The sequence below is a fragment of the Oncorhynchus kisutch genome, unplaced genomic scaffold, assembly GCF_002021735.2.
Source record: "Oncorhynchus kisutch isolate 150728-3 unplaced genomic scaffold, Okis_V2 scaffold928, whole genome shotgun sequence".
Taxonomy (NCBI): Eukaryota; Metazoa; Chordata; class Actinopteri; order Salmoniformes; family Salmonidae; genus Oncorhynchus; species Oncorhynchus kisutch.
The window spans coordinates 3,965-55,524 of record NW_022262873.1 but is presented as its reverse complement, the minus strand read 5'-3'; the positions used below and the strand labels follow the sequence as shown (position 1 = coordinate 55,524).

General features: G+C 39.4%; 1 protein-coding gene and 1 long non-coding RNA gene across 15 annotated transcripts; one reads left to right on the top strand and one right to left on the bottom strand.

Moving 5' to 3' along the window:
* Positions 1-10,234: 10,234 nt before the first annotated feature.
* On the bottom strand, positions 10,235-35,249 carry LOC109877023 (RNA-binding protein 39-like). Of its 14 annotated transcripts, none has more exons than XM_031817063.1 (18): positions 35,042-35,180; positions 34,825-34,947; positions 34,291-34,353; positions 33,860-33,923; positions 31,701-31,750; positions 31,405-31,590; positions 30,894-30,959; positions 30,737-30,790; positions 29,803-29,920; positions 29,411-29,569; positions 26,316-26,453; positions 19,847-19,912; positions 12,988-13,192; positions 12,760-12,846; positions 12,376-12,496; positions 12,092-12,197; positions 11,933-12,011; positions 10,235-11,045 (listed from the first exon to the last, which is right to left on the bottom strand). In XM_031817063.1, exons 4-18 carry the CDS (start codon positions 33,890-33,892, stop codon positions 10,942-10,944), a joined length of 1,572 nt encoding a protein of 523 aa, XP_031672923.1. In that variant the 5' UTR covers positions 33,893-33,923; positions 34,291-34,353; positions 34,825-34,947; positions 35,042-35,180; the 3' UTR covers positions 10,235-10,941. The 14 variants fall into 14 exon arrangements, 13 of the variants coding, with proteins under 13 accessions (XP_031672923.1, XP_031672924.1, XP_031672922.1 ...); XM_031817064.1 differs by having other exon boundaries at positions 29,417-29,569; positions 35,042-35,131; XM_031817062.1 differs by lacking the exon at positions 33,860-33,923 and having other exon boundaries at positions 29,417-29,569; positions 35,042-35,164.
* Positions 35,250-39,458: 4,209 nt separating this feature from the next.
* On the top strand, positions 39,459-40,965 carry LOC116363409 (uncharacterized). Its single transcript, XR_004207857.1, has 3 exons — positions 39,459-39,597; positions 39,749-39,931; positions 40,297-40,965. It is a non-coding gene; the product is annotated as an uncharacterized LOC116363409 (long non-coding RNA).
* Positions 40,966-51,560: the final 10,595 nt, after the last annotated feature.

Below are 51,560 nucleotides of genomic sequence, written 5' to 3'. Positions count from 1 at the left end.
GACTGGAACTAATTGCAAAAATTGTTGAGGTTGGAGACTTTTATCTCCCTCACCAACTTTAAACATCTGCTATCTGAGCAGCTAACTGATCGCTGCAGCTGTACATAGTGCATCGGTAAATAGCCCACCCAATTTTACCTACCTCATCCCCATACTTTATTTATTTACTTTTCTGCTCTTGTGCACACCAGTATCTCTACCTGCACATGACCATCTGATCATTTATCACTCCAGCGTTAATCTGCTAAATTGTAATTATTTGCCTACCTCCTCATGCCTTTTGCACACAATGTACATAGACTCTTTTTTTCTTTTTTTTCTCTACTGTGTTATTGACTTGTTTATTGTTTACTCCATGTGTAACTCTGTGTTGCTGTCTGTTCACAATGCTATGCTTTATCTTGGCCAGGTCGCAGTTGTAAATGAAACTTGTTCTCAACTAGCCTACCTGGTTAAATAAAGGTGAAATAATATAAAACATTTTTTTTAAACACAGCTGAATCAAATTATCAACTCATCAAGCTTCAACTGGTATCTATGCATTCATTTGTGATGCTATCCGTGATATGACCCTGCTGTTGTCATGTGCATCTATCTATCCAATGTTACACAATATATGATTCTTTTAGTAATCCACAATGACCTGGTGATGATAAAAATGTAATGATGACATTATCTTCCATATTCCTACAGATACCTTGAGATTCTTTCAAAACGATTGCCTACAGTTACAACACAGAGTTGCACATGGAATAACACTGCATGGTTGGGTGCATTGTTGCGAGTGTGACCAGGGACACTCGAGTTGAAAGTCCGTGTTGCCCAGCAACAGCCCCAAAACATCACTGCTCTAGAGGATATCTGCATGGAGCCTTCGCCAGGCCAAAATACCAGCAACAGTGTGTGAAAACCTTGTGAAGACTTACATAAAATGTTTGACCTCTGTCATTGCCAACAAAGGGTATATAACAAAGTATTGAGATAAACTTTTGTTATTGACCAAATACTTATTTTCCACCATAATTTGCAAATAAATTCATTAAAAATCCTACAATGTGATTTTTTTTTTTTTTTTGTGATTTAGTGATTTTTTTCTCTCATTTTGTCTGTCATAGATGAAGTGTACCTATGATGACAATTACAGGCCTCTCTCGTCTTTTTAAGTTGGAGAACTTGCACAATTGGTGTCTGACTAAATACTTTTTTGCCCCACTGTACCTGGGTGTCTGGTTAGACTGTAAACTCTCCTTCGACTCACATTAAGCATCTCCAAACCAAAATTAAATCTAGAATCGGCTTCCTATATCGCAACAAAGCATCCTTCACTCATGCTGCCAAACATACCCTCGTAAAACTGACCATCTACCGATCCTCGACTTCGGTGATGTCATCTATTAAATAGCCTCCAACACTCTACTCAACAAACTGGATGCAGTCTATCACAGTGCCATCCGTTTTGTCACCAAAGCCCAATTACACTACCCACCATTGCGACCTGTATGCTCTCGTTGTTTGGCCCTCGCTTCATACCTGTCGCCAAACTGACTGGCTACAGGTTGTCTACAAGTCTCTGCTAGGTAAAGCCCCGCCTTATCTCAGCTCACTGGTCAGCATAGCAGCACCCACTCGTAGCACGCGCTCCAGCAGGTATTTCTCACTGGTCACCCCCAAAGCCAATTCCTCCTTTGGTTTTCTTTCCTTCCAGTTCTCTGCTGCCCATGACTGGAACGAATTGCAAAAATCTCTGAAGCTAGAGACTCACATCTCCCTCACTAGCTTTAAGCACCAGCTGTCAGAGCAGCTTACAGATCACTGCACCTGTACTTAGCCCATCTGTAAACAGCTATCTACCTACCTCATCCCCATACTGGCATTTATTTATTTATTTTGCTCCTTTGCACCCCAGTATCTCTACCTGCACGTTCATCTTCTGCCGATCTACCATTACAGTGTTTAATTGCTATATTGTAATTACTTCGCAACCATGGCCTATTTATTTCCTTATCTTACCTCATTTGCACTCACTGTATATAGACTTTTTGTTTTCCTTTGTTCTACTGCATTATTGACTGTATGTTTTGTTATTCCATGTGCAACTCTTGTGTTGTTGTATGTGTCGAATTGCTACGCTTTATCTTGGCCAGGTCGCAGTTGCAAATGAGAACTTGTTCTCAACTAGCCTACCTGGTTAAATAAAGGTGAAATAAAAACATTTTAAAAATGCTTGATAATGTATGTGATATCAACAGAGAAGTATATTTTCTGGGTGATTTAAATGTTGACTGGCTTTCATCAAGCTGCCCACTCAAAAAAAAGTTTTCAACTGTAACCAGTGCCTGCAACCTTGGATCAGGCTGTCAGTCAACCTACTAGGATAGTTACAAACAGCACAGGAATGAAATCATCAACATGTATTAATCACATTTTTACCAAGGCTGCAAATATTTGCTTTAAAGCGGTATCCAAATCCATAGGATGTAGTGATCACAATATAATAGCCATATCTAGGAAAACCAAAGTTCCAAAGGCTGGGCCTAATACAGTGAAGAAGAAGTCACACAAGAAGTTTAGTAGTGATTCATAAACATAAATGATTCTGAGCTATTATCCACTGTATAAAACCACTGCTATTGCTTTTGAATATTTTTTTGACCTAAAATTAAATGTAGAGATTCAGATGATTAGCCTTGATTGATGATGTAAGAATATTTTCTGGTCTGTGGTGTGTAATAAGGAGCAACCAGATGCTGCACTTGACGCATTTATGAAACTACTTATTCAAGTTACTAAAAAGCACGCACCCATTAAGAAAATTACTGTAAAAACTGGTAAATCTCCTTGGATTGATGAGGAATTGAAAAATTGTATGGTTGAGAGGGATGAGGCAAAAGGTATGGCAATTAAGTCTGGCAGCCAAACTGATTGGCAAACGTACTGCAAATTAAGAAATCGTGTGACTAAACTAAATAAAAATAAACTACACTATGAAATAAAGATAACTTATATAAAGAATGACAGTAAAAAGCTTTTAGGGCACCTTTTATAACTAGGGGGCAGTATTTTCATTTTTGGATAAAAAAAATTCCCGTTTTAAAAGCCTAGCCATAGCATTATGCCATGATAAACTTACACAAATGCTTGTCTAGCGTTGGCTGTAAAGCATATTTTGAAAATCTGAGATGACAGTGTGATTAACAAAAGGCTAAGCCGTGTCTCAATATATTTCATTTGTGATTTTCATAAATAGGAAGATTTTCTAGGAAGATTTACGTCCGCTGCGTTATGCTAATTATTTTGAGGCTATGGTTACGCTCCCGCATGCGGGTTTGAGAGTCATGAGAAGTTAAATTAAATTTGGGGGGAAAAGGCCAACTTGGCTCCTTCATTTATTGAATCAGATAGCTCATTCATCACAAAGCCCACTGATATTGCAAACTACTTTAAATGAAGAGCCTAGTTGGTTTAGCCAAAGAAAAAGTCAGGAACCTTCCCGCTGGCCATGATTGGCTGAGATAATGAGTGAGCTGGACATGCTGAGAGACGAGTTTCAGATTGTTCTGTGGTGTAGCACCTTGTCTCTCTAAAATGAGCTGCTCGTTATGCATAGATAATCCTTCTACTGCAGTTTGTTTTAAGATATAACGTTAGCCATTGTTAGGTTCTTATTTTTCAGAGAAAATAACCCACGGACACTAGAGAAGCTTGTAGTGGAAATTTCCTGTATTACCAAATCATGAGAAGCAAACCACACACCAGACAGAGTTATCATATCATTAATTTTATATGACCTCCATCACAACCCTGTGACTCTCAGATCAATTCAGTGTCTATAAATGAATTCTCTGAGAGTGCTTACACATTGCAACTGAGATCCTTTATAGCAAAGACACACATAGCCAGACAGCATTGGCCATAAATTATAGTTCAGCTTTGTCTCCTAAACTATGTTCTTATCTCGCTCTTGGTACCACTCAGGACCAACACCATTACCTCACCCAATGGCATATATCAAATACACCCCCTCCTGGACAAGATCACAGAGAGACAGTGACTGGCACACAGACATTGTAGAGCCAAGAGATAATTGGTTCCCGCTCAATCATCCCTTCACATGGTTTAAAAGATACGTTTCTGTGGCCCAAGTAACTGAACCCTGACAGAGAACAGATAACTGCAAACGGCCAACACTATAGTACAACAAAATACATTCTAAATGACAAGTATCTCACAAGCATATTATGAAAATAAAACATATTATCTATGTTACCCAACTAATTCTGATTCTGACACGACAAGCTTTAACCAAGTTTAATTCTTCCCAAAGGTTCTGTACGTACAGCTGTAATTCAGACACTTCAACATTTGTCCCACTCAGATATATATCCCACTTAAAACACTCCTTCTTCTCTCCAATCCTTACATCTTATGGTTTAACAGGAAAATAGTAACAAATCCCAAACCCGTATTACTCCCTTCAGGTGACCTGTCCTCACCTCCTGACCTCAACCCCTCCTTCAGCTAATCCACAGATGTCCATCTGTCTTTCCTGAATCAAGACAGTTCTCTGCTCCCGTCCCCAACACATTCCAACACATTCCACAGCTATCTGTCTTTCTACAGAGGCCGAGCCTCTTTCTCCTTTGATTCTATGCTTCTTTCCTATCATTTATTTAATATCTAAATGTTCAAAATGTTGAATCCAACACCATAGAGAACTGCAAATATGTTGCTTCTCAATAAAATTGCTGCCCTGAATTTATCAGGCGCTATCGACAAAGGTCCGTGTGAATAAGTTGTGGTGGACTACTTTCTGGAGGATGATCGTGCCATGCTGACTCTCTCTGACTCTGAAAATGAATCAGACGATGAGGAAATCCCTGATGTAGGTAAAAAAAAAAGACATTGTATACTCTTCTGTGATGATGGTGGTGGGGAAGAAACGACAATCAACAGTGTTGTTGTCAAGGAAGAATTTGACCGAGTTTTGAAATTAGTGGAACACACCGGGCCAAACAAGCTGTGCAAACTTAACGGAAACAACACAGGACGTCTTATTTAATGAAAGGGGTTGCAGTCTGCCGTGAAGCTTTCATCCATGTAAATGGTAAGAATCTAGCTACAGTTTCAGATATTATACGTTTCAAATTTAGTCAGAAAGTTGTTTTTATTGCATGTTAAGGCTTGCTGTTAGCTAGCCAGCTGGAGTTCGATGGCTGGCTTGCTAGCTAACATTAACATTGAACCTAATTTATTTGGTTAACTTTTAGCTATAACAATAGGTTTGTATTGCTAGTAGTGTTACTCTATGGCTTGGGATTATAGTTAATTTTTTAGATAGCTAATGTTAATGTGACATGTCTAAACAAAATTACCCCAAGTTAAAGCTTGCTGTTAGATAGCTAATGTTAGATGAGGTTAGATGGCTGGCTTGCTAGCTAACATTAATTTAAGTGTACGAATTATGTGTAACGTTAGTGATGTTGTCTAAGACTGTCATTTCGCATTGCTAGTCATAGCCTAATGTTAGCTAACTAACATTGAACCTATTTGGTAAGTATGACAATCGGTTTGTATTGCTATTTAAAGCTTGCTGTTATCTACCCAGCTGACGTTAGATGGCTGGCTAGCTAACATTACATGTATGAAGTGTGTGTAGTGATGTTATGTCAGAATGCCATTTCACATCTATTGTATAATAATGCTAAAATATTTGTATCTGGAATTTGTCTTTCAGCATCAGTAGAACACGCCTGATTCTCCTGCACTGGTCATACAAGGAGAATGGTCTAATGGCTCCCATCAAAAAGAGAGCTGGCCCAAGAAAGCAAAGGCAGCAGTGCAGTCATCAACTACATGGACCATTTCTTCACCAACTACGGAATTGGGGAAACACGTGTTGACCTGAATTGTGATAACTGCAGTGGCCAAAACAAGAACGAGTTTGTGCTCTGGTATTTGCCTGGGGGACCATGCACAAGCTGCACCACAGTCTGGACCTTCACTTCAGGATCACAGGCAACACCAAGCAGCGCTTCAGAAAGACCAGAGTGAACACTTTGTCTGAGATTGCTGGTGTTGTTTAGGACAGCACTGTGACAGGGGGCAACATCCCACAGCTGGTTGGACTGGAGGATGGTACGGTGCTGCCACAGATCAAGCAGTGCAAGCACTTTAGGTGAAAATCCTTTTCATTGCATGAGGTTATTCTTCTTATCTAAACTCGGGAGGTGAGTTGATGTTGTTCAGGGTTGTAATGTCTTCTGATTTTTGTTGTTGTTATTCCCTGTTTTACAGCTTCGATGCTCTGAAGCCTGGTGTTGTTGCTGCGCAACGCAGAAATCCTACCTTCCATAGACGGTCTGCCTGTAAAAGCACCACCTGGACTTGACACAGCTAGAAGATCAGGGAGTTTTGCGACGAAGAGGCTATGGACATCATATGCTCTGCACCAAAGTCAAGAGCAGGATAGAAACAGGCTCTCCAAATCTAGATTCCCTTGTTCATGTGTGGTTCGGACTTACCAGTTTTTCTATTTTTGTATTTATTATGGATCCCCATTAGCTGCTACCAAAGCAGAAGCTACTCTTCCTGGTGTCCAGCAAAACAAAGGCAGCTTATACACTTTTAAAACATTACAATACATTCACAGATTTCGCAACACACTGTGTGCCCTCAGGCCCCTACTCCACCACGACCACATATACACAGTACTAAATCCATGCGTATGTATAGTGCGTATGTTATAGAATGTGTTGTGTGTGTGTGTGTGTGTATGCATGTGTGTATGCATGTGTCTGTGCCAATGTTTGTGTTGCTTCACAGTCCCCACTGTTCCATAAGTTGTTTTATCTGTTTTTAATATTACAATTATACAATTTATAAGGCACGTATTTTGTATTTCTTACACTTGGATAATGCTTTTCACATTCTCTACTGGTTGAAATTAAGTCTCTCGTGATGAAATAATACACCTATTATGTGTCCTCAGATCAGTGCATATCTGAACCGTACCTTTATTTGCCAAGGCAGAGTACATGATCAGCGAATATATTCAATGTACAGGCTACACTGTGGGGATCTCATGCTTGGTAATAACTACATGCATACGACTTGCATCCTTGGCATAATAAAGTTATATCATATTCTACTAAAAACATAGGCTTCATTGGTGCCATTCAGACTGTTTTTAAGTTGAAACAACCGACCATGAGGTTATGAGCTAGGTTCATAGCTAGGTTCTGAACTAATATTTATACCAAACATTTTTATACCATACATAGATCAGCTACATACACTACATGGCCAAAAGTACAGTTGAAGTCAGAAGTTTACATATACCTTAGCCAATTTCACAATTCCTGACATTTAATTAGTAAAAATTCCCTGTCTTAGGTCAGTTAGGATCACCACTTTACTTTAAAAATGTGAAATGTCAGAACAATAGTAGAGAGAATGATTTATTTAATATTTTATTTCTTTCATCACATTCCCAGTGGGTCAGAAGTTTACATACACTCAATTAGTATTTGGTAGCAATTGCCTTTAAATTGTTGAACCTGAATCAAACGTTTCAGGTAGCCTTCCACAAACTTCCCACAATAAGTTGGGTGAATTTTGGCCCATTCCTCCTGACAGAGCTGGTGTAACTGAGTCAGGTTTGTAGGCCTCCTTGCTTTCACATACTTTTTCAGATCTGCCCACAAATTTTCTATGGGATTAAGCTCAGGGCTTTGTGATGGCCACTCCACCTTGACTTTGTTGTCCTTAAGCCATTTTGCCACAACTTTGGAAGTATGCTTTGGGGTCATTGTCCATTTGGAAGACCCATTTTGCGACCAAGATTTAACTTCAAGACTGATGTCTTGAGATGTTGCGTCAATATAGCCACATCATTTTCCTACCTCATGATGCCATCTATTTTGTGAAGTGCACCAGTCACTCCTGCAGCAAAAGCACCCCCAAAACATGATGCTGCCACCCCTGTGCTTCACGGTTGGGATAGTGTTCTTCGGCTGCAAGCCTCCCCCTTTTTCCTCCAAGCATAACGATGGTCATTATGGCCAAACACAGTTCTATTTTTGTTTCATCAGACCAGAGGACATTTCTCCAAAAAGTATGATCTTTGTCCCCATGTGCAAACTGTAGTCTCGCTTTTTATGGCGGTTTTGTAGCAATGGCTTCTTCCTTGCTCAACGGCCTTTCAGGTTATGTCGATATGGAACTCGTTTTACTGTGGATAAAGATACTTTTGTGCCTGTTTCCTCCAGCATCTTCACAAGGTCCTTTGCTGTTGTTCTGGGATTGATTTGCACTTTTTGCACCAAAGTACATTCATCTCTAGGAGACAGAACGCGTCTCCTTCCTGAGCAGTATGATGGCTGCTTGGTCCCATGGTGTTTATACTTATGTACTACTGTTTGTACAGATGAACGTGGTACCTTCAGGCGTTTCTAAGTTGCTCCCAAGGATGAACCAGACTTGTGGAGGTCTACAATTTTTTTTCTGAAGTCTTGGCTGATTTCTTTTGATTTTCCCATGTCAAGCAAGGCACTGAGTTTGAAGGTAGGCCTTGAAATACATCCAAAGGTACATCTCTAATTGACTCAAATTATGTAAATTAGCCTATCAGAAGCTTCTAAAGCCATGACATAATTTTCTGGAGTTTTCCAAGCTGTTTAAAGGCACAGTCAACTTAGTGTATGTGAACTTCTGACCCACTGGAATTGTGATACAGTGAAATAAGTTAAATAATCTGTCTGTAAATAATTGTTGGAAATATTACTTGTGTCATGCACAAAGCAGATCTCCTAACCAACTTGCCAAAACTATAGTTTGTCAAAAATAAATGTATGGAGTGGTTGAAAAACAAGGTTTTAATGACTTCAAATGTATGTGAACACCCGTTCGAATTAGTGGATTCGGCTATTTCAGCCACACCCGTTGCTGACAAGTGTACAAAAATCGAGCACACAGTCATGCAATCTCCAAAGACAAACATTGGCAGTGGAATAGCCTTACTGAAGAGCTGTGACTTTTAACATGGCACTGTCATAGGATGCCACCTTTCCAACAAGTCAGTTCGTCAAATTTCTGCATTACTAGAGCTGTCCCGGTCAACTGTAAGTGTTGTTATTGTGACATGGAAAACATCTAGCAGCAACAAAGGCTCAGCCACAAAGTGGTAGGCCACACAAGCTCACAGAATGGGACCACCGAGGGCTGAAGTGCGAAGAGCATCTGTCCTCAGTTGCGACACTCACTATTGAGTTCCAAACTGCCTCTGGAAGCAAAGTCAGCAGAAGAACTGTTCGTCGGGAGGTTGATGAAATGGGTTTCCATGGCCGAGCAGCCACACAAAAGCTTAAGATCAGGTTGTAAAAGCTCGCCGCCATTGGACTCCGGAGCAGTGGAAATGTGTTCTCTGGAGTAATGAATCACACTTAAACACCATCTGGCAGTCCAACGGACAAATCTGGGTTTGGCGGATGCCAGAACTCTACCTGCCCGAATGCATAGTGCCAACTGTAGGGTTTGGTGGAGGATAAATAATGGTCTGGGGCTGCTTTTCATGTTTCGGGCTAGGCCCCTTAGTTCCAGTTAAGGGAAATCTTAACAGTAATGACATTCTAGACAATTCTGTGCTTCCAACTTTGTGGCAACATCTTGGGTAGGCCCTTTCCTGTTTAGTGTAGATTGGAGGAAAATAAACAATTTTATCAATTTTAGAAAAAGGCATTAATAGTGGAAAAGGTCAAAGGGGTCTGAATACTTTCAGAATGCACGGTAAACCAAATAATCTATTAATAAACTAAATGTTTGCCTGCCGTGGCCTGAAGCCAATAGTTCCAAATTATACAGCAAATAAAAAGGGGTTGTCGTCACCATAAAAAGGTGAATGGAGGGCTTATTCCAGGCAGACGTTCACACCTGTGCAGTTTTATGAAAGGTCTGATAACAGGAAACATGCAATGCGCCAAGGAAATAAATCTCAATAATTTTGTACATGCGTAGACTTCAGAAATGGAACAAGCAGACATTTAGAAATTGAATGGTTATAATTGAGGCAGCATGACATTTTTGCCCAAAACCTGGTTGCCTCTGCAAGGAGGCAAGTAGATATTCCAGCATGAACAAATATTACTCAGTTTAATATTCTTAAATATTTGTGTGTATACCAAATGGGAGGAGAATAGAAGTGTGCTACAGACAGTATTGAGCAAGTAAAGAAACTGGATGACTTTAAAATACATTTTAATCAAGGTCTTTACAAAATCAAATCTTGATTAGAAAACAGATACTGAAAAACCAAATGTCTCTAAATGAGCACAACTGAAATCAGTCATTACGTTTTCAGAGCTCATGGAGCTTAAAACATTGAATAATATTCTGATGTATAATTGAAACTGCAATGTTCGAATTGTATTTTTTCTCCAAAAATAATCAATATCCTCTTTTCTTGTGTCTGGGTGTCTTAAGTTGTACACTTCAGGGAAAACATGCCCATCAAAGCGATCAAACACAAGACAATGTATGAACAAGAATACATTTTACAAAAGATAAAATGGTAAATTGTCCAGATCCACCAATAAACTCTTCAGGGACTATAATCCCTTTATTAGACTGGCTGAAACTCCACCAACAAACTCTTCAGGGACTATAATCCCTTTATTAGACTGGCTGAAACTCCACCAACACTGTTGGATGTGGCTATGCAAATAAAGCTTTGATTCTTTTCACCACCAACATAAGGAAAGTCTCAGCAAAAAATAAATGTACTGAAAAAAATAAAATCTTACTTAATCTACTAACAAAAGAAAAACATACTGCCATAACTTGCAGGAATGAAAAACAGACCATCGACAATAAAATGTCAAACTTTTAAAAAGAGAAAATAATCAATTATACAGTGTCCAACAAATCAGTTTGTGTCTCGCTGTGAGATCATCGGCGAGCAGGAGGGATCAGGAGCTGGGTAGCCGTCACAGAATCAGGAAAAAGGTTGTGATATGTCGGGAGAGGGACGTATGCTGCTGTGATCATTTTACCTGTGAAGAAAATTACAGTTCAGACAAAAACATCTTCATAAACAATGACTGCATCACTGACAATTTACAGTCACCAGCCAGGTCATTAAGTACACCACGTCGGTCCCAAAAACGGATCGCTCCTACAGTGAGTCACATTGCCGTGGCAGACAAGCATCCAGTTACTTTTGTTTGAAAGTTAGAAATGGATAAAACGAGGGCCTAAGAGACTGAGCGTGGTATCGTCGGTGCCAGGCGTACCGGACCCAGTATCTCAGAAACGACCAGCCTCCTGGGATTTTCACACACGACAAAAGACATTGTCGACGGCAGTCCTGTGGGTGAAAACGGCTCAATGAGAGGACGAAGGAGAATGGCAAGAACCGTGTGAGCTAACAGGCGGGCCACAATTGGACAAATAACAGCGCAGTACAACAGTGGTGTGCAGAAAGGCATCTCGATACACACAACTCGTCGATCCTTGCTTGGTCTATTGCAGCAGAAGACCACACCGGGTTCCCCTCCTATCAGCTAAAATGCACATGTTCACAAAAACTGGACAATTGAGCGGGAAAACATTGCCTGGAATATGACAGCAAGTTCAGTTTACTTCAGTGGCGTGCACAGTTCCCAGACCTCAACCCAATAGAGCCCCTTTGGAATGAGATAGAACAGACTGTTTGCAGCATGAATGTACCACCATCCAATCTGCAGAAACTGATGCCATCGCGTCAGCACAGACAAACATCCATGTGGACGGTTTCCGACACCTTGTACAATGCCCCCCAAAATTCTGGCTGTTCTGGAGACAAAGGGGGATGCGACACAATTACTAGATGGGTGTACCTAAAAATAAAAAAAACTGTCCGGTGAGTGTATAACGAGTACCAGTCAGTCAGTTCTCTTACCTGCAAAATATCGACCATGTAATGCGTTTACTGCAGCCATGGCAGCAGGAATGGTTGGACATTTCACATACACGTTGCCCTAAAAATAAAAACAATAACATTAATTTCTATTTAAGACTGCAACCATTTCGAAACCATTCAACTACACTTAAGTCTTACTTCAGTGGAATTCTTATCGACGTATATGTGCACAACTCCTCCATGTTTGTTGCATTCCTCAATGACATCATGCTGAATGTCAACATCCCAGCCTGGGTCATCTTCACTGTAAAACCAGATGGGAATTCATCACCCACAAGGGACTAGTGATTGGGACCAGTATTTGGGAACAAATATCATCTTAAGGTCAAAGAAGTGTATGGTTTGTGTACTTTCAGCAGCTGGCCCCACTTGGGTTACAAAGATGCTGCATTGAACAACTAGATTAATAGTTCAATACTTACGACTGAGGGTTGAACATGTTAGACAGCTGGAAACAGTGTGTAGCAAGTGGCTGGGATGGCAAGTTCATAGCTGTATTCATGTTCATATTCATGTTCATGTTCATAGCAGGATTCATGGCAGCTAAAACAAAAAAGTCAAAATACATCATATCACACTAAACTAACTGAACTTTATTCGTGTTTAATGTGCGTGTCAAGCCAGCCCAGTTCTGAAGCGATTCTCACAGACCAGCTCCTCGCATCATATCAACCAATCATAGCGTCTCACTGGCAAAATCAACAGATTCAATCAATGCCGGATAAAACATGCCCTTTCCAAACAGCTCAGAGAAAAAGAGCCATGACAGTGAGATGGGCTTGTACAATTGATCATCCTTTTATTACCTGATACAGCAGCCATGGCACCAATAGCAATGGCCCCACTCATCTGTAGGGCTTGCTGTGCGGCTGGAGGAATTTGCAGTCCCGTGCCTGAAAGATATTGGGCTCGACATTTGTACTTGTTCACACTTTATAAATCGGTTCTGAAGTGAAACTCAGTATAGAATGAGACATGATTTAAGTATTATTTCAAGATTCTGTGAATACAGCCCCTGGGCTCTCAGGCTTTACCTTCAGCCAGTCTGGCCATGAGCTGCAGGCGCCCGGTGGTGCCTAGGTCAATGCCCGTCCTCTCCAGCTCGTCGCTGTCCAGGAATGAACTGGCGGTGGAGGCATCTGTGCGCTCCGTGACATGGCCCACCTTCATGGGCCGGCCGGCCAGCTCAAACCCGTTCAACTGCTCCAGGGCCTTCTTGGCACACTCTGCGTCCGAGAACTAGAGGACACAAATGCCATTTAAATGACTTACATAAACACCAATCAGGGTTTATACAGACTTTTTTTTTAGGGGTGGATCGGCTTAATATTGCGGAAAGATTGTTGCTTCCATCAATGTAATTGTCAATCCCCCCATATATTTTGGGGGGTAAATAAATAATTATATATACAGTGGGGCAAAAAGGTATTTAGTCAGCCACCAATTATGCAAGTTCTCCCAATTAAAAAGATGAGGCCTGTAATTTATCATAGTCATCTGTCATACTTCAACTATGACAGACAAAATGAGAAGAAAAAAAATCCAGAAAAATCACATTGTAGGATTTTTAATGAATTTATTTGCAAATTATGGTGGAAAATAAGTATTTGGTCAAAAACAAAAGTTTCTCAATACTTTGTTATATACCCTTTGTTGGCAATGACAGAGGTCAAACGTTTTCTGTAAGTCTTCACAAGGTTTTCACACACTGTTGCTGGTATTTTGGCCCATTCCTCCATGCAGATCTCCTCTAGAGCAGTGATGTTTTGGGGCTGTTGCTGGGCAACACGGACTTTCAACTCCCTCCAAAGATTTTCTATGGGGTTGAGATCTGGAGACTGGCTAGGCCACTCCAGGACCTTGAAATGCTTCTTACGCAGCCACTCCTTCGTTGCCCGGGCGGCGTGTTTGGGATCATTGTCATGCTGAAAGATCAGTCGTCCTGGTCCCTTTGCAGAAAAACAGCCCCAAAGCATGATGTTTCCACCCCCATGGTGTTCTTTGGATGCAACTCAGCATTCTTTGTCCTCCAAACACGACGAGTTGAGTTACCAAAAAGTTTTATTTTGGTTTCATCTGACCATATGACATTCTCCCAATCTTTTTTTTACCTTTAACTAGGCAAGTCAGTTAAGAACAAATTCTTATTTTCAATGACGGCCTAGGAACATCCGGTTAACTGCCTTGTTCAGGGGCAGAACGACGGATTTGTACCTTGTCAGCTCGGGGATTTGAACTTGCAACCTTCCGGTTACTAGTCCAACGCTCTAACCACTAGGCTACCCTGCCGCCCCTTTTCTGGATCATCCAAATGCGCTCTAGCAAACTTCAGACAGGCCTGGACATGTACTGGTTCATTAAAACCTCTTATGGCTGCGATCCCTGTACAGGGATCAACATCAGGGAAAATTTCAGAGTGACAACTAAAAATACGTCGTAACATTAAACATTCTTGAAAATGCAAGTGTCTTGCATCCTTCAAAAGATTAGAATCTTGATAGTCAAACTACGTTTTCCGATTTAAAATAGCTATTTCAGAGAACAAATGCTATGCTTTTGTTTGAGAAGAGCAATCAACAGAAACATTTTCCGCCATGACAGTTTTTACACATTCACATCTGAAGGTAAAATTATGACTTACATTCTGATATCTTGCTCTTATTTCTCTTCCTGAGGGTCCCAGTGATCAAATTAAGTGCCGTTTTCTTTGATAAAATACATTTTTATTGCCTTGCGCAACCAATAATGTTTGCGAAGCTTCATTGATTGACTATTTCTGCCCAATGACCACTGATCTTAAAATCGAACTGGGTAGATAGCCAATGAGCTGAGGTAAACTCCAGTATGTAATGGTTTTGGGTTGGACCACCATTCCTTGTTTGTAAATGCACGCTTAAGGAACTCCATTCTAGCCTTGACTATCAGAGGACTTGCTGTGATGCTTGTTACGCGCAGCAGTATTTCGGAAAATTGTATTTTCCACAATTTCATTGAAGCTATCATGGCGAAGAAATCAGGAAAAGCAGAGTCTAAAGTGAAAGTGAAAAAGTGAAAGATTTTTTGTTTGAGGAATCTTTGTGTTATTTTTTTTGGTAACATTTCTTCAGAAAAATACAATTTTTTTTATCAACTAATATATTTGAGTTTAATCACAATATTTGTTGTATTATTTGTTCTGTCTTTTCAGGTGGATTAAACTGAAATTGCAACCAACTTTAAGGCTCATTTAAAAAAATTACGATATTTGAGATCATTTCCTTTTCAAACAACGGAAAGTGAGCAGGTGTAATCTGAATAAAAGGAAAAAAGCCATTCTTGAACACCATTTACTAGAGAACCAGTTTGGATTTAAGTATGACTTTTGTATGACTGATGCCTTTAGTGAGGGTCTAAATGCTTTAATATTTAATCATTTCTGGCCTCTGAATTAATATTAGTTTTATAAATAGGGCCTTTTAATTTTGTCTGGCTTGCCATTCCAGATAAAATGGAGGGTTTTTGTTCATATCATTTGAAAAGCAGGTCACTAGCAGGTCACTAGGTGTAGGACAAACCACAAGAAAATAGGTAAACTGACATAACTAAAGAGTTAATCAGGGTGATTTTTCCACAACTTTCTCAAGCACTTAATTATAAAATTGAGGTCCTTAAATTGTTGTGTAAGAGAAAAGTCCAACTAAACTGCTAAGAATAAAGCATTATGCATTGACATTAAATTATAACATTCTAAAATAAGTCCAAATAAAGTTGCCACTGAAAATGCCTGCATCCATGGCGATTTTTACACCAGTAGATGCTCCAGACAGAAACCATAATTAAAGCTGCAAGCAGCAATGCTGGGGTAGAAGCTATGGGCTCACTGTGCAAACCATCAGGACAAATTGGGCACATTACCCTAAGATAAGATACTTCTGTAACCAAATTGAAATAAATTCATTATGAATTCCTTATATAAACTGTAACTCAGTAAAATCTTTGAAATTCTTGCGTTTACATTTTTGTTCAGTACAATATGACCCCACTATGGAAAGGGTAGACTCATGAACACGATGGCGTTCTCCATTTTGCTTCTGATGTGTCTGATGGTAACCCATACAAACAAATGGAAGTATGGGAGGTAGTTTATGACAAAAATAAAAATGTGTCCAAAAAAACTTCTTTTTTTTAGCATTCTTATATATCCTAGACTTCAAAACCTGATTCCTTTGATTTATATTTTGACTGTCTTTTTTGCCAAGTATTGCATTTATCATGGATCCTGCCAAAGCAGCAGCTACACTTCCTGGGGTCCAGCAAAATTAAGGCAGTTTATACAATTTTAAAAACATTACAATATCACAGATTACACAGCACACGGTGTGTCCCCAGGACCCTACTCAACCACTACAGTACTAAATCAATGTGTGTGTGTGTGCCAATGTTTGTGTTGCTTCACAGTCCCCACTGTTTCATAAGGTGTTTATTTATACAGTTAAAAAAATCTAATTTCACTGCTTGCGTCAGTTACTTGATGTGGAATAGAGTTCCATGTAGTCATGGCTCTATGTAGTACTGTGTGCCTCCCATAGCCTGTTCAGGACTTGGAGACTGAAGAGACCTCGTGGTCTTGTGGGGTACGCATGGGTGTCCGTGCTGCCCTGTTCTGAGCAAATTGCAATTTTCCTAAGTCCTTTTATGTGGCACCAGACCACACGACTGAACAGTAGTCAAGGTGCAACAAAACCAGGGCCTGTAGGACCTGCCTTGTTGATAGTGTTAAGGAAGGGCATCGCTTTATTAGATAGACTTCTCCCCATCTTAGCTACTACTGCATCAATATGTTTTGACCATGACAGTTTACAATCTAGTGTTACTCCAAGCAGTTTAGTCATCTCAACTTGCTCAATTTCCACATGATTTATTAAGATACTTGGTTAAGGTTTAGGGTTTAGGGAGTGTTTTGTTCCAAATACAAAGCTTTAAGTTTGAAATATTTAGGGCTAACATTCCTTGCAGACAGAGGTTGTTCTGAAACTAACTGCAGCTCTTTGAGTGTTGCACTCATTTCATTCGGTATAATAGTTGACATGTATAGTGTTAAGTCATCCGCATACATAGAAACTCTGGCTTTACTCAAAGACAGTGGCATGTCATTTGTAAAAATTGAAAAAGGGCCTAAACATCTACACTGGGGAATTCCTGACTTTAATTGGATTATGTTTGAGAGGCTTCCATTAAAGAACACCCTCTGTGTTCTGTTAGACAAGTAACTCTATCCACATTATAGCAGGGGGTGTAAAGCCATAACATATGTTTTTCAAGCAGCAGACTATGATCAATAATGTCAAAAGCTGCACTGAAGTATAACAAAACCGCTCCAAAAATAATTTTATCATCAATTTCTCTCAGCCAATCAATTACATTTGTGTAAGTGCTGTGCTTGTTGAGTGTCCTTCCCTATATAAGCATGCTGCAATTCTGTTGTCAATTTGTTTACTATAAAATAGCATTGTATCTGTTCAAACCATTTTTTACTGAAGTTTACTAAGGGTTGGTAACAGGCTGATTGGTTGGCTATCTGAGCCAGTAAAGGGGGCTTTTACTATTCTTGGGTAGAGAAATGACTTTAGCTTCCCTCTAGGCCTAAGAGCACACTCTAGTAGGCTTAGATTGAAGATGTGGCAAATAGGAGTAGCAATATCGTCTGCTGTTATCCTCAGTAATTTTCCATCCTGATTGTCAGACCCCGTTGGCTTGTGAATGTATGAATGTCATTCAATGTGTTTCTATGGGCTATAGTAAAGGCCAAATTATTATTTTAATATACCTAAAATCCAAAATCAAACAGCTAAATGATCCATGGTATGACCATGTTAAAACTCTTTAGCTTAATTGATTGGCCAAGTTTTAGGTACTAGTACAACTAAATATTTAGTTGGTAGAACTTTGGTTCATAGATGCCACATTATGCTTTGTACAGATCGGTCATTCGGTACCAGAGAAGTAGCGTTGTGTTTATCACAAAAAACGAGATGGCAGGAAATCCATTATGGCAGACCTTATGGGTCAGAGGCAAATGTTTATTTTGAAGGACAAAGACCAAATTTCATGACTAGGTCAAATGGGTTGAGGGGCGTGACCTTTCAAAGTATGCATGTGAAATAGATTGTTTTAACACCATCATGTGGCCTAATGGCATGGCACAAGATGGTGTGGAATTTGGCCCACCATCATGCCAGGTTTGACCCTCCTAGGCCTCATGACACGGGAATTATAATTTTTCACCCAAATTGCCAGAAAAATAAAATAAATAATAATAATAACTGCAAGTAGCAATGCCAGGGTTCAGGATGTGGGCCCACAGTGCCATCATCAGGACAAATTTGACACATCACCTTCTGTACCCCTTATCTCACTTGCCAAATACCACAACTAAAACACATCATGCAATATTCCTATTTTGGACTATTTTATGCTGACGACTTTAAATGTCTTCAACCACAACCGCTAGGCACCAAATTTGGTATATAGCTTGTATGGATGCAAATCTTCAAACGCAATATTTTCCACAACTATATGGCTGCAATAAGCCAATGAGCTTGCATGAACGGTTATGTCCAACAGCACCCCCAAGCGGCAAACAACCATACTTTACAGGTTAGCTGGACACCGCCCCGAGCGTGTGCTAAATTTCATCAGTCAAACAGAGCAAGAGAAACTTGTGTACGTTATAGCGCCACCGTGTGGCCGATGTGTATGTTTGAGAGAATGCCAAGTGTGCAAAGCTGTCAACAAGGCAAAGGGTGGCTACTTTGAAGAACTGAAAAGATATATCTTGATTTGTTTAACACTTCTTTGGTTGCTACATGATTCATGTGTTATGTAATTGTTTTGATGTCTTCACTATTATTCTACAATGTAGAAAATAGTCAAAATAAAGAAAAAACCTTGATTGAGGAGGTGTTCAAACTTTTGACTGGTACCGTGTGTGTAATAAATAAATAATACACACCCCCCACCTGAGACCTGGGTTCTATCAGTTCTAGCCTAGTTAGTCAAAGCTGCCTGAAAAAAAAAGAGGAGTCACATGTTGATAAACGATTTCTTCACATTATATGCGCAGCAATGCACACGCGGTTGTTTGTTCCATAATGCAATTAGCAGGGAAACACCATTGTGAAAGGTTTCACGTGACAGATTAATATATGCAACAACTAGCATGGGTTGCTAATATGAATAGGATTGTGCCTTTGGCTACTGGACAACAAAAGAAAGTTGATTTGAAAACCAATAGAACAGGAGAGAAAGACTTAATGGTATATGGAAATCTTTAAAAAATAATTGCCTAGACGTTTGGTTGGATTTTGGCTAGGCTACTTTGAAGCAAGATACTACATACGAGTCATGTCTTAAAACATTTAGGTTTCAAACAATTAAATACATGTTAAAAATGCATACTGCCTCTAGCTCATTTAAAAGTAATGTGACGTGCTGAAGCCTGCCTAGCTGCCTAAGCACTTGACTACTGAAAGAGAAGCGCACTTCAATTGCCAGCCGAGAATTATTTATTTTTTTACACTCAATTGCCTTCAGAATTGTTGCCCAATTATTGGGCTTATTAAAGCACGTTTCACTCCACCAGCAACAAACAGCAGTTTGAACTCTATCAGCAGCTCTCACGCTACATCACTGACATTTCATATCAATGAATATGCAAAAATACATTACTTCGCAATGGGATTTTTTCTTTTTTGGGGACAATAGGCAACTTGATTAATCTGCTTTACATATATTTTATCGTCCAAAATCCGGATATTACCGACTAATGGAAACCCTGGTGTGCATGTAAACGAGGGGATTTAAGTTCATAATAGAGGAAAAGATTAGATTGACTGGATTTAGTGTGATACTTACAGTGATGAAGCCATATCCTTTAGATCTTCCAGTCTCACTGTCCATCATGAGCTGAATACTCTCAATCTGGTGGAAAGAAATGGATAACAGATTAAAATCTGCATAGCACTGATATACTGTAGCCCTACAATCTGTGTGTCCACTCTTTTCATAGGCTTAGGCTTTTGGTTGCATTCAAGACAAGGTTGTTTTTATTGACCCCTGTTTTTTGGCATATGAGTGCCTGTCATTTTGATATTAAAAAGATGCTGCTAATGTCTCCAGTCATATATGACATAATGACATTAAATGGTTTTATAAAGGACCATATTTTTTCACACCCAGTTAAATAAAAAATACATACCCTAATAAACGCTTATGCTCAGCTCTAGGCCTGCTCATCTGCTCTCTGTTCAGAACTGTTATTTTTGCAAACAGTGAGTGAGTTATATTAACTTACAACAATGACTTGGCCTACTGTTAACAAATCTATACACCGGCCAACCTTAAAGTATTTTATCAGTACCACTTTAGCCCTGGACCCCATGACGGCACACACACTGCTCAAATCATAGGAAAATGCATTTTTTTTGCCTATTGATGTCATGTTGGCCAGTAGGAATGTTAGGCTATAGACTTATGGGTCCTTGGCTGCTCTTCAGTAGCTAACTAGAAATATGTTTAAAACTTCTTTGGGATAGGGGGCAGTATTTTCACATCCGGATGAAAAGCGTGTACAAAGTAAACTACCTGCTTCTCAGGCCCAGAAGCTAAGACATGCATATTATTAGTAGATTTGGATAGAAAACACTGAAGTTTCTAAAATTGTTTGAATCACGTCTGAGTATAACAGAACTTATGCAGTAGGCAAAACCCCGAGGAATAACCATTCAGAATTATTTACTTTTGAGGTCAGTCTGTTCAATGGGTTCTCATGGGGAAACGATATTTCTTAGACACTTGTTTGCAGTTCCTACCGCTTCCACTGGATGCTACCAGTCTTTGGAATTTGGTTGAGGTTATTCCTTTGTGCAATGAAGAAGTACGGCCATCCTGGAAAAGGGTAACGCTGTTGAGAGTTGGCAAGACTTGAAAAGTAGCGTTAGTTTCCTCTCGTCTTCTATTGAAAACAGATAGACCCGTCTTCAATTTGATCGATTATTAACGTTAAAAATTACCTAAAGTTGTATTACAAAAGTATTTTGAAATGTTTTGGCAAAGTTTACAGGTAACTTGAGATATTTTGTAGTGACAAATCGGAAGCTTTTTTCTGGATCAAACGCGCCAAATAAATTGCCGCGTTTGATCTAGAAAAAAAATTATATATATATATATATATACAGAATTAATCAAACAAAAGGACCATTTGTGATGTTTATGGGTCATATTGGAGTGCCAACAAAAGAAGCTCGTCAAAGGTTGGGCATGTTTTATATTTTATTTATTCTATTTATCTTTGTTTACTGCTGTGCTATCATCAGATAGCTTGTTATGCTTTCGCGGAAAAGCATTGAAAGTTTGAATTTTATAGTATATTATTTGAATCTGGCGCTCTACATTTTCCCTGGCAATTGGCCAAGTGGGACATTTGCATCCCCCTATCCCAGAGAGGTTAACAAGTGTAGCTTTTATTTGGTGTATAGCATGTGTGATTTCACCAAAGTTAAATTTATTTTTATAATAATTTATTTGAATTTGGCGCTCTACATTGTCACTGGATATTGGCCAGGTGGGTCACGACCATCCCACCTATCCCAGAGAAGTTAAATGTACAATCAGGGCTCTCCCCAGGATTTTCTGACAAGACGGTGCTGATGTAGGCCTAGGGTTAGGTTAGAGGGGAGGTCAGGAAAGGGTCCGTGAACTTTCCCCCCCCTTTTTTTTAAACCTGTAACTGCCATTTCCTGAATCTGTCTGAAATTATATCAAACGAATGAACACAGTCGTGTTTGATCAAAAATTAAATTGAGGTGGTTTCAATGACACTTTGCATTTTATAGGTTACATTTACGGTTAATCATTCCAATTAAACAGGTGTTTTTATGTGGAAAGTCAATCAAAATTGTACATTGGCTTCTTAACTATGTTTGGGGAGAAAATACTGAATAATTCAATTACCAGATGCAATGTAGTAGTCCAGCCTCTACAGGATCGGTGTCCCCGCGGGACAGTTTAGCTAACGTGCACTAATGTGATTAGCATGAGGTTGTAAGGAACAAGAAAATTTGCCAGGACATAGACATCTGATTTCAGCAGAAAGATTAACAATAATTTTTAGCTAACTGTACTGTCCAATTTACAGTAGGCATTAGTGAAAAAAGACCATGCTATTGTTTGAGGAGAGTGCACAGTTATGAACTTGAAAATGTATTAATAAACCAATTAGGAACATTTGGGCAGACATGATACAACACTAACCTCTTGCGACAAGTAATCCCGTATCCGGGAGCGTAATCATAGCCTCAAATGCATTAGCATAACGCAGCGGACATAAATACCCCTAGAAACTTTTCCTATTCATGAAAATCGCAAATGAAATGAAATAAAGTTATTCAAACAAGCTTAGCCTTTTGTTAACACCGTCATCTCAGATTTTTTAAATAAGCGTTACAGCCAACGCTAGACAAGCATTTGTGTAAGTTTAGCATGGCATAATGCTATGCTAGGCTGTGCTGGCAGCAGGCAAGATTTTCACAAAAATAAGAAAAGCAACCAAATTAAATAATTTACCTTTGAAGAACTTCAGATGCTTTCACTCAGGAGACTCCCAGTTAGATAGCAAATGTTCTTTTTTTCCAAAAATATTATTTTTGTATCCTCCAACATTAGTTTCACAGTTCCACAAACTTCAAAGTGTTTCCTTTCAAATGGTATCAAGAATATGCATATCCTTGCTTCAGGTCCTGAGCGACAGGCAGTTAGATTTGTGTTATTTTAGGCAAAAATAAACAATTTTAAAAAGGGTCCGATCCTTAAAACCTCTTGAGGATAGGGGAGATGCTAGCGTCTCAACTGGCCAATTGACAGGGGAAATGCAGAGCGCCAGATTCAAATAAAATGCTATAAAATTCAAACTTTCATTAAATCACACATGTAAGATACTCAATTAAAGCTACACTCGTTGTGAATCCAGCAAACATGTAAGATTTTAAAAATGCTTTTCGGCGAAAGCATATGAAGCTATTATCTGATAGCCTGCACCCATCCTCACCAGCAGTAAACATAGGAGCTAGCGTAGCAGGCCCTACACAAAACGCTGAAATAAAATATAAAAAATGCATTACCTTTGACAAGCTTCTTTTGTTGGCACTCCAATATGTCCCATAAACATCACAATTGGTCCTTTTGTACGATTAATTCCATCCATATACACTGCTCAAAAGGGAACACTAAAATAACATCCTAGATCTAAATGAATGAAATATTCTTATTAAAAAAGTGTTTACATAGTTGAATGTGCTGACAACAAAATGACAAAAATTCATGGAAATCAAATTTATCAACCCATGGAGGTCTGGATTTGGAGTCGCACTCAAAATTAAAGTGGAAAACCACACTATAGGCTGATCCAACTTTGATGTAATGTCTTTAAAAGAAGTCAAAATGAGGCTCAGTATTGTGTGTGAACTCCACACGCCTGTATGACCTCCCTACAACACCTGGGCATGCTCCTGATGAGGTGGCGGATGGTCTCCTGAGGGATCTCCTCCCAGACCTGGACTAAAGCATCCGCCAACTCCTGGACAGTCTGTGGTGCAACGAGACATGATGTCCCAGATGTGCTCAATTGGATTCAGGTCTGGGGAAGGGGCGGGCCAGTCCATAGCATCAATGCCTTCCTCTTGCAGGAACTGCTGACACACTCCAGCCACATGAGGTCTAGCATGGTCTTGCATTAGGAGGAACCCAGGGCCAACCGCACCAGCATATGGTCTAACAAGGGGTCTGAGGATCTCATCTCGGTACCTAATGGCAGTCAGGCTACCTCTGGCGAGCACATGGAGGGCTGTGCGGCCCCCCAAAGAAATGCCACCCAACACCATGACTGACCCACCGCCAAACCGGTCATGCTGGAGGATGTTGCAGGCAGCAGAACGTTCTCCACGGCGTCTCCAGACTCCGTCACGTCGGTCACATGTGCTGAGTGTGAACCTGCTTCATCTGTGAAGAGCACAGGGCGCCAGTGGCGAATTTGCCAATCTTGGTGTTCTCTGGCAAATGCCAAACGTAAAGCACAACCCCCACCTGTGGCCGTCGGGCCCTCAGAGTCTGTTTCTGACCATTTGAGCAGACACATGCACATTTGTGACCTGCTGGAGGTCATTTTGCAGGGCTCTGGCAGTGCTCCTCCTTGCACAAAGGCGGAGGTAGCGGTCCTGCTGCTGGGTTGTTGCCCTCCTACGGCCTCCTCCACATCTGATGTACTGGCCTGTCTCCTGGTAGCGCCTCCATGCTCTGGACACTACGCTGACAGACACAGCAAACTTTCTTGCCACAGCTCGCATTGATGTACCATCCTGGATGAGCTGCACTACCTGAGCCACTTGTGTGGGTTGTGGACTCCGTCTCATGCTACCACCAGTGTGAAAGCACCACCAGCATTCAAAAGTGACCAAAACATCAGCCAGGAAGCATAGGAACTGAGAAGTGGTCTGTGGTCCCCACCTGCAGAACCACTCCTTTATTGGGGGTGTCTTGCTAATTGCCTATAATTTCCACCGGTTGTCCATAAAAAAAACAGCTTAGAAACGCAACGTCACTACAAGATATTTCAAAAGTTGCCTATAAACTTTGCCAAAATATTCCAAACTACTTTTGTAATACAAGGTTAGGTATTTTTAAACGTTAATAATCGATCAAATTGTAGACGGAGCAATCTGTATTCAATACATAAACGAAAAGAAAAAAGCTCTGCTCTTCACGTCTTGTGCAACTCACAAAACTGTCCCCTGTTCCGAGTTGGCCTACTTCCCGATAAGACAAAGGAATAACCTCAGCCATATTCCAAACACTGGCGACATCGTGTGGAAGCAGCAGGAACTGAAAGTAGGTTCCTATTAAATTTCCAATGGCAAAGACAATATAGGGAAGAGATGGGAAAAAAAGAAAAATAATCTGAACAGTTAGTCCTCGGGGTTTTGCCTGCTACATAAGTTCTGTTATACTCAGACATGATTCAAACAGTTTTAGAAACTTGAGTGTTTTCTATCCAAATCTATGAATAATATGCATATCTTATATTCTTGGCATGAGTAGCAGGAAGTTGAAATTGGGCACGCTTATTTATCCAAAAGTGAACATTCTGCCCCCTAGCTTTAAGAGGTTTTAACTTACCGTAGGCTATTTGGAATCCATGGATGGAAACAGATGTGGCCGTGGGAGCTGTTCCGCTAATAGCGTCCTTCAAAGTTATTTTAGGCCTACTAATCTTTTGTCTGTTTACGAATCAGTTATTGATTCTTGATTTAGCTGTATGTCAACAGTAGGCTTCAAACTATATGATAATAGTCAGATCACCAACGACAACAAAATATGAATGAATGTCTCGTTGCACCACAGACTGTCCAGGAGTTGGCAGATACTAGGCGGTAGCCTAGTAAATCAGACCCAACTTGGATTATTAGGTCAGGGGTGGCTCTCTGAAACAAGCTCATATAGGCTTAGTTCAGTTTCATATTCCAAATTGTAAGTAACAAGAAAATTTGCCAGGACATAGACATATCTGATTATACCTCAATACAGCACATTTCCTTGCTCTTCAATGTGCTTGCACCTACTACCGGTGGCAATCAAAGCATGTGCGGGCAAGAAAGTGTTACGCTTAGTTGACTAAAATACGCACAAATGGGCTTTTAGTTGGCACAGTGGTTTTTGACTCAACCGTCTGAAGATGGTGCTGAGCCAATCAGTAGCGCTCTGCTTCGAACTGTAGTCATAGCATACTTTCCTCCCTCAAGCTTGGATGGCAGCTCTCCACTTTGTCCGTTGATAACACTGACACAAAAAACACTGTCGCTAACTACCTTGTCCGTAACGACGCCTTAGTAGCTAAGGAGCTAACTACAAAAGTGGTTGTGCTTGACTAACACTTAAACAGTTTGTTCTACATTTTGTGTCACAGTGTTATCAACGGACAAAGTGGAGAGCTGCCATCCAAGCGCTACTGATTGGCTCAGCACCATCTTCAGACGGTTGAGTCAAAAACCACAATGTGCCAACTAAAAGCCCATTTGTGCGTATTTTAGGGTATTTTTTTATATCAGCGTGCTTTGACCTGAAACTGCATGCATGGTACGCAAAATGCATGCAGGTTGGCATGTTTGAATCTACTCATTACACTGATTTTAACCTTATGTTAGTCTGCAAATAAATGTGATAGACGCATGGAATGATTTATTATAAAAGGTGATCTATTAGTGTGTGGAGAACCAGCTTCCCCAAACTTGAAACAAATGTGCCACCTATGGGTACATTGTACAACAGCTCTCACCCTTCCAAAAGGCTCAAAAATTCCTCTCAGCATCTCCTCTGTGATGTTAAAGTGTAAGGATCCGACGTAGAGCCTCATCGGGCCAGCGTTGCCCTTCTGCAGGTTGTTGGCCATGGCAGCAGCCCTGTTTTTTTCAGCCTAGAAAGAACACACACAAAGTGACCGTAGGGAAATGGTGCAAATCGCCTTAGGCTGTTAAAATAAAGGCTGTCAAATGATTTAAATAATTAGGTAAAGTTAAGCACATGGATTTCTATAGTTAACTATGGATCATTTACATTTTTCCAATTTGACCCTAATCAAAAATGTTGCAATTTAAAACATTCCATTGGGTTGTATAACCTATTCTAAGACATCTAAGCCAGGTCTGATATAAAAGTTCATGTAAAATATCAGTTAGATCTAGCCTAGGCTACTTCGTATCCATGTTCAAGATAAACTAACCACAAGCTGCTAATGCATTAGAATTGGGATCATTTCAAAATATTTTGACCTGAGAACTACAACAAAAACTGTAACTAAATGGAATAGAAGTTCTGTTTTGATTAAAATCATTGTCGGAAATTAGTGTTGAATCTAGAGGCATTCAGCCAAGGCATTCTAAACATTCTCATTTGGATCGCTAGCGAATGTTAGCATAACTGACTACCGGTAGCTACTTCGGTGCAAATCAAGTTTCTGCTGTTATCTAAAGATATGCCAGGGAAAGTGTTTATGGTTGAACTTTCTGTACGTTTTCCTTCAAATTTGTGGCTGAGGTGCACGCATAGTGGATGGTTTTAGCACCACAAGTAGGGTGTCCACCCACTCTGCGCAGAGTTGGTGAAAACTCAATTTAGTTATGAAATTTCACTTATGTTAGAAAATACATTTTACAGAGACAAATATGATTATTCATGTTCTGAAAAGTTCGAGGGGCCTTTCTCAAACATGAACATTATATCCAAAAACTCATATTTAGCATAACACGAGCTAAATTAAATGTAGAAGGCGGTGAAAATAAAAGGCTTGTGTCCATTGACATTTCAGAGGTACGCTTGTTATTGTGAGAAATCTTCGAGGAATAACCAGCATTTCTAATTAGTATCTAAAGTGTATACTAAAATATGAAAACACTACATCATGTCTCAATTTATATCACCTCTATATTAGGGATGTGAGCACTTAAACAAAATTGGGATCCTGACGATAAGAAAAATCCCAAATGGAAAATTATATTTGGTGGGTTTCCCCCCACAAAATTAAAATCAGTGCAGCTGGTTTGTCTGCTCTTTCTCATCGCTAATGATACAAGTGTGTGTTCAGTCGGTTGCGTGTAGAATATCCTAGCCTATTCATTAACGATAGGCCCTGCTTTGCTGAAGTTGCAAGACAAGAAATGGCTAAAGATAGCATTCCATTGCAAGATAGAGCTTTTGATTTCTAATAGGGTGAGTGAAGTGTTCTCACTCCGGCAGTCTGGTGGCCGACCTGCCTATACTGTGCCCCTCTCTCCGTCCCTCGCTATGAAAGATGCAAGTGTTTGTTCTCGTAAGTATGGCAACTAAATCAGTCTCCTTCGTTCCAAAAATACTGAATCTTAGGAGTGATTCAATGTGTCAGCCCACCAATTAGGCAGGGGTGGCATTTTTAGCTAAAATGACTGACCAACACCACATAAAAACCTAAATTCTGCCCCAAAATAATGTTAATTTATCTCACCCAGTGGCATATGTGCCTGTGGAAATCAGCAGACTCTTACAAGATTACAAGAAGAAATCTAGGGCCTCCCGAGAGGCACTGTGGTCTAAGACACTGCTTCGAAGTGCTAGTGATGCCACTAGAGATCCTGGTTCGAGTACAGGCTCTGTCGCAGCCTGGGAAGACCCATGGGGCGGCGCACAATTGGCCCAGTGCCGACTGGGTTAGGGGAGGGTTTACCCGGCAGGGATGTCCTGTGCCGGGCCGGGCGCAATGCACGCTGACACAGTCGCCAGATGTAGTGTTTCCTCCGACACATTGGTGCGGCTGGCTTCCGGGTTAAGCGGGCATTGTGTCAAATCAGGCTTGGCTGGGTTGTTTCTCGGGGGACGCACAGCTCTTGACCTTTGCCTCTCGAGTCCGTACGGGAGTTGCAGCAATGGGACAAGACTAACTACCAATTGGATACCACAAAATTGGGGAGATGGGGGTAAAAAAAACAATTAAAAAACAAGAAATCTGTAGGTCAGTTGTTAAACAAGTATTTTTTTCATTTTTATAAATGACATACTGCAATTCACATAGTTGCAAACACTTAATTCTTTCACAAATTTACCTGATGTTGTTCCATTTCTTCTCTTAACATGTATGGACCCGGAACTTAATTGACCACCTGTTCTGTTTATTTTAGAGACATTTTTCCACGTGAAAAAAGTGCTAAATCACAAAATGTGTTTGATTTTATATTTAACCAACCATTTATTTTGAGATATTTGGGCTTTTTTTAAACTTAATTTCTTTTTTAATAAAATACATAATTTGAAGAACAAACTAACAATTCATATCTTGCAGTAAAATGCTTTAAGAGACAAGGTTAAAAAAAGGTAATGTTCTTAATTAAATTGTCCTGATCAATATATATAACTTAATTCTTGCACAGAATCCAGCCTTGAAGACGCGATTATTTTTTAAACATTTTTAATCGGATTTTGACCACATTTTGTCTCTGGCCTCCATTAATTCAGTAGCCCTAATTCTGACCATCCTACAAGGGTAAGAACTCCAATAACTTTTGAACGGATTATGAGAGAGACATACTGTTGGGACCATTGGTTTTCTTAAAGGAGTATCTACACAATTAACATTATTTTCCCCATTGGTCAAAAGATGCGTTTTTGAATGGACACCCTACCACAAGAAAGACTGACAGCTCTACTGCAGCTGCCGAGAGCATGTTGCGCTCAAAAAGGGTGTGATAAAAAACGTAAAAAGACAATTGAAAAAAAATTGGTGCGATTAAATAAACATTTTAAGGCATGAACATTTCAAAAGTTAACTACATTTCATGAATTCAGTTTGACAGCTCTAGTTAAAATAAATAGAAAATGTAAAATGCATGTGAGATGATTACTGACCATTACCTGCGAGGCCTGAACAATGATTGGCACCCCCAGAAGTCGCTGACCAGACAATCCTATAGCCAGCGGCACAGAGTTGGCCTCCACAAACTCAATGTAAGCTATTCCCTTCGACCTCCTCGAATTTCTGTCAGAGATCATGCGCACATCTCTCACCTTGAAAATGAACAAAAATAATCTGTTTTTGAATGGATGGTTTAGGCATAAGAGGAAAAGACATTGCTAAATCCATCGTTCTTGGTGGCTGTGATAAGTCAAAAATAAGAATTTGTACCAGGTGCAGCACCCATCTTCTCAAAATAAAGTGAAATATTGCACGCGCCACACCTGGCACGCACCAAACCTTTTTCAGCAGCAATGACAATGACATTACAAGCAGAGATACTCACTTTTCCCACTGCAGAGAAGAACTCTTCCAGGTCTCGTGGACGGATTCTGGCTGCCAGCTGCATGCAAAACACAGTGCGAGCATCCCTTTCCTCTGGAGTCAGGTTGTCAATTGGCTGCCTGTAGAAACAAAGCATTGAATTACTCTTATGAGGTAAACCCTTTTTAGTCTTTCACAGTGGCCTCAATCTTTGAGAAAAGCACTTGTATTTTAACTATATTTTGCCATCAAAATGGTAATCTCGGCAATCCAGAACAAAAATCATGTGCCAGCTACTCTGCAAGTTTCCGGAAAGTCCACTATGGGTCAAATGTCCCCTCCCCTTTTGAATCGCAGTCTGGCGACATGTGATAAGATACCATATGTTACATAACGCTGTCCGCAAAGTATATTCAAAATGGTAAGCCTACTTTGTCGAGCAAGAGTACACAAGCTTTAAAAGTGGAATGTCAACCTGATTGAGCTATGATGCGTCTTCTCTAAAGTAGGTAGGTAAGAGTGGTAGGGCCACAGATCGCACACTAGCATGATACACATCCTACACCTAGGGGGAAATGGCTGCCGAGGACAGGAAAAGAAGCTCTGTGGGATGCACAGGCAAGAGGGATTAACAAGCTAATCAGCTGAACAAGTGATCTCCCAACCCACGGGGCTTTTGATAGTGTCTTTTGTTTGACACCCTTTGAGTTTGATTGTTATTTGTTTGTTACCAACTGAACATAAATGACGCGTTTGGGCTGGCTGAACACGGAGTCCCATCAGAGCTGTCCCCCTGGAATGCAAACCTGCTGTCCGCAGGCACACACCCCCAACACTGTCCACACAATCATACTTTCATGTTAATGCACACTGTCAGGTTACAGAGGAAATAGGCAAGAGTAAGTCCCCTAGACAAAGCGAGTATAGTGCAACAGTAAGGTTGTTTAAACACTTACCTCACAGGACTCTTCTCTTTCTTGAAAGGGCTTCGGCTTCTGGAACGCCTTCGGCTGAAAGAAAGGGCTCCATTAGAATCTATATGAGTTGATTCATTGCAGGGTCACACAGCACAAAACTACCCACACAAACAGCAGAAAATAGTGTAATAGAAACCTTAGCTTGATGACAGGTGGAGGGCCAATCTTCCCTCTGGAACCACCGTTAAATTTCGGCCCAGAGCTGCGATTGAAAACAAGGTTTATCTCAGTACCTAAGGCCACTACTACTGATCTCATAAGGGGGATAAGGCACTCCAGGAATTAAATTGTGCCAGTCAAGACACTGCAGGCAGGAGTGGGAGGGTTGTTATTTGTTTATTTGGATTCCCATTAGCTTTTGCAGAAACTACTCTTCCCGGAGTCCAAAATAAACAGTGGTTTTGGGGTCCATGTGAGGGCACTTGCCTTTCTAAACACTTAGCCTAATCAATCTCTTCACTTGAACAAAACCCTTTAACCTGAAAGCCTAAACGTTCCTCATCTTTTCTCAACTACTGATAAAAAGCAATGCCTTAATTGTCCATTTGAACTGGAGCTGAAGGCGAAAGAGACGCTCACATTTTCCTATACAGACTGGAGTGATGCAGACTCAAGGGAGATGCTGACACCAGATGAGGCATACATACAAGGTAGTCTTGTGGTCCCTGTAGCGGCCGCTGCGCTCTCTGCTCCGAGTGCGGCTCCGGCGCCTCTCCTTGCTGCGGCTCCGCTTTCGCTCGCGGCTGCGGCTCCTCTTGTGGTCATGGCTCTTCTTGCGATCACGGCTCTTGCTTCTCTTCCGGTCTTTGCTTCGGCTCCTGCTCTTCTTTTTCCTGCAGAAAGAGAAGTACTCAATGTAAGGCAGTTAAGGAGAGACCAATAAACAATAATAAATACATAGAATAAATACATTTGGGTGAGTTTGCATGCATGTTTCACTTACTTCTTGCTGCGCTCCTCATGGCCATTGGGACTACTGGGCTTGATCTCATCCTAAGCAGGGCCAACAGAAGAACAGCATAAGGACGAAGAGGCAACATTTCAAGTTGTCAGGATCAAGGTGTGTGGGAACAAGAGAAAATAGTTTAAAAATAGTATTCATACAAAAGTTAACTGTAGATCTTTCCCTATGTTAAGTTATTTTAATGAGTGTCTACCAGCCCCCAATCATTTTGCATAAAAATCAATGAGTACTATGAGTACTAATACATAACCTACATCTCAGGTGCATTTGTCTTCAGCAGCCCCATCAGGATCATTACCAAGGCTATTCTTTGCCTAACATGCTGACCACACCGCTCAGGTTGCGTGCACGAGCGTTGCAAAATAAATGTACACATACATGTTATTCAATCATTGTGGCCAGGTGCTAAAATAGAAACAGGTTCTATTTGTGATGCTCAACACGCTGCAAGTCTAGCTTCTCCCATCTCATTGGTTTTTAAGAGCATATACCCACGTCCCAAGTCCTCATTGGTGTTTAGGAGCATATACCCACATGGGTGATTGAAAGATGAACTAACGTCCACACGCCAGCCGGTTGTAATAATGCACCGTAAAGCTGGTTGCAAACGCCATATTAAGCCGAAAGATAAAATAAAAAGCCAGAGGAAGGAGAGTTTACGAGAAAGGAATTTGGTTTACCATTTTATCTGTGGATTAATTGTCTGAGTAGAGGACCTTGTGCATTTCAGGTAGAACAACCCAAAGTTTATATCCCAGGACAAATTAGCTAGCAACAGCAAGCTAGCTAAATTGCCATAGATGTTCAATGCTTTTTGACCTGTTCCCAAACGAATATAATTGGTTCAGTTTGTTTTGATATTTCAACCTGCGTGTCCTGATCGTGTCTGGTGTGGAGGTACAAAATCACATGCGTGTGTCCGGTTTGGTCAGCATGTAAGACCAATGTGCCCATGCTAGCAGCGAGACAGATCGATTTCCAGTGGGGGGGGATGCCATCCTAGTGATCTCCACCCAGTTTAATTTTGTGGACTGTAAGAGCTCGCCCTGAAGCAAACAGGGATTCACACTGCTTAGCAATATTGACTACCAAGGAAAGTCATGATTAAATTATAAGATGAGGTACACAAAATTCCTTAGTTGGTGCTCTAGCCAGCAGCATAGAAGAGTTCCATGTTTCCTACAGTTTGTACTTAGTTCTATCAAATTTTGCCTTTACATAAAACAGTGACAAATATAATGGACTTATGGGGAAATAAACATTTGTGAATGAGCATGCAAAAATAATTACATTCTGGTCAACCATGGAGAAAACCTGTTTAACACAAAATAGCGTTATGTAAAATAACTTTGTGAAAGCAGCATAATAACAAAATCCACACATCCTCTCACTAGAATGAAAGAGTGAACATTGTGAACGGACCTGCTTCCTCTACTTAACCACACACCTCATTTACTGAAGGTAAAGGACATACAATCATGTATTTCAATAATGTGTCAGCTTACCAAACCTTCATCATTACAGAGGCAGACAAAGTCAACCATGTGGAACAACCACAACATGCATACAAATAATTGAATACCGTCTCCCATGGTATGTCTTTTAAATTAAAGGAACTGTCTTCTCAACCAGGCCCAGTCAGCATTTGTGTTTTTCCTAATCAACCGGACTAACGTTCTGCAATCTGTCACAAAGCAGCGTAATGGCTATATGTGAGGTGAAACAGTCAGAAGAACTGAACAAACATTACAATTGTCTGTAATTTAGGCTAAAATAGGGAATCTATTCTGAACACCTCACATACCGCCCTGGATTCTACTTTGTGACAAACTCCTCAGACATGTGACAAGAATGGTTTGACAGCTGTCAAATTCTTGGGTTACCACCCACATGAGCATAAGATTCACCCAAATGAAAGGCATAGAGCATTAGCAATGGGTTTCGCATAGCCCATGCACAAAGTGTTAGCCCAGTTGATAAAATATAGGAGAATGCCAATTGGGCCTGTTCAAGAACCCAGTTCCTAAATTAAATGTTATTTTGCATCCACTGCATTCGCCTTGTAGACTGGCCATTCGATGACCACAATTATGTTACCAAGGGGACCACAGTACAGCAATACATTGGGCAATTACTACCTTCATTTTTTGACAGATCACACTGGAATTCATGGAAGTAGAGGTGAGATATCGTTAGGCAAGTCTACAAAAAGAGATAGATGGGCATTTATTCATAGTCTCAAAAGGAACTGCAGCATCACATCAGAAACACAGAATAAGCTACTAGAAATATAGGGTCTGGGGCAAAGTGGTGACATAGGCCACCACAGTGCTTACAATAAGGTGCATTCAAATCACAAACGTATTGCCTGGGCCTGTCTGACATTTGACACTGACAAAAATATTTTTTGAAACAGCAAAATACTAAAATATTTTATTCCAGCGTTCATCGTGGGGTCATTTGGAAAACGCCCCTGGAGTTAAAAGGAATGGTTTTGTTGCGATATGGACACAGTATTTACAATACAGTGCATTACAAACCACAAACAATACCTTAGGCCAAAACCCACCTTTCTATACGGAGCCTCAAGCATTGCTTCTATATCAAAGTCATCAGCCATGATGATGGAGCACTAAAGGGGAAGATAGACATAATGTGAACACATCATTAACGTTAGCTACAACACGTCATACGAGAACCGTGTATATCCACCCCGTTGATGCAATAGTTTTTTTTTGCATTAATTGTCCCACAACCTGCTAACTAGCAAACACATGCTTGTTAACGGAATGTTAGCTAGTTAACAGGTAAGCTTAAATTCCCCCCGCTAAATATGAGCGGTCTGTGTGTCTACCGTACCGGCTTGTCCATATGAGATGATTGGTTAGGTAACATGTTCACTTGACCACGTTAGCTAGCACATAGAAAAACACCGGAGGTAGCGAGCCAACTAACGCTAGCTATTGAACGTTACCTAGCTCGCTATGGCCACACACGCAGTAGCAAGCTAGCTAAGCAACTATAATGTTATGCAAGAAAACTAGCTGGTTAGCAATTACTATACAACGTATTAAGAAAGACAATGTTCAGGTATTAAATGTACCTGAAAAATGTGTTGTTTCTTCTCAAACAAGACGGACTCCTGAGGGTGTCTTGTTGCCACAAACTAGCTAACAGGATAGCTAACGTTAGCTAGTAGGCCTCTAGTTGTTTTCCTTCCGCGTTGCTAATAGCAAACAAACAATAGCTACATGTAACTTCAAATGTGGTTTTGATACCCCAAAGCAGTAGAAGGTGTGTTAACAGACAATTTAAATAACCTTGATGTGCTGAGAAAAATGTACGCGAGTTCGAAAATACTGTTGCTGCGTCTTGTTCCCCGCGCTCATCTAATGGCGCATGCTGTAAAGAATCCGTGGTCGCGTTCCAGGCTCACTATATTCAAAGATTGTCTATTCTAATGAAAAGATATTCGAGTGACCACTTTAACAATGGAAATACATGTCCTCATAGATGGAAGGCAGGCGGGAGGAGGCGAGGTCAGGTGGCACCATTCTAGCCAATGAGAGGGCAGATACGTGTGTGAACAATAGGCCATACACAAGCTGTGTTTCACCGTAGGTTTACCTGGCGGGACGTTTTGATAAACGTGTAAATCTCTCTAGGTAGGACAAGGTGACTTTTATCAACATATTCGCCTGTATTTACTCCCGAAAAATGAAACGCTAGTTAGCTGCTAATGTGGCTATCATAAAGAGTTACAAATGCTATGATCTAGACGAGACTGCCGAACCGAGGCAAAGGTAAGAATTTAAAAAATATATATATATATTTCACCTTTATTTAATTAGGTAGGCTAGTTGAGAACAAGTTCTCATTTGCAACTGCGACCTGGCCAAGATAAAGCATAGCAGTGTGAACAGACAACAACACAGAGTTACACATGGAGTAAACAATTAAGTCAATAACACAGTAGAAAAAAAGAGAGTCTATATACATTGTGTGCAAAAGGCATGAAGAGGTAGGCGAATAATTACAATTTTGCAGATTAACACTGGGGTGATAAATGATCAGATGGTCATGTACAGGTAGAGATATTGGTGTGCAAAAGAGCAGAAAAGTAAATAAATATAAACAGTATGGGGAAGAGGTAGGTAAAATTGGGTGGGCTATTTACCGATAGACTATGTACAGCTGCAGCGATCGGTTAGCTGCTCAGATAGCAGATGTTTGAAGTTGGTGAGGGAGATAAAAGTCTCCAACTTCAGCGATTTTTGCAATCGTTCCAGTCACAGGCAGCAGAGAACTGGAACGAAAGGCGGCCAAATGAGGTGTTGACTTTAGGGATGATCAATGAGATGCACCTGCTGGAGCGCGTGCTACGCGTGGGTGTTTCCATCGTGAACTGAGATAAGGCGGAGCTTTACCTAGCATGGACTTGTAGATGACCTGGAGCCAGTGGGTCTGGCGACGAATATGTAGCGAGGGCCAGCCGACTAGAGCACACAGGTCGCAGTGGTCGAGGATCGGTAGGATAGTCCGTTTTACTAGGGTAAGTTTGGCGGCGTGGGTGAAGGAGGCTTTGTTGCGGAATAGAAAGCCGACTCTAGATTTGATTTTAGATTGGAGATGTTTGATATGAGTCTGGAAGGAGAGTTTACAGTCTAGCCAGAAACCTAGGTACTTATAGATGTCCACATATTCTAGGTCGGGACCATCCAGGGTGGTGATGCTAGTCGGGCATGCGGGTGCAGGCAGCGAACGGTTGAAAAGCAAGCATTTGGTTTTACTAGCGTTTAAGAGCAGTTGGAGGCCACGGAAGGAGTGTTGTATGGCATTGAAGCTTTATACAAGGGTATAAAACCTGTGAGAATAGAATTTACAGGAGGACTACGTGACCCAAGCTGCAGCAAGGTCTAAAAAGTAAACGAACCCAGAGCAAGTTTGAAGACAAAGAAATCCTTTTCTACCCAAGCTACGGATGAGTAGCTGTGTCTAAGCGGGTGAATTAAAGTCGAACCACCTAGCCTCCATCTCCCATCGAATCGTGGTATCTAAAGGGTTTCATTCCTATGCTGTGAGCTCTGAGCTACAGAGCTGTCTGTCCTCAGAAAACCCCTTCCAGAGCAAAGGGTGAGGGAACAGACTCCTAAGCCAAAAGGACACTGACATCGGGAGGACGGTCAGAGAGGTGCGCCGGAGCAGTGCGTCATCGAACAGCTGAAGGCCTAGGCAGAGAATCCTCGGAGATCATCCCCACGTAATTACAACATTATTTTCTGACCCATAAGAGCGGCAGATTGGGGCAAGGCAAGGGTTAGAATAGCATAGCTGACAAAGTCACCCAAATATATATTTCTCTTGTGTATTTTCTTTTTTCTCTCTCTTTTGAAATCCCCATTTTGGGTAACACGCGCCATAGAGTGTTGGCCCGTTATACTAAGTTCTAATCAATAGCCTATAATGTGTTTTGTCTATGTGTATCTTCTATCAGCATTTTAGCTTTTTAGTAAATAAATATTAAACTAAGATTGGAGTGGTACGAACTTATTGGTGAGACCCGGGTCCGTGCAGATTCACGGGCTATACGACGTTCAGAACGAGATTGGTAGAGGCAATTGGTTCATTAGCGGCTGTTGTAAAATCGATATTCTGATACTCTGAGTTAATTTGGGAAATAGAAACTCAATAAAAATTGATTCAGTTAATCACGCAATTAGAAACTTTAATCATTCGATGAACAACAGTCGTCACATTAACTAATACAACATCACAACACAACCATGAAATACAGTTATTAACAGTTTTCCATAAACAAGGTCTATGCACTCTGTGAGTATTTTTTTTTTGCAGTACTCTTTAAACTAGATGATAGGAACGCTGTGGACAATTTTAAGCAAGTTGCAACCATGAAATACATTTATAGACAGTTTTCCATAAACAAGATGGCGTAGCAGTCAGACGTTTTGTCGTGTCGTGTCGTGCCCCTTGTATATATTTGTTTTTTTTTACATATCTTTTAAAACATTTTTCTAAACCTCAACATCTAAATACTCTCTAAACATCTAAACCCGCATCTAAACATCTAAACCCGCCTCCACCAATGGAGTGGATCTGGATCTGCTTTTTTTTCCTAAAGTATTTATATTTACTTTCGGATCCGGAAACCCTCAACTGAAGCTAACCAGCTAACTACCAGCTATCAGTCAGCAAACCATTGCTAGCGGTCATCAGCTAACCTTTAGCTCGGAAAGCTCTCGCCAGTTCGAACAACGCGACTCTAACCAGAGCATAACGGACCTATTATTTTTATCCCCGGATTCCCACCGCAAACGGAACTTTTTCATCTGGATCTTCACAACTAGCTAACTAGCTAACCGCAACCCCGAATGACTACTCCTGGCTAGCGTTTCCATCCACTTAGCTTGAAGCTAGCCCGGCCAGAACTCCTGTGCTAACACCGAAGCATACTCCTGGGCTACAATATCCGGACCCACGACCGGTCTATCGATGTCACCGCATGAAGAGGCATAAACAGACTGTTGCAGTGAGTTGCTGCGCAACAGCCATCTCAAAAATTTTTGAGAGGAATGGAAGATTCGATATAGGCCGATAGTTTTTTATATTTTCTGGGTCAAGGTTTGGCTTTTTCAAGAGAGGCTTTATTACTGCCACTTTTAGTGAGTTTGGTACACATCCAGTGGATAGAGAGCCGTTTATTATGTTCAACATAGGAGGGCCAAGCACAGGAAGCAGCTCTTTCAGTAGTTTAGTTGGAATAGGGTCCAGTATGCAGCTTGAAGGTTTAGAGGCCATGATTATTTTCATCATTGTGTCAAGAGATATAGTACTAAAACACTTGAGCGTCTCTCTTGATCCTAGGTCCTGGCAGAGTTGTGCAGACTCAGGACAACTGAGGTTTGGAGGAATACGCAGGTTTAAAGAGGAGTCCGTAATTTGCTTTCTAATAATCATAATCTTTTCCTCAAAGAAGTTCATGAATTTATCACTGCTAAAGTGAAAGTCATCCTCTCTTGGGGAATGCTGCTTTTTAGTTAGCTTTGCGACAGTATTAAAAAGGAATTTCGGATTGTTCTTATTTTCCTCAATTAAGTTAGAAAAATAGGATGATCGAGCAGCAGTAAGGGCTCAACCCTTTCATGTGTGAGTTCCAAATATCTCTAACGGTCGCCCCAGCGTGAGTTTTTTTTATGCACGTGATGTTAGAATGTTCTCTCCGTTCCAGAATGTGATTGATACGTAACAGTACATTTTATCCGTGCTGCCCTCAAACTAAAGCACACAGCCTGTTTATATTTATAGGTTGTTTCAACTTCAATTTCAAATGATTTTCTAACAAATTTTTATTTTCTAAAAACAGTTTGAATTTAGGTGTGTTCTGCCTCCTCATTCATTCACATATAAAAATAGTCATTTTTTACTTTTGCGGACAATTACATTTTTGGGACATTTCTGACACTGACAAAATTCCCCAAGCACTTCCCAATTGTTTGTGCAGTTCACATTTTCCATTTTCCATTCCACATTTCTATTGTAGCGTACTGTATGTATGGAGCATAATATATTTGGACATCTTTGGAGCTGAAGAATGAGGACAGCTTTTGTATGCTAACGTACACTCCTTAACAGCTGGATGAAAACACAGCAAGAAAACACATATGCCAATATGTAATAGTTATCTATTTTATTGCAGTATTGGTAGTTGTTTCAACAACTTGTTTTACTAGAGGAGAAAAAACTGAATATGCATAACCCATATTTAATATCCATGCAGTGACTGAACAACAACTGCATTTCCACCCCCATCTCTAAAGGCATAGTATCATGGCTGGTCACTTGTCAAGTCACCTGTCAGGTCAGTCAGTCACTCGTTGCTGCAGATGTGCTCAATAATGCTTGAGCATGTGATACTCCTCAAAGCATGGTGAAATACATAGAGGTGTATCACAAGCTAAACACATGTATTTTGTCATCTTCCTCTGCTTACTTCTCCTGGCGCCAGACAGGCAGACTTTGCAATGCCTCCGTGTGCGACTACCTTGAGAAGCAGTTTGAGGGACTTTGCAGGGAAAATGCCGTGCAGTGAGGCGTAGGGGATTGTCTACAGCAGGACGACCCCCAGTGGATGGACGCCGAGGGGTGTGGTGCTCCTCCAGCAGCTCTCTCATGAGGTTCTCTCTGTATTTTTGGTAGGTAATTACTTTACCTATGAGGGAGTGGGGAGGATGAGGAATGTTAGAGGATGATGAGGCAGTGGGTAGGTAGGTGAGATATTGTCACTATAATTGCATAATGGATTTGTATGTGAACTGTACATCCAATTACAAAAATACCTTGGTCAGTAATCATCTCACCTGTTAGTTAGTTGGCAGTGAACTATGCTGCCGTTGAGGGCAGCAGTGTCGATCAGATGGAAAAATATCTTCTTATACCACTTAGTCGTTTTCCGAGTGCATTCCACAAAGCTGTTTATCATGTCCGCCTTATCCACTGCCCCCATTGTGAGGTTATAATCAAGCACACAATCTGGTTTGATCAATCTCTCTCCCGTCAGGTGGTCCACCTTCCCTGTGGCCGACATGGTTGCTGTATGGACAGTGGAGAGGACATGGACGTCTCGCTTGTCATGCCACTTCACTGCCAGCTGTTGACCGTTCTCCTGGAACTCCACCTCCCCTCTCTGCATCTTCCTGCATCCGAATGCCGGCATCCCCTTTCTGTTCGACCTGACTGTGCCACAGGCCCCTGTGCTGTTGGAGAGCAGATGCTGGAAGAGTGTGGGACTGCTGTACCAATTGTCCACGTACAAAGTGTGTCCCTTGCCAAGATGAGGAGCCAGCATGGTCATCACCACGGACCCTGACACCCCAAGCCCCTCATAATGTTTGATGTCAGTGGTGGACCCTGTGTAAACTATAATATCCTGGACAAATCCTGTCTTCACGTCGCACATGACAAAGAACTTGACTCCACAAACCTGTGCATTTTGGAGGGAATATATTGACGGAACGCCAGCCTACCTTTCCATAACATCAGGGACTCATCAATGCATAGGTCCTTGTATGGCACATAGACCCAACCAAATGCTGATGTCAGGCTGATAAGAACATTTCTTATTTTGTATAACGGGTCACTTAGGATGGCAGTAGCATTGTTGATGAAATGCAGGCAACGCAGCAGAACTAGGAAGCGGTCTTGGGAAAAGAGGGTGGCAAAGAAGGGAGTTGCAAACATAGAATCTGTGCTCCAGTATTCTCTTAGGGAGTTCTTCTTTACTATTCCCATGAGAAGGACTGTCACCAGGAAGGTATACATTTCACAAATTGTGGTTGTCACCCATTTAGCAAGTTTCCCCCTCACTCCTGGCTCTCTCTTCTCCTGTAGCTCTAAGGCATAGCGATTGGTCTCCTCAACTATGTCTCCCACCAGCTCCTCTGTCAGAAACAACTTGAAGCACTCTGCCTCAGTTGGAAATGGCAAGGGGCGTTGCACTCCAGACTGGGACTCATCAAAGCAAACAGCAGGGCCAGGAGGGGTGAAATGACTGGTGGCCTTCCAGCTACCACAGAATTCCTGTACTTCATCCACTGTCGGTCTGCCTCCATCACCACCAGCATCTGCAAAGGGACCTGGTACTTCGTCAGTGGACAAGGGAAATTCAGATTCAGGGTTCTCAATGGCTACAAGGTTGGGGGGCAGCTCCTCACTGTCACTGTCAGAATCTGATTCCTGACTTTCAGACTCATTGTCAGTATTTTAAAACATCTCCAGAATTTCCACATTTGTGAGTTGTCTCATTTTGAAAGACATTGTTAATGCTACAGTTTAGCTCACTAGCTACATACATAAACAACAACACTGAATGGCGTGGGAGGTTACGTGGTTGACTACCACTTGTAATAAATCACTATCAGAAAATGTTTTGTGAGGCAATTATTTGTGTATTTACGGTTTTATTCACATTTTCAATTCTAAGTGACAAATCATGCATTCCGATTCTTGCACAGATTGTAATGGGCACATATTATGTGTGTTAAATAAATTTTTGAAGGTTGTACTGATTATGATGAGCTAAGCTAATTCCAGCTGTGTAGCCATGTTTGTTGACATACAATACATTCCGGGTTTCACGTCTGTTTGACCAAAGATGTTATAACAAAATGAGGTGAGTTCACTCATTTTTTGAGGACTTCCGGAAATTAATGGTGGGATGTGAGCGACGGTAGATGGCACACCCCTTCAAAAAAAACAGACCAAACTTATCTCATCTTCTCTTATTATCTTCGGTTCTGTGAGGGAATAAATGCATGGCTGCGCGCTGAAACTAATCGTCGGATTACTTTCGATTTCTGTGTTTTAACTAGTTATTTCGATCAATGGTGAGCTCACCCGTGATGTGATTAATTATATATAGGAATTGCTATTAGCTAATTCATATTGTAGTTTATGTCAGAGTTAGAAAATATGACTGCTTGTGTTGGGTCAATCTTTCCTCAGCGCTAGGAAAAATGTAGCCTACATTTTTTCCGGTTAGGATGATTGTGTTATGCTATATTTACTTCTGTGAATATCTGAACATTCCATCCAAAAATAAACTGCTGACATTCTGGACATAACTTTGTGAGGACTGTGTTTGTGTAAATAGTTTCTGAAAAAAGTGTGGCCAGCTCAAACGCTGATTGTTGCGTCATTCGAAACTGCCGTTCTAAACGAGCATTCTAAATGAGTGTTCTAATCACACGGGTATGATCGTACGCTTCAGGGACCACTGTAGAACGATCACACCCGTGTGATGGTACATGTGAAAGGGTTAAAGCAGATGATTTGAACACTGTGGACAATTATCAGCAAGTTGAAGCCTTGAAAAACACAAACACTTTTCCATAAACAAGGTCTAAATCATGTTTGATGCACACTGTAAGTCAAAATTCTTGTAGAACAGTTTAAAATAGATGATAGGATCACTGTGGACAATTTTCAACAAGTTGCAACATACAGAAATAAACACTTTTCCATAAACATGATTTCTGCATTTCAATGTTGCAACTTGCTGAAAACAGTCTACAGTGTTCATAACATCTCGAATAAACATAACAAAACATTTTTTTATCCAGAGTGCTTCAAACATGATTTAGAGCTTGTTTATGGAAAAGTGCTTATTTCTGCATTTCAATGTTGCAACTTGCTGAAAACTGTCCACAGTGTTCATTTCAACTCGAACAGACAGCACAGCAAAAATTGGACATCCAGAGTGCATCAAACATGATTTAGAGCTTGTTTATGGAAAAAAAGTTATTTCTGTATGTTGCAACTTGCTGAAAACAGTCTACAGTGTTCATAACATCTCAAATAGACATCACAGAAAAGTTGGACATCCAGAGTCCATCAAAACAAGATTTAGAGCTTGTTTATGGAAAAAAAGTTATTTCTGTATGTTGCAACTTGCTGAAAACTGTGCACGGTGTTCATTTCAACTCGAATAGACAGAACAGTAAAAATTGGACATCCAGAGTGCATCAAAACATGATTTAGAGCTTGTTTATGGAAAAGTGCTTATTTCTGCATTTCAATGTTGCAACTTGCTAAAAACAGTCTACAGTGTTCATAACATCTCGAATAAACATAACATTTTTTTTTTTATCCAGAGTGCTTCAAACATGATTTAGAACTTTGTTTCTGGAAAAGTGCTTATTTCTGCATTTCAATGTTGCAACTTGCTGAAAACTGTGCACGGTGTTCATTTCAACTCGAATAGACATCACAGCAAAAATTGGACATCCAGAGTGCATCAAACATGATTTAGAGCTTGTTTATGGAGAAAAAAAAGTTATTTCTGTATTGTTGCAACTTGCTGAAAACTGTGCACAATGTTCATTTCATTTTAAATAGACAGCACAGCTAAACTTGGACATCCAGTGTGCATCAAACATGGTTTAGAGCTTGTTTTTGGAAAAAAGGTATTTCTGTATTGTTGCAACTTGCTGAAAACAGTCTACAGTGTTCATAACATAACACAGCACAGCAAAAATTGGACATCCAGAGTGCATCAAAACGTGATTTAGAGCTTGTTTATGGAAAAGTGCTTATTTCTGCATTTCAATGTTGCAACTTGCTGAAAACTGTCCACGGTGTTCATTTCAACTCGAATAGACAGCACAGCAAAAATTGGATATCCAGAGTGCATCAAAACATGATTTAGAGCTTGTTTATGGAAAAGTGCTTATTTCTGTAATTCAATGTTGCAACTTGCTGAAAAACTGTCCACGGTGTTCATATCAACTCGAATAGACAGCACAGCAAAAATTGGATATCCAGAGTGCATCAAACATGATTTAGAGCTTGTTTATGGAAAAGTGCTTATTTCTGTATTTCCATGTTGCAACTTGCTGAAAACTGCCCACAATGTTCATTTCATCTCAAATAGACAGAATAGTAAAAATTGGACATCCAGAGTGCATCAAACATGATTTAGAGCTTGTTTATGGAAAAGTGCTTATTTCTGTATTTCCATGTTGCAACTTGCTGAAAACTGTCCACAATGTTTATTTCATCTCAAATAGACATAACAAAAACATTTTTATATCCAGAGTGCATCAAACATGATTTAGAGCTTGTTTATGGAAAAGTGCTTATTTCTGTATTTCCATTTTGCAACTTGCTGAAAACTGTCCACAATGTTTATTTTATCTCAAATAGACATAACAAAAACATTTTTTTATCCAGAGTGCATCAAACATGATTTAGAGCTTGTTTATGGAAAAGTGCTTATTTCTGTATTTCCATGTTGCAACTTGCTGAAAACTGTCCACAATGTTTATTTTATCTCAAATAGACATAACAAAAACATTTTTTATCCAGAGTGCATCAAACATGATTTAGAGCTTGTTTATGGAAAAGTGCTTATTTCTGTATTTCCATGTTGCAACTTGCTGAAAACTGTCCACAATGTTAATTTCATCTCAAATAGACAGAACAGTACAAATTGGACATCCAGAGTGCATCAAACATGATTTAGAGCTTGTTTATGTAAAAGTGCATATTTCTGTATTTCCATGTTGCAACTTGCTGAAAACTGTCCACAATGTTCATTTCATCTCAAATAGACAGAACAGTAAACATTGGACATCCAGAGTGCATCAAACATGATTTAGAGCTTGTTTATGGAAAAGTGCTTATTTCTGTATTTCCATGTTGCAACTTGCTGAAAACTGTCCACAATGTTCATTTCATCTCAAATAGACAGAACAGTAAAAATTGGACATCCAGAGTGCATCAAACATGATTTAGAGCTTGTTTATGGAAAAGTGCTTATTTCTGTATTTCCATGTTGCAACTTGCTGAAAACTGTCCACAATGTTTATTTTATCTCAAATAGACGAAAAAAACATTTTTTTATCCAGAGTGCATCAAACATGATTTAGAGCTTGTTTATGGAAAAGTGCTTATTTCTGTATTTCCATGTTGCAACTTGCTGAAAACTGTCCACAATGTTTATTTTATCTCAAATAGACATAACAAAAAAAAAAAAATATCCAGAGTGCATCAAACATGATTTAGAGCTTGTTTATGGAAAAGTGCTTATTTCTGTATTTCCAATGTTGCAACTTGCTGAAAACTGTCCACAATGTTCATTTCATCTCAAATAGACAGAACAGTAAAAATTGGACATTCAGAGTGCATCAAACATGATTTAGAGCTTGTTTATGGAAAAGTGCTTATTTCTGTATTTCCATGTTGCAACTTGCTGAAAACTGTCCACAATGTTCATTTCATCTCAAATAGACAGAACAGTAAAAATTGGACATCAAGAGTGCATCAAACATGATTTAGAGCTTGTTTATGGAAAAGTGCTTATTTCTGTATTTCCATGTTGCAACTTGCTGAAAACTGTCCACAATGTTCATTTCATCTCAAATAGACAGAACAGTAAAAATTGGACATCCAGAGTGCATCAAACATGATTTAGAGCTTGTTTATGGAAAAGTGCTTATTTCTGTATTTCCATGTTGCAACTTGCTGAAAACTGTCCACAATGTTCATTTCATCTCAAATAGACAGAACAGTAAAAATTGGACATCCAGAGTGCATCAAACATGATTTAGAGCTTGTTTATGGAAAAGTGCTTATTTCTGTATTTCCATGTTGCAACTTGTTGAAAACTGTCCACAATGTTTATTTTATCTCAAATAGACAACAAAAACATTTTTTTATCCAGAGTGCATCAAACATGATTTAGAGCTTGTTTATGGAAAAGTGCTTATTTCTGTATTTCCATGTTGCAACTTGCTGAAAACTGTCCACAATGTTTATTTTATCTCAAATAGACATAACAAAAACATTTTTTATCCAGAGTGCATCAAACATGATTTAGAGCTTGTTTATGGAAAAGTGCTTATTTCTGTATTTCCATGTTGCAACTTGCTGAAAACTGTCCACAATGTTCATTTCATCTCAAATAGACAGAACAGTAAAAATTGGACATCAAGAGTGCATCAAACATGATTTAGAGCTTGTTTATGGAAAAGTGCTTATTTCTGTATTTCCATGTTGCAACTTGCTGAAAACTGTCCACAATGTTCATTTCATCTCAAATAGACAGAACAGTAAAAATTGGACATCCAGAGTGCATCAAACATGATTTAGAGCTTGTTTATGGAAAAGTGCTTATTTCTGTATTTCCATGTTGCAACTTGCTGAAAACTGTCCACAATGTTCATTTCATCTCAAATAGACAGAACAGTAAAAATTGGACATCCAGAGTGCATCAAACATGATTTAGAGCTTGTTTATGGAAAAGTGCTTATTTCTGTATTTCCATGTTGCAACTTGTTGAAAACTGTCCACAATGTTTATTTTATCTCAAATAGACAACAAAAACATTTTTTTATCCAGAGTGCATCAAACATGATTTAGAGCTTGTTTATGGAAAAGTGCTTATTTCTGTATTTCCATGTTGCAACTTGCTGAAAACTTTCCACAATGTTTATTTCAGCTCAAATAGACATAACAAAAACATTTTTATATCCAGAGTGCATCAAACATGATTTAGAGCTTGTTTATGGAAAAGTCCATAAACAAGCTCTAAATCATGTTTGATGCACTCTGGATGTCCAATTTTTACTGTCCACAATGTTTATTTTATCTCAAATAGACATAACAAAAACATTTTTTTATCCAGAGTGCATCAAACATGATTTAGAGCTTGTTTATGGAAAAGTGCTTATTTCTGTATTTCCATGTTGCAACTTGCTGAAAACTGTCCACAATGTTTATTTTATCTCAAATAGACATAACAAAAACATTTTTTATCCAGAGTGCATCAAACATGATTTAGAGCTTGTTTATGGAAAAGTGCTTATTTCTGTATTTCCATGTTGCAACTTGCTGAAAACTGTCCACAATGTTAATTTCATCTCAAATAGACAGAACAGTACAAATTGGACATCCAGAGTGCATCAAACATGATTTAGAGCTTGTTTATGTAAAAGTGCATATTTCTGTATTTCCATGTTGCAACTTGCTGAAAACTGTCCACAATGTTCATTTCATCTCAAATAGACAGAACAGTAAACATTGGACATCCAGAGTGCATCAAACATGATTTAGAGCTTGTTTATGGAAAAGTGCTTATTTCTGTATTTCCATGTTGCAACTTGCTGAAAACTGTCCACAATGTTCATTTCATCTCAAATAGACAGAACAGTAAAAATTGGACATCCAGAGTGCATCAAACATGATTTAGAGCTTGTTTATGGAAAAGTGCTTATTTCTGTATTTCCATGTTGCAACTTGCTGAAAACTGTCCACAATGTTTATTTTATCTCAAATAGACGACAAAAACATTTTTTTATCCAGAGTGCATCAAACATGATTTAGAGCTTGTTTATGGAAAAGTGCTTATTTCTGTATTTCCATGTTGCAATTTGCTGAAAACTGTCCACAATGTTAATTTTATCTCAAATAGACGACAATTTTTTTTTTTATCCAGAGTGCATCAAACATGATTTAGAGCTTGTTTATGGAAAAGTGCTTATTTCTGTATTTCCATGTTGTAACTTGCTGAAAACTGTCCACAATGTTTCTTTTATCTCAAATAGACATAACAAAAAAATAAAAATATCCAGAGTGCATCAAACATGATTTAGAGCTTGTTTATGGAAAAGTGCTTATTTCTGTATTTCCAATGTTGCAACTTGCTGAAAACTGTCCACAATGTTCATTTCATCTCAAATAGACAGAACAGTAAAAATTGGACATTCAGAGTGCATCAAACATGATTTAGAGCTTGTTCATGGAAAAGTGCTTATTTCTGTATTTCCATGTTGCAACTTGCTTGAAAACTGTCCACAATGTTCATTTCATCTCAAATAGACAGAACAGTAAAAATTGGACATCAAGAGTGCATCAAACATGATTTAGAGCTTGTTTATGGAAAAGTGCTTATTTCTGTATTTCCATGTTGCAACTTGCTGAAAACTGTCCACAATGTTCATTTCATCTCAAATAGACAGAACAGTAAAAATTGGACATCCAGAGTGCATCAAACATGATTTAGAGCTTGTTTATGGAAAAGTGCTTATTTCTGTATTTCCATGTTGCAACTTGCTGAAAACTGTCCACAATGTTCATTTCATCTCAAATAGACAGAACAGTAAAAATTGGACATCCAGAGTGCATCAAACATGATTTAGAGCTTGTTTATGGAAAAGTGCTTATTTCTGTATTTCCATGTTGCAACTTGCTGAAAACTGTCCACAATGTTCATTTCATCTCAAATAGACAGAACAGTAAACATTGGACATCCAGAGTGCATCAAACATGATTTAGAGCTTGTTTATGGAAAAGTGCTTATTTCTGTATTTCCATGTTGCAACTTGCTGAAAACTGTCCACAATGTTTATTTTATCTCAAATAGACAACAAAAACATTTTTTATCCAGAGTGCATCAAACATGATTTAGAGCTTGTTTATGGAAAAGTGCTTATTTCTGTATTTCCATGTTGCAACTTGCTGAAAACTGTCCACAATGTTTATTTCATCTCAAATAGACATAACAAAAACATTTTATATCCAGAGTGCATCAAACATGATTTAGAGCTTGTTTATGGAAAAGTGCTTATTTCTGTATTTCCATGTTGCAACTTGCTGAAAACTGTCCACAATGTTTATTTTATCTCAAATAGACATAACAAAAACATTTTTATCCAGAGTGCATCAAACATGATTTAGAGCTTGTTTATGGAAAAGTGCTTATTTCTGTATTTCCATGTTGCAACTTGCTGAAAACTGTCCACAATGTTCATTTCATCTCAAATAGACAGAACAGTAAAAATTGGACATCCAGAGTGCATCAAACATGATTTAGAGCTTGTTTATGGAAAAGTGCTTATTTCTGTATTTCCATGTTGCAACTTGCTGAAAACTGTCCACAATGTTCATTTCATCTCAAATAGACAGAACAGTAAACATTGGACATCCAGAGTGCATCAAACATGATTTAGAGCTTGTTTATGGAAAAGTGCTTATTTCTGTATTTCCATGTTGCAACTTGCTGAAAACTGTCCACAATGTTCATTTCATCTCAAATAGACAGAACAGTAAAAATTGGACATCCAGAGTGCATCAAACATGATTTAGAGCTTGTTTATGGAAAAGTGCTTATTTCTGTATTTCCATGTTGCAACTTGCTGAAAACTGTCCACAATGTTTATTTTATCTCAAATAGACAGAACAAAAACATTTTTTATCCAGAGTGCATCAAACATGATTTAGAGCTTGTTTATGGAAAAGTGCTTATTTCTGTATTTCCATGTTGCAACTTGCTGAAAACTGTCCACAATGTTTATTTTATCTCAAATAGACGACAAAATTTTTTTTATCCAGAGTGCATCAAACATGATTTAGAGCTTGTTTATGGAAAAGTGCTTATTTCTGTATTTCCATGTTGCAACTTGCTGAAAACTGTCCACAATGTTTCATTTATCTCAAATAGACATAACAACAAAAAAATGATCCAGAGTGCATCAAACATGATTTAGAGCTTGTTTATGGAAAAGTGCTTATTTCTGTATTTCCATGTTGCAACTTGCTGAAAACTGTCCACAATGTTCATTTCATCTCAAATAGACAGAACAGTAAAAATTGGACATTCAGAGTGCATCAAACATGATTTAGAGCTTGTTTATGGAAAAGTGCTTATTTCTGTATTTCCATGTTGCAACTTGCTGAAAACTGTCCACAATGTTCATTTCATCTCAAATAGACAGAACAGTAAAAATTGGACATCCAGAGTGCATCAAACATGATTTAGAGCTTGTTTATGGAAAAGTGCTTATTTCTGTATTTCCATGTTGCAACTTGCTGAAAACTGTCCACAATGTTCATTTCATCTCAAATAGACAGAACAGTAAAAATTGGACATCCAGAGTGCATCAAACATGATTTAGAGCTTGTTTATGGAAAAGTGCTTATTTCTGTATTTCCATGTTGCAACTTGCTGAAAACTGTCCACAATGTTTATTTCATCTCAAATAGACATAACAAAAACATTTTTTTTCCAGAGTGCATCAAACATGATTTAGAGCTTGTTTATGGAAAAGTGCTTATTTCTGTATTTCCATGTTGCAACTTGCTGAAAACTGTCCACAATGTTCATTTCATCTCAAATAGACAGAACAGTAAAAATTGGACATCCAGAGTGCATCAAACATGATTTAGAGCTTGTTTATGGAAAAGTGCTTATTTCTGTATTTCCATGTTGCAACTTGCTGAAAACTGTCCACAATGTTTATTTTATCTCAAATAGACAACAAAAACATTTTTTTATCCAGAGTGCATCAAACATGATTTAGAGCTTGTTTATGGAAAAGTGCTTATTTCTGTATTTCCATGTTGCAACTTGCTGAAAACTGTCCACAATGTTTATTTCATCTCAAATAGACATAACAAAAACATTTTTTATCCAGAGTGCATCAAACATGATTTAGAGCTTGTTTATGGAAAAGTGCTTATTTCTGTATTTCCATGTTGCAACTTGCTGAAAACTGTCCACAATGTTCATTTCATCTCAAATAGACAGAACAGTAAAAATTGGACATCCAGAGTGCATCAAACATGATTTAGAGCTTGTTTATGGAAAAGTGCTTATTTCTGTATTTCCATGTTGCAACTTGCTGAAAACTGTCCACAATGTTTATTTATCTCAAATAGACATAACAAAAACATTTTTTATCCAGAGTGCATCAAACATGATTTAGAGCTTGTTTATGGAAAAGTGCTTATTTCTGTATTTCCATGTTGCAACTTGCTGAAAACTGTCCACAATGTTCATTTCATCTCAAATAGACAGAACAGTAAAAATTGGACATCCAGAGTGCATCAAACATGATTTAGAGCTTGTTTATGGAAAAGTGCTTATTTCTGTATTTCCATGTTGCAACTTGCTGAAAACTGTCCACAATGTTCATTTCATCTCAAATAGACAGAACAGTAAAAATTGGACATCCAGAGTGCATCAAACATGATTTAGAGCTTGTTTATGGAAAAGTGCTTATTTCTGTATTTCCATGTTGCAACTTGCTGAAAACTGTCCACAATGTTTATTTTATCTCAAATAGACGAACAAATTTTTTTTTTAATCCAGAGTGCATCAAACATGATTTAGAGCTTGTTTATGGAAAAGTGCTTATTTCTGTATTTCCATGTTGCAACTTGCTGAAAACTGTCCACAATGTTTCATTTATCTCAAATAGACATAACAAACAAAAAAATGATCCAGAGTGCATCAAACATGATTTAGAGCTTGTTTATGGAAAAGTG

What these genes read in the sequence shown, in the direction of transcription:
- LOC109877023 (XM_020469344.2), bottom strand. Translation starts at nt 34,341, where the DNA reads ATGGCTGATGACTTTGATATAGAAGCAATGCTTGAGGCTCCGTATAGA. An exon ending in CCACCTGTCATCAAGCTAAG is followed by an intron (nt 30,791 to 30,893) that starts GTTTCTATTACA and finishes CCTTTCTTTCAG; the next exon opens with CCGAAGGCGTTCCAGAAGCC. An exon ending in ACATGGTCGATATTTTGCAG is followed by an intron (nt 11,046 to 11,932) that starts GTAAGAGAACTG and finishes TTTTCTTCACAG; the next exon opens with GTAAAATGATCACAGCAGCA.